Source organism: Haliotis rubra, unplaced genomic scaffold, assembly GCF_003918875.1.
Source record: "Haliotis rubra isolate DU_JTF1 unplaced genomic scaffold, ASM391887v1 Scf1032, whole genome shotgun sequence".
Taxonomy (NCBI): domain Eukaryota; kingdom Metazoa; phylum Mollusca; class Gastropoda; order Lepetellida; family Haliotidae; genus Haliotis; species Haliotis rubra.
The window spans coordinates 220,936-293,024 of NW_025764929.1; the positions used below are offsets into that span (position 1 = coordinate 220,936).

Genomic DNA, 72,089 nt, shown 5'->3' on the forward strand with positions numbered 1-72,089 from the left:
AAGCATCAGGGGCATTTCCCCCCAACCTTTTTACTTCATGATTTATATGCATCCCCCTTCTTAAATGCTGGATCAGCCCCTGTACATATCCAGCCATTGCCTTCCAGTGTACAAGGCAGACATCATCATGGCTGCAGTACATATCTTACACACATCATAAAGTGAGAAATAGTACTGTTTGTCTGATCACTTGTTAGCTGAATTGTTGCTTAAACCAAGTGTGTGCCTGATTTGTTGATTAAATAGTTAAAAACAGAGACCATTATGCAAACATTTTCATGGTATTGCTGCAATGTAGGGTCTACAAGAGCTGAAGGATTGATGATGAAGATGTTGTCATTTTGACCTCTGTGTTGCAGGTCAGTGAGGACAAACAAAGCATACGACCCTCCCGCTGACCTGGAAGGGAGGTTGGAGCAACTTGTTACTCAGGTGTGTGGGGACAGTGTTGGAGAGTGGAGGCAGGTCGACCTGGCTGACAGGAGGGTCAAGTTCAAGGTGAGCTCTAGTCACACAGTTGCATGATGCAAATGTAACTGTATTGATTCTTTGATGTTACTTACAGTCCAATGAAACGTTACTGCCTTAAGTTTTTGCTAGAATTTGACTGCAGGGACCACTTGTGAGGTTTACTGCTCAAAGTTTATGGCCATTAAGAGATTATTGTTCCCTCCCAATGGCCTCATCCTTTTGGCACATCCATTTTGGGTTTCTTTTGGAAAGTTCAGTGGTCTAGGGCTCAATATAAAACACAGTTATGATCAAAGTTGGTATATTTCTTCAACATGTAGCATGCACACTGCTTTGAAAATATTACCTCAAGATTAGTCAAAGGTCAATTTAGCATTAAGGTTATATCATTATCAGTTTTTGAGGCGTGTTTGCCTGAACAGGCATGGAACTATATATTTACATCATGTACATACTTACTTATAATTTCTGTCATATCAAACATCAAGTACTTTTATGTCAAAGGTGAAAGTAATATTTTAAGAAGTTGTTATCAGTGGTTGTATCATATGTTATCAGGAATATTTATTGCCATTAGAGGATAACCTGGTCTTTTCCTCCATGTACAGCAGTAAGACATGGGTAATTGTTGGATCTTGAGAAATTGTCTTGAATTTGGTTTACAGGTCTGTCCACTATTATGTTAGTGGACTGGAAGTATATGTTACATATTTAAGCATTGAGTAAATAGTGATGGGTGTCCCAGTGTTCTAAGGCAGCCATGCAGAGTTGCATCTCTAAGGCAGAAACAATTGATTAGGATGATGACAAATGCCTTCTGAGGACCAGAGGAAGATCACGAGTCACATAATTGATTCACCCTGATTATAGTGTTTGGTTTGTCAGTCTCCCACTTCAAACCAACACATCATATCATAGCTCAAATACTGTTCATAGTTGCTATATATTAAACCAGTGACTATGATAGGTATTATATGTAGGGGTGAAACGGTATGGTACGTATTGTGGGACAAGGCCTTCAGTTCGAACCGAAGGCAAAATACCACAGTTCTACTAATATCGCGCTTTACCGTTTCAGCCCTAGTTATGTGGTCTCTGATCAAACTCAAAAGGAAAGTATGCTTATTCCCTAACACATCGTGTCATAGCTCCAATACTATTAAATATATTAAACCAGTGACTTTGATAGGTATTATATGTAGGGTGAAACGGTACGGTACGGTACGTATTGTGGTACAAGGCCTTCAGTTCGAACCGAAGGCAAAATACCACAGTTCTACTAATATCGCGCTTTACCGTTTCAGCCCTAGTTATGTGGTCTCTGATGAAACTCAAAAGGAAAGTATGCTTATTCCCTAACACATCGTGTCATAGCTCAAATACTATTAAATATATTAAACCAGTGACTTTGATAGGTATTATATGTAGGGTGAAACGGGACGGTACGGTACGTATTGTGGTACAAGGCCTTCAGTTCGAACTGAAGGCAAAATACCACAGTTCTACTAATATCGCGCTTTACCATTTCAGCCCTAGTTATGTGGTCTCTGTATGCTTATTCCCTAACAAAGGGACATAACTGTGGGTGATTTACAGTGTCCTAGAATGATTGCTGATGACAGATATCACGTAACCATGGTAACAAGTACAGTGAGACTTTCTGAACATGTTGTTACTAAAAATATGTAGATGTTTGGAGACCATCTTGAAAATATGACAGCAGATCCTAGTGAAAGAAAAGGTCAAAGTTTCTTTCTTTATGAAGTGATACCATCAAAGTGATGGAATAAGAATCGTGGTTTGCCTAAAGGATGTCTGACATAAAAATTCAAACCTCAATGCTTTTGACATCCAGCAAGTTTCTGATAAGACCAACAAGGTCTACTCTACAATACAAAGCAACATTTTGTACCGTTGGTCTACTTATGTACAGTATGCCTTGAATGTCCGAATAATTCCTGCATCCATCGGTTGAATATGAGATGTGGTATTTGGTCACATTTCGCAAAGTTAGCGAAGCACACTTGTGACTTGCAACGTTGTTATGGTTCGTGAACATGACTTACAGCATCCGGACTGTGAAGCAGTTTACTGTTTATTTTACTGATTGGTTACAGCTACTTACCGTCCGGTTCCGGAAACCGAATTTCTGGATTATCGAGGCAAATTAAATAGGCATAGATTGGTAACAAGCTAAAATCGTCCGGGAGCAGGAGTCGGGACATCCGGATTATCGGAGTCCAGACTAACGGGGCTTCACTGTATTATGTAGTTATGCCTACTTATCGATATGTAATATCTGCAAAGAAAGAATGGTCAATGTAACACCGACTAAGGCCCTATGCCAAACCTGTAAATACTATCTATTTATGTATGCCTTGTATATGTGAACATCTGTTCATAATTATAATGTCATGTAAACATGTACTGGGAAATAAAAACGTTAAAATAAAAAGAAAAAAAGATCTACTCTTTCGATATTATGTGAATCAAGATCTGTCAGCACAGTTGAAGCGGTAATGATGATTTGTCTGGAGAAGCATGTACAGTGTGACTGACCCCTTCTAAAATTTATGTGGGTGGTGGGGTAGCCTAATGGTTAAAGCGTTGACTCGTCACGCCGAAGACCCGGGTTCGAATCCCCACATGGGTACAATGTGTGAAGCCCATTTCTGGTGTCCCCCGTCGTGATGTTGCTGGAATATTGCTAAAAGCGGCGTAAAACCAAACCCAGTCAGTCAGTCTAAAATTTTATGTACAAAGTAAGTGAACCCCATGCATGTCATGTACAAAATCAATGACCCCTCCTTAAAATCATCATCACCGCCCCTAGCCATAAATTGTGAACAGTCCCTAACCATCTTGCCTGATGGCACATCAGAATGGTAAATGTCTCAGTTCCACATCACTTTGGATTTTCTCCAACATGTTGCTGACTCCATTACTGAGTATGGCATTAAACAGACATAATAACAAGATGGCACCTGGTGTTGCAGCTGCTGACACGGCTGATGAGGGACCTGGATCACGACATCCCCAACCTGGCGCTGGATGGGATGAAGACGATGGACGATGTCCTCACCTACTTCTCCACTCCTGTCAGAACACCGCTGCATATGACGACCTCGCGAAGCTCGACTTGCCCAAAAACTTGCACATTCAGATGGAACCTTTACGATTTGACAAAGACACAGATACAATGTTTGGTGGAAAGACTGCCTTCCCCCATAGGCCAACGATTGTGTCCAGTTTACGATACAAGCACAAGTATGGGAAGGAGAAGAACTAGTCATGTGATGTGTGTTGATTGTGTATTTTATTGTGTGATGTCAGAGAGGAAGATATTAGTGCTAGAAGGTCAAGGCCAGCTATTGGACGACATAAACACATTGGTATCCAAGTTTTTCAGGATGGCTGAAATTCTGTGAAAGAGAACTGATCCTGCTCGCTTCTCAAAATTGCAACGATTTGTTGGCTACAGTTACTAGTGTTGGGAATTGGTTAATACCGGTATCTCATAATTGATGATTGGTTCATTACAACCGATCAATCATCGAAAATAGTTGGTTAGCGTCATTTATGAAATTTGTTAATGCACATAAAAATAAGGAAAAAAAACCCATGTAGTTCTTTTGGGGCTTTTTGGCAAAATTTCACATCTTTAAAGGATGACTAGTACCGGTATGTTATGAACATAAACTTCTTGGAGCTTTTAAGATAAATTCAATCATGACTTGAAACGAGCTTGTAGTGCTTACAAAATGTAACAGACAAAACCAACCATGTGAAAAAAATATTGTTAATGAAAACGTGTTCCAAAATTGGTTGTGTTCGATTATGAGAAATTATGATCGATTGCTTGGTCGTTTAGTCACTACGACAAATCTTCGATTATTTCAATTAATCGGACCACCACTAACAGTTACACACCAATGCAAGAAACCTGTGTGAATATTAGGGCTAAAGAATTGATTGAATATGTGTTATATGGCTTATATTTACTTTCAACCTTTTCAAAACGTATGGTTACTCACTTTTGTTTTGATGTGCATTCATTCAGTGTACATAAGGAATGTATCTCAGTCAATGATTGACTGTCACTTGTCCTCTGGTTGGGACATGGGGCTTGCATAGTATTGAACTTCATTTTCACTAATCAAAGTTTCAGAAACAATTCAAATTTCAATTCACATAACAATAACCTGATGAAATATGTTTATGACAGTGGTGTGATAGCAAGAGAGTGGGAAGTTATCTCCCTTGACTCTAGTTCCCCACAATGACATTGTTCTCTCAACAGGTTAGTGTGACCTGGGATCTCGGCCATCTTGTTGATTACTTGTTCAAGCCCTGGAGTTTTGTACCTCAACTATAAAATCTGACTTGGAAACAAACGTTTTCTTTGTTCCTTTGTAATTATCAACAATAGTGTTGATATTGACGAATGTTTGGATATGTGCAAGTCAGACCTGATTTCTGTAGTTATATTTGGGAATGTATTTGCTATAATTGATGACTAGTGACCAAATACACCAATGCCTTTAAAAATAAACAAAATAGCAATAATATATTTTTGTTTCACAGACTTAGCGTTATTCAATAGATTAATATGTAGAAATAAACAAAACTGAAAACAATGTTAAGAATTGAAGTACCTAAAACATATTTTAATAATAATTATGAAACACATGGAATATTGTCTCTGGCCACTGTACACCTGTTTCAGAGCGAGACTTTCTTAGAAGTACATACAGACATTTCAAAGTAAGATCAGCAGCGACCATGGTAAACAGTTTACAATTTTACATTGATTTTCTGACAAAGAACCAACAGACTTAGCCGAGAAATGCCAAGTTGTTTTTGTTTTAGTTTTAACAGCCCTATTTAATTATCTGTGATCTGTGAGGACGGTCGGTGGCTCAGTCCCCGTCCTCCTCAAGGCAAAAGGTGTTGAAAGATAGTATGTCTTGTTTCACTGATGTCGACACTTTATGTATTGACTGGTCTGCCTGGAGGCCGTACAGAGTGTCTGAGTTGGGGGTAGCCATGTTTAACTTCTGTGTCATACCCATGTGGGTTACATCTGTAAAACCAGTACTAATTATGTTGGTTGGTTGTTGTTTAACGCCACACTCAGCAATATTCCAGCTATATGGCTGTGGTCTGTAAATAATCGAGTCTGGACCAGACAATGCAGTGATCAACAGTATGAGCATCGATCTACACAACTGGGAACCCATGTCATGTGTCAACCAAGTCGGTGATCCTGACCACCTGATTCCTTCAGTCACCTCTTACGACAAGCATGGTAATTATTTTGGACTCCTACAAGCAGCCACACGGCCCCACCCCAACCAATCCCCACTCCCACACACAATGCCATTCCCACACATGCATGCATGATGCTGTATGAAACATCCTGAAATTAACACTGTGCCCCCTCAACTCAACCACAGAATGTGACCTGTCTGATTGTGTATGGTTGTACCCAGATGATAGGTATGCTGTTTTGACTATGGCTTCAAGTAATATCCAGTGGATAGTCGGGGTAGCCGAGCGGTTACAGCATAGGCGGATCCTTTTGTCCTGACAGTTTATTAAATGACCATTGAAAACAGGTGAAAATGAAGTGTGCATCCCCCTTTCTCTGCTGTATCCGGCCCTGTTAAAGTGGTCGCATGTCATGCGGAAGGTCTGGGTTCGATTCCCCACATGGGTACAATGTGTGAAGCCCATTTCTGGTATGCCCCGCTGTGATAATGCTGGAATATTGCTAAGTTGCTATAAAATCCAACGCTCACTCACTCACCTCACCTCACCCACCTCACCTCACCCTCACCTCACCTCACCTCACCTCACCCCACCTACCTCACTCACTCACTCACCTCACTCACTCACATCCAGTCTCTCCTGTCTGTTATTAGACCTGAAAGGAGTGCACAGCATGTTAGGGCAATACAAACCTAAAACAAGCTCAAATGATTTTTAATCAGTTTAATAGTAGATCTAATAATGGTCACAGCAGTTAATAAGGGATATTGTATGCAATACATGTTGGAACATTCATGCCAACACATTTACTCAATTATTTTAAAGTCTTGACTCTCAGGCCCTGGACCATGTTATTGACTCCTCCACCTTGTAACTTCCGCATTGCATAAACCCTAGATGAAGCAATTCCACGCATTATTTTGGTTCAGGTTCTGAATCTCCCGCTCTCTACCTCTTTTAAATAAAATAGGCATTTGCTTCTATCAGATACTACGCGTCTGTCTAATTATTCAGTTACAGGCGTGAATTATTAATGCTAAATCGACTTGGCATGTGGGCTATATATAGATCAAAACAAACGACCTCCAAAGAAAGTATTTCCAGTGATAGTGATAATTGATGACGTGGATGTCTCAATTAGCGCGACACGCCAAAATGGTGGTAACTTTTTATCCCGTACCGGTGATTATGTAATACTGTGTACCTCGCCGACCAAGGCGAAGTGCAGGCGGGGGTCCCAGCAATTTGAGCATGTGTGTCATCTACCCTGCTATTTAGATAGACATTTTGGGACAAATAGTGCTTCGTTATCCTACTTTAAATTCAGCTTGGAAGCAACGAAAGGAGGTACTCTCGAATTACAGGTTCTTGAAGAACCGGGCAAGAAGACATTTGGTGGTCTTCAGTCTGATGAGTGTGTTACAGGTAAGATATATATTGGGAATCGCTACAAATGCATTGATACAGTATTTATGACCGGCAGTAACGTGGGGTGCTTTTCGGTGTTGTGATTCCTGTCAGCGTTATGCTGAGGTGAATTCCAACGGGGATTTCTGGGGCCTTGGGGTAGTCTAGTGGTTAAAGCGTTCGCTCGTCACGCCCAAGTGTTCGATTCCCTACATGGGTACAATGTGTGACGCCCATTTCCGGTGTCCCCGCCGTGATATTGCTGGAATATTGCTAAAGGCGGCGTAAAACTAAACTCACTCACTCATGGGGGTTTCGGGGCGGAACCCTTCCGTGGTCTCGTGGATAGAGTGTCTGCTTGGAGAGCGCAAGGTCAGTGGTTCGATTCTCGGCCGCGTAATATCAGTTAAATTTAAGCCTGAAGCATGGAACGTCACTTGATCTGGTCCGAACCTGTACAAACGAACGGGTGCATGTACTTCCTAATATAAATTTAATAAACGTAAACGCAGCCTTAAACCCCACGTCCCAGAACGCAACCTAACACCATGTCCCTGAACGCAACCTAAACCCCATGTCATTGAACGCAACCTTAACCCCATGTCCCTGAACGCAAGCTTAACCCCATGTCATTGAACGCAACCTTAACCCCAAGTCATTGAACGCAACCATAACCCCATGTCCCTGAACGCAACCATAACCCCATGTCCCTGAACGCAATCTTAACCCCATGTCCCTGAAAGCAACCGTAATCCTCATGTCCCTGAACGCAACCTTAACTCCATGTCCCTGAACACAACCTTAACCCCATGTCATTGAACACAACCTTAACCCCATGTCCCTGAACGCAACCTTAACCCCATGTCCCTGAACACAACCTTAACCCCATGTCGCTGAACACAACCTTAACCCCATGTCATTGAACACAACCTTAACCCCATGTCATTGAACACAACCTCAATCCCCATGTCCCTGAACGCAACCTCAACCCCCATGTCCCTGAACGCAACCTTAACCCTCATATCACATAGGGCAATGGGTTAGCCCCGGCGAAGTAGGTTGTTGCTGTTACTGTTTACCAATTTTGTGCTGGGGCCGATTTGTCGTTGTACAACGCCCAGATGGAATTTTGATGTTTGCGTCTTTTTCACACACCCTCTCAACTTTTACTTGTCACTTAATATAGTATGACCAGAAATTATTGAGAATTTTAGGAATATGTTTAATTGGATTTCTAGTACAAACAACCTTGACCAGCTATCAAGTGCTTGGTTTCATTCAAGAGAGACAACTTCGTTAATCCTTTTTCATTATTTTGTGAAGAGTTATCCCCCTTTGTTTATTGCTAGCAGACGACATTTTCAGTGATCCTCAGTGTGGATGAATTAGAGAAGGGGAAGTTGATTTTAGAGTATTATAACAAGGACATCAGTTCAGCTAAAGTGATTTCAAGTAGAACAGGCATCCCTTTGTCCACTGTTTATCGTGTTTTGAAAAATATTGCAAATGGATATGGCATTGAGCACCAGGGAGGCACAGGTAGGCCCAGAAAATGGACTGTCGGTGACAGGAGGCGGCTTGGTATTCTTGTTTCTAAAAGCAAACGAAGGAGTTTAGAAAACTTAAGGCTGGATATGATTGATAGAGGAACTGTGGCTGTCTGTAAGGAGACAATTAGAACTGAGCTGCATGCAATGGGTTGGCAGAAAAGTCGAGGAAGTTTATCACCGATCATGAAACCTGAACAAAAGGAGTGAAGGTTGAACTGGTGCTTACAGCATAGAAATTTTAACTAGGACAATGTGATTTTCTCAGATGAAAGTTCTGTGTGGCTGTTTCCTAATACACTGAAATTCTGGACCAAACAAACTGAAAACCTTTGTATCAGCGCCCAAAGTACAGTCCGAAATTTAACGTGTGGGGTGGCATATCTGTGTTAGGGGCAACACCCCTCTTTGTATTTGAAGGGAATATGAACAGTGAGCGGTACACAGATATTTTCGAGGGACATTTACTTCCATCTGCTCACGTGTTCTATGGAAATTTTTGGATTTTCAAGCAGGACAACGACCCAAAACATCGTTCAAAGCATTCACAGGCCTGGTTTCGGACCCAAAATATGACATTATTAGATTGGCCAAGCTATAGCCCTGACCTAAATCCAATAGAAAATGTTTGGGGACTTATGCAGGAAAGTGTCAATAAGAAAAATCTGCCAAATATTGCTGAAATGACAGAAGAGGTGGTCCGATATTGGGACAGCATGGACCATGACAACTTTTTTGATCAGTAGTATGCCCCGCCGCGTTGAAGCCTGCATTGCTGCCCATGGTGACTTGACACCATCTGGAGTTATGTTCTGCTAATATTCACATTTAATACGTGAGTAATGAATGAAAAAAATACAAAATTTACAATCTTTAAATTCTTAATAATTTCTGATTGTACTGTATATACTACTCACACTTTACCAAGGATCACAAAAATTCACAACTTTACTTAAACGTTGATTCATTATTTGAAATTGTATCAATTTAAAACTTGAAAATAATAATATGGGAACCCCTCTTTAAGCAAACAGTCATTTTAATCTAACCTTATGCACTTGATACATGAGTAACCATAAAATGACATACTGAAACCTAGGATCCATGCTTACAATAAGCTTAGATATTTAAACCACATTTGACTCCACATCATAGTTTTCTGTTCAATCCATGATTTGATCCTTAGCGTACTGTGAATAGTATAGGTGGGTAACAGTAGTAGGCAAGGGCTAATTTGCTGATTTCAAAGCTATTTAAATGACGCGTTTTTCTCTTCAAGCATTGCATCATACGGTTATGCGCACACACTACGCTCAATATTTGAAAGGATAAGAAATATTACGGAACGTAAAGGGATAATCGTATTCAACTTATGATTAATTTACTTAAAGCTGCTCTCGTTTAAGTTTCTTTGCAACATTGAGCACTATTAGTGTGACACATCTCAGCAATCGGCCAAACTAAACCCCGCCATGTACAGAACAAATGTCCCAATCAAAGTAACCCCCAGGCCTGGGTGATATCGGGATGTGTCCCTCGATAAAACCCTCACTTTAATGTCGAAAATATAGTTCCACATACATCACCCACACAAACACACTTTATTGTTATGAATTTTGACGGCATTCCCTGGGGTTTTTTTTAAATAACCTATTTTAGGCAAAGCAAAATGGTGAAAATGACCCGTCAAAATTAGTACATCGTAAATCTCGTCATTTTTGTAACGCTACGTGGGGAGGTGATGTAGCCTGGTTGTTAAGTGTTCGCTGGTCACGTTGAAGACCTGAGTTCGATTCCCCACATGAGTACAATGTGTAAAGCCCATTTCTGGTGTCCCCCGCCATGATATTGCTGGAATATTGCTATTTAAGCGGCGTAAAACTATACTCACTCACTGTAACGCTACGAATCTGTCATTTTAAGCGTTTTTAGAGTATTTATTAAAATGTAAAATCGGATATTTACTCGGAGGATTGAATTTAGAAAATAGCATAGTGGTCAGGTTTTTTTTTATACAATCACCAATAATTATTCTGCAACGTCGCCGATAAGCGTTAGATCTAGAATCGTTTTAAAATACACACACAAAAGCGCCGGGGTGGACTTTCCGCTCTATTGGATGGCCAATTTGTAATGGATATATATATATATTAGCATGCAGATCCATTTGATAGATATTATGTCGTTGAGATATTAGGCTGCATTTTACTTTTCGTAAAGACCCGTGAAGGTCCGGGAGAATGAATATTCAGTAACCCATGCTTGTCGTAAGAGGCGACTAACGGGATCGGGTGGTCAGGCTCGCTGGCTTCGTTGACACTTGTCATCGGTTCCCAATTGCGCATATCGATGCTCATGATGTTGATCACTGGATTGTCTGGTCCAGACTCGATTATTTACAAACCGCCGCCATATCGCTGAAATATTGCTGAGTGCGGCGTAAAACTAAACCCACTCACTCACTTTTCGTAAAGATATCAAATAAAGATAATCGTCGTGGATCACTCTCTTCGGTGTACGATAAAAGTGGAGACATTTACTGTTTCAAACTGCCTTAAAACTTGTACTTGAATATAAATTATGAGATAGGAGATTGAATATTCTACATCCCTGGGTAACTGGTGCCGTAGTTAGATCCAGTGCTCCGCGAGGAGCTTTCACGTTTCAGATCTTACGAAAATGTGCGTCAGAAAGAAACTCCTCTTTATTCAGCGGAGCAAGCAGTACATTAAGTAACAATAACACGTTAACCTATTTTGTCGACACTTATGAACAAGCATGTGCAACCACGTGTACTCACGTGATCTGAATTATGGTATCAAATCAGTCACCCGGTTTATATTTCATAGCTACCATTGTGCTTTGAATAACATCAGTATTCTTTTAGAATTATCATTTATCAACTCCATCTCTTGAAGACCCTTCTCAACATCAAGTACTCAGGTTATAAGCAAGATGTGTTCATTTCGCCTGCGCAACAAAACACCTTCCTTGGCTGAAAGAAAGTGATGTCGCCAGACAATGATTTGTTCAAATATTGATAATTTTTTACCAAATTTGGATGTGGACAGTTAAAATACAGACATGTTCGATTGCCCCAAGAATCGGTCAATAGTCTGAAGTGACAGCTACAGGACGGGGGGACCATGAGACCGGAGCCCGACTGCGGGACGCTGGTGGAAATGTTTGTCTCCCTCGCAAGTTCTGTATCAGCCTATCAAAAATCTCTCGGAGCTAATTCATTCCCCCTGGGTCGTGTGGTAACATTTAGCGTGACACAAGGAGTCCAGGTAGCCGGTAAGTTCATTTTACAGCTCTGCGAATTTGATTTTTAACTTGTGGTTTAGGAGAAAGGCTGTTTTGTAGAAATTCAAGGTCAAACTGACCTGATGCATGGCATGTTGTTATTTTAATCACAGATTAACTGATGAAATTCACATACAATTGTAAGATTAGCAATTGTGTAGTATGCGGTGTTGAGATTTTAGTCATAATTATCGCCATTATATCACACAAACTGGAACTTGACAAGATGTACTTTGTGTTTGCATACAGGCTATTCCCCAAACTGTCATAAACCCACTCTACAGTTAACATGATCATATGAAATTAAGTAATATCATATTAATGTGATATATGTCTTAAAAATTAACCACAATATCCTCTGTGTATTTTTACAATTCAGATGAATAGGACAAACAGTGTCTAATATAAGCTGAATTTGTTTATACATTTCCCCTTGTTTGATTGGACTTGGGGTATGCTAATTAAATTAATGCTGAGAATATTGTGCTATAAGTTACGTACCTATTGACACAATAAGGACCTCGCAGAAAATATCCCAAATTCTTCTCTACATACACTGACATAACGGGACGGTTGGACAATATTTGATCTCTGCTGTTTTAGACAGAAAACAAGTCTGTTATATTTTTTGGTATTCTGGATGTGAGGCGTCCTTTGATTTGAGTGCAGCAGAGTATGTAACTGTCTGTGTTGCCGCCCGTTGGACATATAGGCTCTCATTCTGTAAGAAGCGATTCAGCGCGTTTGAGCATCTTAACAAAATAGGTAGGGGTCTCTGGAGGAGGGGGGCCCAGTGGGGAGGGGACCACCTGAGCGGGATCACACAATGTCCTTTCTCTTGTGTTTACATGGTTTTGTTGTCTGTGTAAAACAAGACGTGAAGTCACTGAGAGGAGGCATTGAGTTCACACGTAGCTGTGGATACTGGAGAATCGCGGTGCAGTTCTCTTCACGTCGGCATCTTGTCTGGGTGACAGGTTCGCTCGCCAGATGCGGGGGACTCACAGTGAGTAAAGGGTACGTTATACACAGGGCGAGTTTGGGACTGGCTTGGACAAGGTAAACCTTGTTAGTTGGTCGTGTGTACAGTGTGATCTAATTGAGGTCGGATATTCAGGTAGTTGTCAGCGCAGAGTGAGTGAGTGAGTTTAGCTTTACGCCGCCCTCAGCAATATTTGTCGGTGCAGATATTACCTGTGTTATGATCAATGTAGATGTTACCTGTGTCAAGATCAAGATCAAGGCAGATGTTACCTCTGTTCTGATTAAAGTGGCTATTAATGCAGATGTTACCTGTGTTCTGATCGAGTTGGCTATCAATGCAGATGTTACCTGTGTTACCTGTGTTATCAATGCAGATGTTACCTGTGTTCTGATCGAGGTGGTTATCAATGCAGATGTTACCTGTGTCCAGATCGAGGTGCTTACCAGTGTAGATGTTACCTGTGTTCTGATCGAGGTGGTTACCAATGTAGATGTTACCTGTGTTCTGATCGAGGTGGTTACCAATGTAGATGTTACCTGTGTTCTGATCGAGGTGGTTATCAATGTAGATGTTACCTGTGTTCTGATCGAGGTGGTTACCAATGCAGATGTTACCTGTGTCCAGATCGAGGTGCTTACCAGTGTAGATGTTACCTGTGTTCTGATCGAGGTGGTTACCAATGTAGATGTTACCTGTGTTCTGATCGAGGTGGTTATCAATGTAGATGTTACCTGTGTTCTGATCGAGGTGGTTATCAATGCAGATGTTACCTGTGTCCAGATCGAGGTGCTTACCAGTGTAGATGTTACCTGTGTTCTGATCGAGGTGGTTACCAATGTAGATGTTACCTGTGTTCTGATCGAGTTGGTTATCAATACAGATGTCACCTGTGTCCAGATCGAGGTGGTTATCAATACAGATGTCACCTGTGTCCAGATCGCGGTGGTTATCAATACAGTTTTCACCTGTGTCCAGATCGAGGTGGTTATCAATACAGATGTCACCTGTGTCCAGATCGCGGTGGTTATCAATACAGTTTTCACCTGTGTCCAGATTGCGGTGGTTATCAATACAGATGTCACCTGTGTCCAGATCGCGGTGGTTATCAATACAGATGTCACCTGTGTCCAGATCGCGGTGGTTATCAATACAGATGTCACCTGTGTCCAGATCGAGGTGGTTATCAATACAGATGTCACCTGTGTCCAGATCGAGGTGGTTATCAATACAGATGTCACCTGTGTCCAGATCGTGGTGGTTATCAGTGTAGATGTCACCTGTGTCCAGATCGAGGTGGTTATCAATACAGATGTCACCTGTGTCCAGATCGAGGTGGTTATCAATGCAGATGTTACCTGTGTTCTGATCGAGGTGGTTATCAATGCAGATGTTACCTGTGTCCAGATCGAGGTGCTTACCAGTGTAGATGTTACCTGTGTTCTGATCGAGGTAGTTACCAATGTAAATGTTACCTGTGTTCTGATCGAGTTGGTTATCAATACAGATGTCACCTGTGTTCTGATCAAGGTGGTTATCAATACAGATGTCACCTGTGTCCAGATCGAGGTGGTTATCAATACAGACGTCACCTGTGTCCAGATCGCGGTGGTTATCAATACAGATGTCACCTGTGTCCAGATCGCGGTGGTTATCAATACAGATGTCACCTGTGGCCAGATCGAGGTGGTTATCAATACAGATGTCACCTGTGTCCAGATCGTGGTGGTTATCAGTGTAGATGTCACCTGTGTCCTGATCGCGGTGGTTATCAATACAGATGTCACCTGTGTCCAGATCGCGGTGGTTATCAATACAGATGTCACCTGTGTTTCTGATCGCGGTGGTTATCAATACAGATGTCACCTGTGTTTCTGATCGCGGTGGTTATCAATACAGATGTCACCTGTGTCCAGATCGAGGTGGTTATCAATACAGATGTCACCTGTGTCCAGATCGAGGTGGTTATCAATACAGATGTCACCTGTGTCCAGATCGTGGTGGTTATCAGTGTAGATGTCACCTGTGTCCAGATCGAGGTGGTTATCAATACAGATGTCACCTGTGTCCAGATCGAGGTGGTTATCAATGCAGATGTTACCTGTGTTGTGATCGAGGTGGTTATCAATGCAGATGTTACCTGTGTCCAGATCGAGGTGCTTACCAGTGTAGATGTTACCTGTGTTCTGATCGAGGTGGTTACCAATGTAAATGTTACCTGTGTTCTGATCGAGTTGGTTATCAATACAGATGTCACCTGTGTTCTGATCAAGGTGGTTATCAATACAGATGTCACCTGTGTCCAGATCGAGGTGGTTATCAATACAGACGTCACCTGTGTCCAGATCGCGGTGGTTATCAATACAGATGTCACCTGTGTCCAGATCGCGATGGTTATCAATACAGATGTCACCTGTGGCCAGATCGAGGTGGTTATCAATACAGATGTCACCTGTGTCCAGATCGTGGTGGTTATCAGTGTAGATGTCACCTGTGTCCTGATCGCGGTGGTTATCAATACAGATGTCACCTGTGTCCAGATCAAGGTGGTTATCAATACAGATGTCACCTGTGTCCAGATCGAGGTGGTTATCAATACAGATGTCACCTGTGTTTCTGATCGCGGTGGTTATCAATACAGATATCACCTGTGTTTCTGATCGCGGTGGTTATCAATACAGATGTCACTTGTGTCCAGATCGCGGTGGTTATCAATACAGATGTCACCTGTGGCCAGATCGAGGTGGTTATCAGTGTAGATGTCACCTGTGTCCAGATTGCGGTGGTTATCAATACAGATGTCACCTGTGTCCAGATCGCGGTGGTTATCAATACAGATGTCACCTGTGTCCAGATCGTGGTGGTTATCAGTGTAGATGTCACCTGTGTCCAGATCGCGTTGGTTATCAATACAGATGTCACCTGTGTCCAGATCAAGGTGGTTATCAGTGTAGATGTCACCTGTGTCCAGATCGAGGTGGTTATCAATGCAGTTTTCACCTGTGTCCAGTTCGAGGTGGTTATCAATACAAATGCCACCTGTCTTCTGATCGCGGTGGTTATCAATACAGATGTCACCTGTGTCCAGATCAAGGTGGTTATCAATACAGTTTTCACCTGTGTCCAGTTCGAGGTGGTTATCAATACAAATGCCACCAGTCTTCTGATCAAGGTGGTTATCAATACAGATGTCACCTGTGTCCAGATCGCGGTGGTTATCAATACAGTTTTCACCTGTGTCCAGATTGCGGTGGTTATCAATACAGATGTCACCTGTGTCCAGATCGCGGTGGTTATCAATACAGATGTCACCTGTGTCCAGATCGCGGTGGTTATCAATACAGATGTCACCTGTGTCCAGATCGAGGTGGTTATCAATACAGATGTCACCTGTGTCCAGATCGAGGTGGTTATCAATACAGATGTCACCTGTGTTCTGATCGCGGTGGTTATCAATACAGATGTCACCTGTCTCCAGATCGCAGTGGTTATCAGTGCAGATGTCACCTGTGTCCAGATCGAGGTGGTTATCAGTACAGATGTCACCTGTGTCCAGATCAAGGTGGTTATCAATAGGGTTTTCACCTGTGTTCTGATCGCGATGGTTATCAATACAAATGCCACTTGTCTTCTGATCGCGGTGGTTATCAATACAGATGTCACCTGTCTCCAGATCGCGGTGGTTATCAGTGCAGATGTCACCTGTGTCCAGATCGCGGTGGTTATCAGTACATATGTCACCTGTGTCGAGATCAAGGTGGTTATCAATACAGTTTTCACCTGTGTTCTGATCGCGGCGGTTATCAATACAAATGCCACCTGTCTTCTGATCAAGGTGGTTATCAATACAGATGTCACCTATGTCCAGATCGCGGTGGTTATCAATACAAATGCCACCTGTCTTCTGATCAAGGTGGTTATCAATACAGTTTTCACCTGTGTTCTGATCGCGGTGGTTATCAATACAAATGCCACCTGTCTTCTGATCAAGGTGGTTATCAATACAGATGTCACCTATGTCCAGATCGCGGTGGTTATCAATACAGATGTCACCTGTGTCCAGATCGCGGTGGTTATCAATACAGATGTCACCTGTGTCCAGATCGCGGTGGTTATCAATACAGATGTCACCTGTGGCCAGATCGAGGTGGTTATCAATACAGATGTCACCTGTGTCCAGATCGCGGTGGTTATCAATACAGATGTCACCTGTGTCCAGATCGCGGTGGTTATCAATACAGATGTCACCTGTGTCCAGATCGCGGTGGTTATCAATACAGATGTCACCTGTGTCCGGATCGCGGTGGTTATCAATACAGATGTCACCTGTGTCCAGATCGCGGTGGTTATCAATACAGATGTTACCTGTGTCCAGATCGCGGTGGTTATCAGTGCAGATGTTACCGGAATGGACATTGAAGATGTAAAATGCTCATGTCGTCTGTGTTGTGGTCGAGGCAGTATGTCTGTAAAGTTTTCTATTTCTGTGACCTGTCTCCAAATCGTTGAGATATACTGAAGTGGATGTCATGGCGGATCCAGTTTGTTTTCTGAGCGGATGTGACCTGCACTGCGGAAGGAATTTTGAACGGAAGATATCGGTCGTTTATCTCAACTGAGATTACCCAAAGTAATCTTAAGGAATGTTTCGTGCTGCCGTGGTTAATATTTTATTTATTTAAATCCGGATCCAGCTTCCCGACCACTTAATTACCAAGTAACATCTTTTTGCTTATGAAAATTGTTTAGTGACAGATTTATTGTTTGTCATATGTTCCAAGGCACTGATTTTATAGGTATGGATAACGGATCTTTATATAATCACTTCCTTTGTTTGGGTTGAAATATGTAATATATCTGAAGCCTAATATGTTGTCTTATTGGCCGTACTTGTTAAGCATCGGCAATATTAAAGAGAAGGGTATTAAATTTGTAAACAGATTATGTACAATTAAATATAGAAGGGCCGAAAGTGCTCTCCTTTAAAACTTCTATTATATATTTTACTTTTCATTCATTAGGGACATACTTTTCATTACGACTTTGTGTCCAGTCTGTCAAATCTGTTATCTTAACACAATGTCGCCTTTGTAACGGAAAATTTGTTGCTCGTTTGTTTTCTCAATATCTATCAGCTGCTGTATTTAGAAGGATAGATTTTATTCCGTTTCTATTCGCTTTTTGTTGTTCCCGTAGTCGACAAATGCCTGGAGCTATTTTCCTAAAAACATAAAAAATAGTCCAGTATTTACATTCTGATCATGTGTTGTCAGTGACAACATTATTTTCACCTGTGTAAATACTTAGAACAAGGCTGTCAAACATTCATTGGAATAGTTCCAATATATTTCATTCTAAATTTTTTCTTGATTAAAGAAAATCATGAATATATGTGAATATTGCCCAAGGCTAGACACCTGTATTGTCGCTATGGCGACTACAGTAATTAGTAAATATGTACTTGATTCCGTTGCTATGATTGATGAACAACGGTGTAGGTTGATGAGGCCATGTGGTGCAATTCTGTGCCGGCAGTAGGAGTTATACAACTTGTAACATTATATCAACATGTTATAACATGTGTGTCATGAAATATAGATTACGGTGTTTAGGTGCCAAGTCCAAAAGATATGTGCCCTGGGGCTAGCACTGGATATCGGTATATATAGACCATAGACATCGAAAATCAATTATCAATAAATATCGGAGACGTACTTTTTAGCAAAAATTCCAAAACTCCCGAAAGAAATGACTATATTTGACATAACTTACAAGCAGGCCATGAATTAACTGGCATATTAAGTGAGAAAGTGAAAACTTTTTTCTGTCACAAAAGTTGATGTAGGATATTTTCATATTTTCGATAATGCAATTTTCATATCGATAATCATTGATGATTTTTCCAATCAACGATGTTTCTTATTATCGATCATTTTATCCAGCCCTACCAGGAACCTGGTTTTAACTCAAATTTGAGGAAATATTGTAGAGTAATTCGCATTTTGGTGAATCCGCATGATCAACAGAATATACATGTACGTTGGTTTAAACATTGCCCACGGGCTTGTCCAGCCAGCCTCTCTAACTCGTTTCTACCATCTTGATCGCTCTGAAGGGTCATTCACGTGATGGGGGTTGGCAGTAGTCATCTAGAGTCGTTACAAAGAATATAGTTGTTGTCATCCTGAAACAATTGTCTTTTGTTCGAGTCGTTTCTAATTAAACATATACTTCATGTCGATAACAGAGCCGATTATCGATAAGACCAAAAATGAAAGGAATGGACGTGTTTTTCATCATCTTGAGGGTCATTTTAATACTAGCGGAAGATGATTTTTGTCCAAATTCAGGCATTCCTAACATTCCGGGGCGGTGGGGTAGCCTAGTGGTTAAAGCGTTGGCTCGTCACGCCGAAGATCCGTGTTCGAATCCCCACAAGGGTACAATGTGTGAAGCCCATTTCTGGTGTTCCCCGCCGTGATGTTGCTGGAATATTGCTAAAAGCGGCGTAAAACCAAACTCAGTCAGTCAGTCAGTCCTAACATTCCGCATTTTATATGTTACTCTTCAATAAGAGTTATCTTTCCTTTGCTATGAGAAGACCACGTCCACTACGTAAAATTATTACCGTTTGTTAGTTTCCAAGTTCATGGAATAAGTTTCAAAACATTCCTTCTTGGAATTAAATACTCACTCGTATTTCGGTGTCACTGGTTGTCCCCTGTCGCTGTTTGAAAGCAGAGACTATACCATTTATTATATGGTTTCTGCTGAAAGCAAGACCATATATTCACAAAGTGGTGTTAACATAATAACAAAGAAAAGCTTGTGACCTCGCCATTTTATATATCGGAAAGATTTAGTTTGAATTTAAGATTGTAAGATAATGTGAAGCAACTATTTTCACGTTATCAGAAAGGAGATACAGATTTAGATAAATTACAAACATAAAAAATATATCAAGTTGAATGTTTTTGATCATTAAATCGATATCTTCTAGCATGGTTGGCGCAGTGACGTCACGCTCTTGGTCGACGCCTACCAGTGTCCACTAAACAAAGGCACTACTTAGATTTCTACTCATGTTCGATCCCGAATGCCTTAAGTGACATACGATCCAAATCGGTGAATATGGAACAGTAGTTCCACGTATAATGTCATTTCTTCTTTAAGCACCCGTGAAGATCCGGGTTAGAATTGGTCTTCAGTAACCCATGCTTGTTGTAAGAGACGAGTAACGGGGTCGGGTGGTCAGGCTCGCTGACTTGATTTACACATGTCATCGGATCCCAATTGCGTAGATCGATGCTCATGCTGTTGATCACTGGATTGTCTGGTCCAGACTCGATTATTTACAGACGCCGCCATATAGCTGGAATATTGCTGATTGCGGCGTTAAACAACAAACCATAATCTTCTCTTTAAGCATATGTTGGGTCAACAGATATAACAAAGCTGATTAGATATGAAGATTATATATAACGAGGAGTGGTAGAAGCAGTTAAAAACCATAGGAAACATTCGAAAACATTCCCAGTTCCGGCCTCACGTGGTGGCGATATTGGACGATAGATGGGTCAGTTATTCTGTCCGGAGCACAAGGTAACAACGCCGTATCTGATATATCGTTTGTTGTTTAACACCACACTCAGCACTATTCCAGATATTTGGCGGCGGTCTGTAAATAATCCAGCATGGACTAGATAATCCAGTGATCAACGAGTTCATGCAGTTCCAGTCAGCTACCCAGTATGATTGCTGAGGACCCATAATGGTTCTTGTTATACTGTCTCCTGGTTCACTGTGTGTGTTGAGGGTAGGGGTGGGATGTGGTGGCGGTGGCGAATAGGAGTTGGGGGTAGGGCGGGGTAGCGTAGATGGTAAAACCTTCACGCTTCATTGTTTGACATCTGTTTGACATAAGTCACTGCGGGTCTTACATGGCAGCCAATGTGCGTGTGAAACTCATTTGCTAAATAGTGTCCCCTGCTGTTATTGCTGAATGTTTGCTGAATGCTGCGTAAAACAATGCTCACTCACTCCAGGTCCAGTGACTGTTAGTCTCTCTGTCACTGACTGAAGTTGCATGCGGTCTTGGAGTGCTCAAAATGGGGAAACACTTCTGGTATTCTTGCGTCATCCCCAACCGTTTAACCAGAAGCGTGTCTCATTTGACCAGGAGAGGGTTGACATTGCGTCAGCAGCATGTGTCTGTTCCCAGTCAGAGCGGCGCACTGTGTAATATCCCATCTGTGCAATGTGTGGTAAACTTACTCGACATGGGCGTTATCTAACTGGTTTTATAGGTCGTAACGCATCCGCACCTCTCAGGGGCGATACATCATCCCTGACAACTATTCACAGCTCGACCTAGATCAATCACCCATATGTATTTCAAGGCAGTAGAACGATTCTTTCAATCAATATTGAATGGCACCTTATTTTCAAATGTATTTTAATGGATAGGCGGTTTTTGTTTGTTTGTAGAAACTTAATGTGAAGAAATGACTGAATATAGCTTACGGGAGTACAATTTCCAGTTATTGATTAAGTACAACATTCGTGTACCAAACGTTGCTAGGTGTGGTTTAACGTTGTTGTATATATACACGCAACAGACCATGGCAGTTCGTCAAAGTCTGGCTCATGTTTCAACTGTCACTAAATTGACAACTGAACTCATAAATCTCATCAGCAATTGTTTCGAGTACACTTTTTAATATACGATCTATAAGATGTACAGACATGACGTCCACAGTTGGTTTAGTCCCTGTCGAAAAGAGAGTGAACGAGAGAGAGAGAGAGTGAGAGAGAATAGAGTGAGAGAGAGAGAAAAGAGTGAGAGAGTTAGAGAGAAGAGAGAGTGTGAGTTAGAGAGAAGAGAGTGAGAGAGAAGTGAGAGAGAGAGAGAAGAGAGAGTGAGAGTTAAAGAGAAGAGAGAGAGTTAGAGAGAGAAGAGAGTGAGAGAGAGAGAGATGCATTGCTTTCTCCCTTGACTTTGAGAAATCGTTTTATCAAATTCCCAAAATGGCGATCCGTTAGAACCGTTGTACCGAACGTTTCGCCTTATACCCCATGTCTTCCATCCTGGCGGTACCTTCGACCACGGATAGCGGCAGACCTCGGACCAAATCCTCAAATCCATAAGACTCTTACAGTTGTGTACTTTTTCAGCGACGGGTGTCCATTGTAGACTACTCAAACAAATGAGATTATAGTAAGCTGTTTAAATCTCATATTTATCCAGGAAACTGTTTTTACGAATGTTGGTGTGAGGAGACGGAGAAGATCTTTCGCGCAGATTAGATACGACCAGATTAATAACTGACGTTGTCAGACGCAGAAATATATGTACTCAGTGTTCTTTGGGTTTGGTTGCACGCTTTTAACAAGATAACAGGTTTAAAGAATATTTTGTTTTGAAATATGATCAAAATGAATGGTATGTTGGCAGTGATAAAAGATGAAAAGGCATTTCTTTTTGAGAATACTCACATATCAATAGTTTGTGTTAACTAGGAATTAAAGACTTTATTTGATAGTGCTCAGTAAATGAATAGTTTGTTGGATGCTTCTGAAAGTTATATGGATCCGAAGTTATATGATTTTATTCACCTTATCATCTCCACACATCTATCTACTCACAGCAACGATTTAACACCAATGCCCTAAACGCCCTTAGGGGTCGGTGGGGTACCCTAGTGGTCAAAGCGTTCGCTCGTCACGCCATTGGCCCGGCTTCGATTCCCCACATGTGTACAATATGTGAAGCCCATTTCTGGTGTCCCCCGCCATGATATTGCTGGTATATTGCTAACAGCGGCGTAAAAACTCCCTCCCTCCCTCACGCACTCTTTAAGCACCCGTGAAGATCTGGATTAGAACTGGTCTTCAGTAACCCATGCTTACCCAAGAGGCGACTAACGGTTTCCCCCCACATAGGTACAATGTGTGAAGCCCATGTGTGGTGGTCTATTACTAGAAGCGGCGTAAAATCCCACTCCCTCACTTACGGATTATATTTACATATGAACATACATCTGGCCCCGATTTCTCGAAACAAACTTAAGTCTGAGTTTTGACTTAAGTCTGAGTTTTTACTCAAATTTGAGAAAACGCAGGAAAATGCATTTCCCAGAATAAACTGAAATCAATATTGAACTCAAACTTAGCAGACAATTTGAGTTTGGTGGATAGATTACTTAAGTTGTTTGGGCTTTTTTTAGTTAAAAAATGCAGTTGAGTTAAAAATTCAGCTGTTTCAAATTGTCAAACTCAGTTTGAAATTTGAGTAAAAACTTAAGTTTGTTTCGAGAAATCGGGGCCTGTACTATCGGAATACGTTCAAGGCTTCACACAAAACTGGCACTCAACATTCAAAATCAGAACCCCTTCTTTGACTGTAACTGACTTCAGCATTGTGCTCTTAATGCTGCTGTATTCGTGGTGACTTGCGTGTACCTTCAGTGTTAACTTAGCGGATCAACACTGTTAGCCGGGAGTCAAGGCGTTACATGAACATCTTACCGCAAACCGGTTGTGGCGGGATTGTCGCGTGTGTGATAACACTTCATTATACTCCAATCGGACATAATCGGGTTAAGGTATTTTGTAAGATCTGTATTATGCATCCCTTATTGCAACATTTACCTGTGGCAGCAATATGTTTGTAATCTTGTAACGCTAACAACCGAAGCTGTGCTCAGTAGGTTCAGTAAATTCAGTTGTCAGAGTTGTCATTGAACGAGCAACACGCGTGAGTACTGCCTTTCTTAGACATGATTGAAGCAGAATTGTTAATAACTACGGATTATTGTACCAGCGGAAAGTAACTTTGCTTCAAACACGCAGTGATACCTGGCTGATGACTATAAGGCTGACGAGGGACTGGGGAGAAGTGAAGATGGTTCACATCTCAATCAAAACCGTAACAAGCGTAAGAAGCCAACGTCAACCCATACAAACCCACGTTGTTTGGGTATTTGTAGGGAACAGGGTGAGGGCTAATATGTAATATGGTAGAAACGCACCAGCCACTTTGTTAAGATTAATATAGAAGTATTGAACCAGGCAATTAAGATGATAAAAGTTTATACCCATGTTTGATTGCAGTCATTCTCCTAGTTTGTCTGGAAGACTTACTTATGCGTTTATATATTTCTGACGTGTTCTGTATATTGTCTTGTTTCCATTCAACGTAATGTATGCTTATCCCAAAGTCATTCTTATAGTAATCTTGTCCTTGCGTTTATTTAACATTTTTGTAATTATTTTTTCACATAAGCTGGTTAACGCTTAAACTATATGCATTGCATATATACACGTATGTGCAAAAAAGGTGGACATGTATGGATATCAAATACTGTATGATGAAGAATACGACATTTCGGGGGGTATATTCTTACTCTTTTATCAGGTAAATGTTACAGAAACTGACATCCATACATTTTCCCGTTACTATTAATGCCATTGACATTTTTAATTATTTGCGTTATTCCGTAGATTAATCTGTGATTTGTAGATGTACCGCTTCTGACTGTGTGGTGTATGCATATGATACGTATGATGTATGCATATGATACGTATGATGTATGCATATGATACGTATGATGTATGCATATGCTACGTATGATGTATGCATATGATACGTATGATGTATGCATATGATACGTATGATGTATGCATATGATACGTATGATGTATGCATATGATACGTATGATGTATGCATGTTTTTCAGGGATTTTGTACTGTATAATCATGTTCATGACACGTATAGTGTATACACGTGTGTGTACAGCATGCTGTGCATGGTATATGTATGCATATACGTATTTGTGTATCATATATATCTGCCGGGCAGGAGAAAGTATCTCAGTCTGACGTGAGGTACCGAGAGGGACAGTTTATAAATAGAATACGCATAACTGTAATAGCTGTAAAGTCTCGGTAGATTTCACACATCGTTACGAAACTGATGATAGATATCTGTGCTGTTGCAGATATCAGAATATATATTGAGAAAACTAAATCTCTGACTAAACGGAGCTTAAAAATCTAATAGAATCAGTTGCTGTTCGCGAATAAATTATGAATCATGATATTCACTTTCGCAGTGAACATTGAGTTCATACACCGCTCCAAGTCAATCAAACTCAAATGGCCATTAGCGTCACACCCTACTGGGGTTTGATATGAACGTAAATGTCAAGATCACAACATGTTTTTGTCGGAAAGACAGGAAGGCGATATCGTAAATATGATTATGAGTTATTAGGGATATAAGTTTGCGTAGCTCGAGGCGATATGTCCTAAATATGTTGATTGATGATAAGAAAAAAGAAGTAAAAGTCGAGACAAACCAATGATCAAACCACCTGAACAATTTAAAAGTCACATTTACCCGATGACAGTGAAATCTGTCGCCAGGGAGAAAAGCAATGGAGCGAACACATCGCCCTGCAGCGACCCTTGCAGCAACGCAATTTACTAGGCCAGATGTACCATTACGCTACTTTACTTACTGTGATTACGAACTCGATGGAGCATAGCCAATGGAAAAGGCCCTGCAAGGGTGAACAAATGGAGTGGCAATTTCTATAATGATATATACCACATTAAGCGAGATATATACTACACACGGATCGATGATAATGGTTGATATTAAGTATATAGCTGTTGTTACTACGTATTTATATAATTATAAAATATTTTGACAGATACTTACCAGCGAATATGTATTATTTTATAGAATATAATTATATATTTTTATGGTTTATAATTTTTATGTAGCCTCACATTAACTGAATAATTATCTCAAAAGTCAAAACATAGCTATTATAAGCATACTCTTTAATATATATGTTTGTATTTACTATGGTGTGATCTGTAATACTCATAAAATATTTTGATAGTTATATACTGATTGAATAAAACCCATTAAAGGCCCCTTCATATTTCATATTTGTTTTGATAGATGATTGGTGATCACGCATGGTTGGCAACCATATCTCGGTCCCTGTCTCCCTCTGACACCATTACAGACACAAGCGGGCTGGAGATAAGTCCTGTATCGCCTGACCAGGATATAACTGTCAATACACCTGTAAGCTTGCACCAGCCAGTGACTGCAGTTATGATAGGAGGACCGAGCATGGTGGAGGAAAGGTGTATGTAATATTGAACTCACACTGCCTTTAGATATGGAGCATTTGTGAAGGAAATCTAGGTGTTCTTTGTGTCTTCGGTGGAAGGACTAGTATTTCAAAGAGAGAGAGAGAAGGTTTTTAACTTTGGGAAGATGGAGTGGTCGGGAGATGCAGATTTGAATTTGGGTTCAATTCCGAGTGATGTTGGATCTGGAAAGGTTGTCAGTGACGTAGGATGTGATCTAAACCAAAATGAGGAACGTTGTGATGGTGAAAAGAAAACTTGTCCGGAGGAAGACATGTCGTCCAGTGTTGATATTGAGGTCATTAACAAGAAAGATGACATTAACCCTAGTCATAAAGAGGATGAAGTTAGTTCCGGAGCATCTGTGAATGGAAACGGCAATCTTTCGAGGAATGAAGGCATGGACGTTGTCGCCAACGTCGTTTCAATACCAGAGCAACACTGTGAACAAAATGACGCGAAACACGATGTAGAGGTGGATGCCAAACCTGAGTTGACGGAAGCCCCACTTGAGACCAACAACGACACCGAGAAACAATGTGATCAAGATATTAACGGGAATTCAGCCACAGAACAAGACAATAACCTCTCTCTCAACGCAGCTCCAACATCTCTCGCTAAACAAGAATCTAACGGCGTTAAGAAAACCCCAATCAAGAGAACTGCCTCTATACCTACAAAGCTCCCTCTCTCTCGCAATAGCTCCCGAACGTCAAGCGGTAACTCTTCCCCAGCGAGCCCTGGTGCAAAACCTCTGTCCAAGAATACCAAAGGGAAACAGGAATCTTTGCTCAATGGGAATAAATCGACTGACGCTTCAACGTCAGACAAAGCGAACGGCAATGCTTCACCAGACACCAGCAAACGTGTTCTCAAAAGAAAACCGTCGAAGTCGAAACTGCCTGTAAGCAGTGGAACGCCATCTGATGTACCAAACACGTCTCCGTTCACAACACAACCCCCTGTACCCGGGAAACAAGCGCCACTTGAGAAATGTCCACCATCACCTGTAGATGTTAACTCAGGTCCGATCCGGAAAAAGTCAACATCCAAGCTTCCTATCGCAGAATCCCCTCAACCAGCCCCTCCTGCTACATCCACACCGGACCCAAAGGGGGGTCCAAGTGCTCCTTCAGCACCAGACATACCCCCCATCACTCCCAAGAACGTTACCCAGGCACCGAAGAACGCCATGACCCCAAGAAGGATCATTGAGGAAAACGAGGCTTGGAAGGAACAAGTCAAACAGGTAGGTGTTTAACGTTACTTTCATATATATATATATATATAATGTATAAATCCACATACACTAGAACCAGATGCACATGTCGATTTTGAACGTTTACATTTTTACGTATACCGCACTGCACAAACTCCTGTTCGTATGAATTAATGACATGCAGATGTTGTATCGGCATACAAAGAAACATCATATACGCAGTTGCTTTGACAAACGTTTTGGAATATGACATCATAGCTCAAAGAGAATTAGTCGGGCCAACATTGTTTTGATTTAAGGACTTATTGTATGATAGTAATGCCCTTGAGCTTTTTAAACCCGTGAAGATCCTGGCTAGAATTTGTCTTCAGCAACCAATGCTTAGCGTAAGAGGCGACTAAGGGGATCGGGTGGTCAGACTCGCTGACTTGGTTGACGCATGTTATCGCATCCCAATTGCGAAGATCGATGTTCATGATGTCAATCACAGCATTGTCTGGTCCAGAATCAGTTACTTACAGACCGCCTTCATATAGCTGGGAAATTGCCAAATGCGGCGTTAAACACCAAATAAACAAACAAATTTGTGTTTTTGTAAAGATTCTACAAACAGTTACTTGGGATGAGGGAAGTGAAACAATTCTTCAAATTCAGTAGATAGTACGCGTAAAATATTTGTCAGAATGAGCGACCACCAGGGAACATACGTCCAGTGCCGTAACAATACGTTTGTTCAGTGCTCACACTATCAACCACTGGTTTGCTTACATGCACAACTTGTTTTACAGACCGCCACAACATAGCTTTAATCTGTCTAAAACTGCTATGTAAAACCCTTGAATACTTGTGTGTGTCGACAGGGACAGAGTTTGTCACAAGAAGAACTAGAGATAAAGCTACAATATTTTCAAAGTGTAGCTCAGTTACCTCAACACTTATCCTTGATATATTGAATTTTTAATCCAAACGCGAGCAACAACTATATAACTGTATACACCATCATGTCCAAATAGCTACAGGCAAAGATTAAGATTAAAGTAGCTCTACATGTGGCCTTAAACTTATTCTTTCTGTTAGAGATCAGATTTTAATGAGATTTGAAACCTCAAATTCATCAATCAGAATGGATCGTTTTTCCACATTCTTATCGAACACAGTGCTGGGTGTTTGAACCAGAAAGCGTCCTGGTTCACGATCCGTGTTCATGAACTACGATTAAGTGCATCGTGCAGCTCAGTGCGAGATGTGACTGCTATTGTTAACATATCCCTATCACGAAGCTCCACTGATGGTACAAACACAGTTAATGTAAGAATAACTGTGCGTACCACGAATACATTAGATAACAGTATGTGATAATGGCACATGTACAGGCGGCAGGGTGCACACTACTGGTGATAACCTGAAACCCAGGTAGAGTTTGGCCCTCTCCATCACCTCGTCATGACACCTGTGTCTACTAATAACAATCACAGACTTATCTGAAGTATTTATACACTACACTGTGTATATAACAAACAACCTTATAACTACTGACTGACTGACTAAATTTGGTTTTACGCCGCTTTTACCAATATTCCGGCAACATCACGGCGGGGGACACCAGAAATGGGCTTCACCGTGGTATTTTTCTGTGGGGATTCGAACCCGGGTCTTCGGCGTGACGAGCCAACGCTTTAACCACTAGGCTACCCCACCGCCCCACCTTATAACTAACGGACGGATATTACAAACTGTTTATGTGGTCACGGACACTTGCTTTATATTTTAGTCTAACGCATGCAACAAAGTACGGTTATAACGAACACCAGTTCGGTATAACCGTAGTTTAATGTTTACATTTTCAGTATGAGGGTCAGGTATATTAGGCTGATATTACGGAGAGGGACAATAAGACCCACGTCATACTGATGTAACAATACTTGTCGGTTTGAAAGTGAAAGTGTTGTCACTTTACATATAAAGCAAGTGTCCGTCTTTTACTTATGAGCCCATTTCCTGTGTTCCCCGCCGTGATATGGCTGGAATATTGCTAAAAGCGGCGTAAAACTAAACTCACTCACTTTTACTCATGACATCAGGTGTTACATGACAACTGAAATGAAACTTGCATGACAAGCCGATTCTTTCAGATTACTGTAGTTGATTTGTTCATCACAGACAAAATACTGTGACTATGTGTCCCAGTTCACCCAGCTGCAAATGGGTACCTTGTGCGGATGAGGATGTGTGATAACTCGCTGCGCCTAACAGGCTGCATGAGTTGAATACTCCCCAGGGAGCTGAGTTGGTTAAAACAATGCCAGACAAAAAAGACATCCGTTAATCAAGGGAACACTCCAGCGCCTTGAGCATGTATTAGTTGCATGGATATGCGCTACTTAAATATCCTATAATAAATGATAATTATAATAAGAATCGATTGAATATAGTAATATAACAAAAAATCGTGTGATCCGTAACATATGTTAGTAGTATATGTATCGCTGTATTGACCCGGAGCAGAGGTCATTAATAATGATCCCTACTTAAGAAGTGATTTAACATTGCCCTAGATATATAATCAATCCCGGAGCGATCATGTCTATTTTCTCTTAAGCAACTATGTTCTACCGCATTTTTTACATCGTGCTGGTTACAATTTTTTGCTTTTGAATATTGATGACTATCTTTGTACAAACATTTGACCTGTACGTCTTTGGCGTGTTTGTATTATATTCGTGGATTTTATTTTGATAAAGCGGTCATATTTATTACATTTGGTTTTCATGTTCATTGTACACGTGGCGTCATGAAACAGTTAACACGCCTTCCATATGTGATCTAATAGCTTTACAACGTCATTATGATAAATTGTGACTGATGTTTATGATCATACACGCCAAGCATAAATTAAGTAACCCAAATGACGTCACAGTTGCGCATTCCGCCTGGGGTCCTGCACTGGAAGACCCCTGGCGATAGGTTATCTCCCGTAGGTGAAGGCAATGTGTGAGACCTCATGGTATCTATGCATTATCTAGGTCAAGTCTTGGCACAGATTGTGACCAGGATTTGTCGGTGGTTTGTAAATAGCTCAGTACCAAATGTGACCAGGATTTGTCGGTGGTTTGCAAATAGCGGAGCACAGTACAGATCGTGACCAAGATTTATCAGTGGTTTGTAAATAGCGCAGTATCGATTGTGACCAGGATTTGTCGGTGGTTTGTAAATAACGCAGTATCAATTGTGACCAGGATTTGTCGGTGGTTTGTAAATAGCACAGTATCGATTGTGACCAGGATTTGTCGGTGGATTTGTAAATAGCGCAGTATCAATTGTGACCAGGATTTGTCGGTGGTTTGTAAATAGCGCAGTATCAATTGTGACCAGGATTTGTCGGTGGTTTGTAAATAGCGCAGTATCAATTGTGACCAGGATTTGTCGGTGGTTTGTAAATAACGCAGTATCAATTGTGACCAGGATTTGTCGGTGGTTTGTAAATAGCACAGTATCGATTGTGACCAGGATTTGTCGGTGGTTTGTAAATAGCACAGTATCAATTGTGACCAGGATTTGTCGGTGGTTTGTAAATAGCACAGGATCAATTGTGACCAGGATTTGTCAGTAGCTTGTAAATAGCACAGTATCAATTGTGACCAGGATTTGTCGGTGGTTTGTAAATAGCTCAGTATCGATTGTGACCAGGATTTGTTGGTGATTTGTAAATAGCCACGTTTACATTCTTTGTCATTTGCTTTGCACGAGCACAGGTGGCACAGTCGTGTGTAGAGGTGCGGTTTTGGTGTGCCAGGCACCATTGATGATATTGATAGTGAGTTCGAATCCCAGGCTCGCCAGGGTTATGTTTCTACATTTGTCAGCGTAGTATCTGCGCTCCTCAGCTTCACCTGCAAAACCAAGCGGACACGCTGTGATAAAACTGTAATACCGTCACACCAGAAGCCGGCTTTAGACCATACTCATCACCCCTTAGACTAACGCTTAGTCTCTGAATATATACAGTTTTGATACTAACAAACAAGCTCATTTTAATTGAAAAGGAGCCCCAGGGAGACAAGATATTCCCTGAACCTGAGGAAATCTAGACTTGCTTTATTTAGGGCTTTAGCACTGCAGATAGGCCTTAGCAGTTGGGAAAAGAAAAAGTGGTTCAGGGACTGTAAGACAGACCCCCTGACCCGTGAAGATCCGGGTTAGAATTGATCTTCAGTAACCCATGCTTGTCGTAAGAGGGGACTAACGGGATCGGGTGGTCAGGCTCGCTGACTTGGTTGACACATGTCATCGGTTCCCAAATGCGTAGATCGATGCGCATGCTGTTGATCACTGGACTGTCTGGTCCAGACTCGATTAATTACAGACCGCCACCAAATAGCTGGAATATTGCTGAGTGCGGCATTAAACAACCAACCAACCATCCCAACTTTCTCTCAAATTATCAAACTGAGTCGATTGATTTGTGGGGTTGGGTGATTATTTGGAGTCAAACCTGTCTCATCGCTGAACGTTTTTTTTTCAAATTGGTCAGTAGGCCGATATCAGCCCCTTTTTACATATCGATTAAAACATATTTGAAATTCTATATGTGTTTCCTAGTTCCATGCGTGTTGAATAAAACCTTACGAAAATATACCTCTATGTCATAATGTGTCTACATAATGGAAGCAGCGTTTTTATATGAATGTGTCTGTTTCCTCTGTTTGTTCGGCTGTTAAAGATAGTACGGGATTATTTCCATCGATCTAAATGCAGTGTGGACTGCTCTAGTCTACATTGAAAGATACAAGCCTTGTGTGTCAGCCTGAAGTCCGCCTTTAAGAACCTAGCATAACACGCGACATATGCCCAATCACTGCCCATCCTTTTACAAATATCACATGTTAAATCTGAATTGTAATGATAATACCTTGGTAGTGCAATATTCCGGGTAATAAAAGTGAACGAAATCAGATTTAAATGAATCCGAATATTATCGTCTGGGGGTGAAATCTCCACACAGCGGCCCTCGAGCAATCATATCAGCGACTCCCATGGCTATATATGTATGGTATAAACCTTTATCGGCTGCTGTAATTGACAGCGGAATGACATAACGCTGCGTGGAGCCTTCCTGTGGCGATCCCAGCTGACAACAGGGCTGCTCGCATTTGGGTTGAAGTAGAAAGATATATGGTCCAGACTCTTATGCATATACACGCGGTACATAGCATATAGTAATGGGCCTATCCTGTAACAGCGGGATGAGCCATCACATCAGGAAAAACTGTCGATGGATACGTTTATTTCTTTATGAAGTAAATATGGATGACTCAAACATTAAACATCTCTCACAAACGAAACCTAACATCGTTGGTTCAAATCCCGGTTTGCCCTGGTTATGTTTCTCGATTTATCAATACTAGACCTGTCTTTGTGGGTTTTACTAAAGTGGAAAAGGTCGGAACGCCGTTCTTCCAGCATTCCGTTCCTTAATCAAATACTACGTTGTGTCAGTCTGGTTGAGAAACACGTTAAAGTATAAAAATACCGAATCACGATTATCCGCTCAAACTGGGCGTCCAAGTATTTGAATGGGTCTCTGAAAAACAGTGATGACACCAGGTGTTCGCGAAAAGGGATGCATGTACTCATAACATTTGCATGAAAATGTATTTGCTTGTTGACTGACGCCACACAGCAGTTTTCCAAATTACAGTCAACGTCAAACATGGCCCAGTGACCGTCGATGTCAAACATGGCCCAGTGATAGTCGATATCAAACATGGCCCAGTGACAGTCGATGTCAAACATGGCCCAGTGACAGTCGATGGAAAAATATGCCCAGTGATGGTCGATGTCAAACATGGCCCAGTGACAGTCGATGTCAAACATGGCCCAGTGACAGTCGATGTCAAACATGGACAATTATTGTCAACGTCAAACATGGCCCAGTGACAGTCGATGTCAAACATGGCACAATGACCGTCGATGTCAAACATGGCCCAATGACAATGTCAAACATGGCCCAGTGACAGTCGATGTCAAACATGGCCCAATGACCGTCGATGTCAAACATGGCCCAATGACAACGTCAAACATGGCCCAGTGACAGTCGATGTCAAACATGGCCCAATGACCGTCGATGTCAAACATGGCCCAATGACAATGTCAAACATGGCCCAGTGACAGTCGATGTCAAACATGGCCCAATGACAATGTCAAACATGAACCAATGACAGTTATTGTCAAACATGGCCATGCCAAATATGACACAATTACATCAATATTATAGCCAGGTTGCCATCTCAATCATGATCCAATTACATTCAACATGACAGTAAGTGTCTAATGAAGCCCATTAACTGCTAGTGTCAGACATGGCCCAGTGACAACGCCATGACCAACACAAACACAAACACAAACACGTACGCACACAAGCATTCACAAACACACACACATTTTACTGAAGAAATTGCTATCATACCACGATATAGCTTTTGCCACAAGAAGTGCGTTATAGGTATACATATATATATATAAATGTCATGTATATACCGCTAGGTTACATATCTTACAGGGACCCGTGGAGGTCCGGGTTAGAATGAACCTTCAGTAACCCATGCTTGTCGTAAGAGGCGACTAACGGGATCGGGTGGTCAGGCTCGCCGACTTGGTTGCCACATGTCATCGGTTCCCAAGTGCGGAGATCGATGCTCATGCTGTTGATCACTGTATTGTCTGGTCCAGACTCGATTATTTACAGACCGCAGCCATATAGCTGGAATATTGCTGAGTGCGGCGTAAAACTAAACACTCACTCACTCACTCTTACAGGGATGTTGACTGTGCCTTTAGTAAGGTTCATTCAGATTATTTTCTGAAACAAAACGGTGGCATTACATCGAGATGCCACCGACATTACGAGATCGAAATGGCAGTAGAAGTAGCAGTCTTGCCAGTTTCTTCAGACGGCTGTGTAGCACAACACAGACTAATATTTACTCGCGATCTTACGTCACAGGATTCCTCAACAACCCTTTTTAATGTGACAATATCGCTGAGGGTTTGTCTGTAACACGTCTAGAAATTCATCTCGATAATATAGATATTTATTTTTGCCATTCTTAAATCTGTCATCATTCAGCATGTCAATACAGCCATTTCTAACTTCCTTCCCCAAGTCTTGTGTTGATGTCAAAGTTGTTTGTTAGCACGAGCTCGTGCAGTAACCATGCAAGTCTCAAATGTCCATGGCATAATTGAATTGACAGCCTCGCGATAAGATGTCCCATCCACCGCGAGATATTTCCCTATCTGTCGCGGTATTTGACACCTGCCGACCCCTGACCCCCATTGTTGATTAGAACAAAAGACAAATGTTTGTTTTTCAAATCATCGCCGCGAATCAGTTTGTTGTGGCATTGATGTGCATTCCGGGCCATATTACCTTTCAAGGCTCCGCACAGCGTCGGTAGTGGTAAGGAGTTAGGAGCAGACGCCGAACCTCAACAGTCAATATCGTCAGTTTATGTTGAACCTCAGTCTCCGTTCTGTTTGCTAACTGTTTCGACAAGTACAGATTCCTGGATTACAGAATCATGTTTGTTTCATGCTTTGATACAATTCCTGCCATATTTGCTGATATGTGTTATAGCGAGGTGTAGTGCTATATGTCAGACGTTATGTCGAGGAGCGGCGCTGTTTGGAACTGGTACAAATACCGCAGGTAGCATATACAGGTAGGTACCATGTGTATGCCATCCCAGTGGTAAATCTCAGTGAACGCGGTACATAATATTAACATATGGCGTCAATTTATCTCGGATCTCCCTTCATGCAGTCTGTTAGCGTTATACAGAAATAGCCAATCGTTTCTTCTTTGAAACCGCAGTATTTGAATACTACTGTAGGCATATGTCAGAGAATAATATTTATCGAGTGGTATGCATTGATTTCTCGTGCTGTAATCGATAATGAGCGAGGTAGCATTGGCCAGGCTGTATCTGACCGTCAGATGTCGCGTGACAGCTTGCTTCATACCGGAAATGACATATGGCGTATGGGGATATTTGATTGACTGAAAAGCTTCTCGGTATATAGTTCGTAGGCTGTATATAAGTCGTCGATATTTCTGATCAACTGATCACATGAGAGTCTTCAACAATCAACAGTGTACTTGTCACAATCTGCATTGAACCCTGGGATGGGCTGTCGCGAATCAACATAACTCAGATAATATAGTATCAATTTCCATTCAAATATCCATCTTTGTATAATGATAAACGCTAGGTACGGGCTGGGGATTGATGTGTTATGGCCCGATCGAGCGTAAGATAATGCTAAAGCTATATCATCGCCTGACAATCATCTGCGCAATGTAAAATTCATATCCTGGGTATGGGCCTGGTAATGCTATCGAAGCGCCCTGGTCGATGGAGCATCCATGTCTACGATAACAATACAGTGATAAGCCTTCATCCTGCTTATTCAGCGATTCGTTCTCGTCTAGATCGATACGCTTGGTAGGGGTCATACTCCGTCCTCTACATGTAGGCATAGGTTGTCTTGATATGTTATCTAGCATGTGAACACTACCCGTATCTCAGTGATAACGACACCCGTGAAGAATTGGTCTGCATCAACCCATTCTTGTCGTAAGAGGCGACTAACGGTATCGGGTGGTCAGGCTCGATGACTTGGTTGACACATGTCACTGTATCCCAATTGCGCAGATCAATGCTCATGCTGTCGATCGCTGGATTGTCTGGTCCAGACTCTATTATTTACAGACCGGCACCATATAGCTTGAATGAATGCGAATGAATGAATGAATGAATGAATGAATGAATGAATGAATGAATGAATGAATGAATGAATGAATGAATGAACGTCCCCCGCTGTCTGTGAAACACAATCTCCCAGGAAACCAGCCAGTGCAAAGTTAGCGGACTTTTGCAATATGAGTGAGGAACTGCGACGGGGATATTGACAGACATATGCAAAACTTACCTGAATTGCGTCCCTTGCATATTGGCTGGCCCTCATAATGTTTCTAGTTGTGCTGCACCATACCATTTTTCGTGGGTTTCACCACAGTAGTGAAAACCCGAGACCTTAGTTTAAGGAACACGTCGTGACATAACTGGAATACTGCCAAAGGCGCCGTTAGGGCGATGGGGTAACCTAGTGGTTAAAGCGTTCGCTCGTCACGCTCAAGACCCGGGTTCGATTCCCTATATGGGTACAATATGTGAAGCCCATTTCTGGTGTCACCCGCCGTGATATTGCTGGAATATTGCTAAAAGGAGGTCAGGTCGCACAAGAAATGTATCCAATATACAACAAGAATTGTCAACATTGAAACATGTCCTGCTCTAAAAACAAAGCGGCGTAAAACCACACTTACTCTCTCATTCACTCAAGGCGCCGTTAACTCCAACTAACTGACAAATGATGTTTGCACGAGACATTCAACAATGCAGTGATTTGATTGGTCATTTTAAACAGGTCGTGGGCATCGGATGTCACAATTGACATATAAAAAGTCGCAGTTTAGTCCTGAAAGATATGTGTGTCCCTCTTGATTGCATTGTATGCTACTTGTGAGAACAACACGCTGATCAAAGATTCAGAAAGTTGTTAAACAAACTAAAGACAAACTATTTTAACAAATATTTACCCAAATTAATATAACCCAACTATCTGTAACCCAGCTGTGACGCTTAGAGAAATATTGTTGATATTTAAAACAGGTTTGAACAACGAACGTCCTGATTCGTGCGTTATCTGTTATCGCCTGAGCAGCTGTTGCGCGTTGTTTAACACATCACGAGTATTTCAACCCTGATAATACCATGTGGCCATGTCATGCCAGGTCACGATGATATATTGAAATATGTGTAACATTAAAATATTGCAAAAATATTTTTGTAAGACCTTCTTCATAAACTGTAAGCACAGCAATATTTGCGAAGCGTATATATGGGAATATTAATTTCAATTACCTCTCGACCACTCGATCCCGTTAGTCGCCTCTTACAACATGCATGGGTTGCTGAAGACCAATTCCGGATCATCACGGGTTATAAAAGTCTGGGTCAGAGGATGGTGGTGCTGTTTACATACAACAAGCCACTGCCACTACTGAACTCCCACAGGTACAATGTATTACACATGGAACACTGTCACATAATGAATAACACTGTCACATAATGAATAACACTGTCACATATTGAATAACTTGTCACATAATGAATAACACTGTCACATAATGAATAACACTGTCACATAATGAATAACACTGCTACTACTGAACTCCCACAGGTACAATGTTTTACACATGGAACACTGTCACATAATGAATAACACTGTCACATAATGAATAACACTGTCACATAATGAATAACACTGTCACATAATGAATAACACTGCCACATAACCACAGAACACTCCTTCCCTTTAAATAAAGTCATAATGGATACCATGCCGTATATTTGCATGTTTCCACCAGTAACAGATCAAGCCAACGGTGGTCCTGGGCATCACCAATGTAATTTTTGTTTGTTGTTTGACGACGCCCTCCACCGTATTCCAGTTATATGATAAAATTTACGCAATTGGGATTAGTGGTGTTCCGATTAATTGAAATAATCGAAGATTGGTCGCAGTGACCAAACGACCAAGCAATTGATCACATTTTCTCATAATCGAACATAAACGATTTTGGAACTACTGTTTTAGTCTTTGAAATACTTGACAATGGAACGTATCTTAGAAGTTGTCATGGCCTGAAGTTCACTTCACTATCTGAAAAGTCATGACTGAATATTTCTCTAACACTCCAGGACGTTTATGTTCATGATATATTAGTCATCACTTTAAAGTAGCAAGTTGCATCATGTTATAAATACATATCTGCAATAACAACCTGGATAGGAAATTCTGAAAAATGAGGCTAACCAATTTTTTTCGATGATTGTTCGTTGGTAATGAAGCAATCATCAATTGTGAGATTTCAACCTATTCCCAACAATAATTGGGATACCATGACATGCGCCAACCCAGTCGGTGTACCGGACGACCTGATCCGTTCAGTCACCTCGTACGACAATTATGGGTTGCTGAACACCTGTTGCACCGCGAACCTTCTCTTGTTTGTATGTTGTTTTACGCCGCACCCTGCAGTTTTCCAGCTATATGGCAGCGGTCTGTAAATAATTGAGTCTCGACCAGACAGTCAAGTGAATGACATTATAAGCATCAATCTACGCAATTGCGATGCTATGACATGTTGGTCAACAACGTCAGCGAGCCTGACCACTCGATCCCTTTGGTCGCCTCTTACGACAGGCATGGGTTACTGAAGACCAATTCTAACCCGGATCTTCACGGGTTGAACGTTCACTTGTGATACTGAAGTGTATGATATAGTTTCGAGCCTTTCTCCCACATTAAACTGACATTCTTTGGTGTGAAGCTGACTTCACTAAATGACTTAACATTCTGTTTGATTCTTAGTTCCAGCTATTCAAGATGGCGATGTCAGAGACTGTGAACTGTGACCCACGGACCCGTTTTCTCCGTTGTCTGTTCTGCACACATCTTTTCACCATGAACGGTCGTGAACCCCGGATGTTGGGCTGTTGTCTCAACGCAATCTGCTCTGCGTGCGCATCAAAGCTGTGTCTTGAGAGCTCCTCGCACCTCCGCTGCCCCGTATGTCGACAATCCATTACCCAGCCTAACGCCAACAAAACAGACGAGTCCATTGACGTCATCGACGAGTCCGTTGTGGATGGAGGGACAGTGGATCTGCCTGTTGAGCTGATAAGGAGCAAAACCATGGAATTCCAACACATCCAGAAGGGGATGACCTTTCCGTGTTTGGTCTGCAAGAAGACACAGTCCACGTGGTTTTGCGAGAACTGTGATGGATACATGTGTGACGTATGCCGTGACGAACACAAGGAGGACACAAAGACGAAACGCCACAGCACCGTAGCGGTGACCAATCTGAAGGCCAGACAGCTCAAGGACTTTAAACAACATTACTGCAAAGATCATAGTTTCTCTAAGGTTACACTGTACTGTACCACATGCAAACAGGTCGTATGCAACATGTGTATTCGAGACGGGCATGACAGAGACACACACAATGTTCTCACAATACAAGAAGCCTTCGGCGCCAGGATTAAGCAGACTGGGAAACTGTTGTCTAAAGCACGAAAGAAGCACCGACATTTGACAGACTACGGCCAATCGTTGAAATTGAGGTCGGACAGCAACGTTGTGTCTGAAGCAACCGCCAAAGAGAGCATCAATGAAGTATTCGACCACCTCATGGATGTCATGCAACGTCGTCGTACAGAACTGTTGGATGAGGTGGAAGGTGAATCGTCCACGCTTACAACATCTGCGACGGTGGATACCGATTCTACCGACTGTCGCCTGTCCATGCTCAACACAGCGACCGACTATGCAAAAGAGTATAAAACTAAGGCCGACAACGTTGAGTTCTTGCAGCTCTTCCCGATGGTGTCCAACTCCCTCAAGAACGCCCTTGACATTCCAAATGGCCAAATTCACAACTCACGACAGGGTGTTGTATTCTCTCCCTGGAATCTGAATATGGTGGAGACGTTGTTGAAGACGGCGGGGCAGCTACGGGTTGTCACCTACAAGCCGACAGGACGTAAGGGACGAGAGGAGATCCAGTTGAAACCATCATTGCGCCCAGAAGGTAGGTGCCCTCATCAATGTACTGACAAAAGTAACTATAGGATGGTTGGTTTGTTGTTTAACGCCGCACTCAGCAATATTCCAGCTATAGTTCGGCGCTGTGTAAATTATCGAGTCTGGACCAGACAATACAGTGATCAACAGCATGAGCATCGATCCACGCAGTTGGGATACCATGACACGTGTCAACCAAGTCAGCGAGCCTGACCACCCGATCCCGTTAGTCGCCTCTTACGACAAGCATGGATTACTGAAGATCAATTCTAACCCAGATCTTCACGGGTAGTAATTTATATACATGTATACAGTTCTGAATTGACACGGAATTGATTAAGAACCGGAAAGATCTGATATGGACTTTACATACCTGCCATTACGATTATGGTATACAACACAAACCACTTGTACTTGAATTAAAAGGAAAATCACGCTTCAAATTCAAGAGTACCATGCATCTGTTATTAAGTACGTTCATGCCCTTCGTCATTGCTCCTGCAAATGAACGTATAAGTCTAAGGCAAACTTTAGATATATCATCAAAATTTATAAATAAGATACGGATTCAGGAAGCCTAGATGTCATCTTCCCACTAAAACCCAAGTATACTCTTTCTTCAAAAACATAAAACGTTAGTCCAATAGAATACCTCAAGAACCGATTCCATTTGGGACTGACTGACTGAGTTTGGTCTTACGCCGCTTTTAGCAATATTCCAGCAACATCACGGCGGGGGACACCAGAAATGGGCTTCACACATTGTTGTACCCATGTGGGGATTCGAACCCGGGTCTTCGGCGTAACGCTTAAACGCTTTTACAACTAGGCTACCCCACCGCCTCCCCATTTGGGAACATAGCTATAAAAATTGTATAAACTGACCGTTGTAAATCAGCGATGTTTGCCTGGTTAGCATGCCCTTCCCTACCGATAGCATTCGCATTTTAAAAAAAATTCTTAAACATACGAAACAAAGTACTACTCATATTATTATTAAATATGAAGACCAAATGTTATTCAGGGCTTGTGTATCAACCGAAATTTAAGAATTTGGGAAAATAAGACGAATATTATTTATCCGTGTACATGGTCCATACGATAACCTCGGAATGGGGAGATAACAAGTTATTATCCAAAGAGGAGAATACATCTGTTTATCAGTCATTCGGAACCGACCTAATACAAAACATGACAACATCCGTGTACGAGCATATCTATGTTCTTCGTACAAATTTATCATGGAACTTAGGGGCGGTCGAGTAGCCTAGTGGTTTAAGCGTTCACTTGTCACGTCGAAGGCCCGGGTTCGATCACCACATGGGTACAATGATCGAAGGCCATTTCTGGTGTCCGCTGTCGTCGTGGTATTGCTGAAATATTGCTAAAACCGGCGTTAAACTATACTCACTCACGAACTCATGAAACTGAAACTCTGTTAGCGTGGCTTGATCCAACTTGTACATTGTACATAGAACTAACGAATTGTTTCAGGGCATGACCTGGATGTGACCACCACCATAGAGGAACAGGGCAAGGAAGTCAAGACAGTCAAGGACATCGTCTGTGAGTAACAAACACGTCAGACGTGGGAAAACCGTGTCAGATCGATTCAAGCTTGAAATAGTCTCCGCACGCAGAAAGCCAGTTATCCCAATGAGGACCACTTAAATCTCTGACGCAATACGTTATACGATTATCGCTGTGAATGATGTATGCGTGTATTGTAGAAATTAGTCTGTACAAGAAGCGCATTGCTAAGATGACTAGGATAGACAATGTAATCTCCTTTTCTCGAAGCCCTGGGACTTATGAAAACGAAACGAATTTGACAAATGTTAATAGACATTGCCCTTCCTTAAATGTACGTATTGGTATCGATTTTGAAAGGTCTTCTCGTGTCGGAACAATTTGTGGTTTGAATTATATCAACTAATTACATTTTTATGGGATTGAAATTCGTTCTTGGCTCTGACCTACACAACATTCAACCTAATAATGAGGGAAACATAACTGTTCATAGCATGCGTCATTCCTTGAATAATGAATATCTGTTTCAGGTTGCCATGACGACCGGGTCATCATGATTCCAGCAAGTGAAGACAGAGGAGCAATCCGAATAAGCTGTAAGTATAAATTTGTTTACTGGTTAAGTTATAATTCAAGAGAAAATACATGTAAAGGGAGGTAATCAGACACAAAGTGCACAGTTTTGAGAATACGTATTATTACATATATATGTAATTTAAAATAATTTATTTGCTGTAAGTTGAATAAACGCAACCCATATATGTTCGTAATATATCTATCTATATCAAACTTATATAATCGTTTTGTTAGCACTAGTGGCCCCGTCACCGTAAATCACCACATAGAGTTAAGCCCACACATAATTAGCGGATTCCTTTGGCAGAATACCAAGATTCGCGTCAGTTTCATTCAATCTCTGCGCACGCATCTCCATCCTGGTTCTCATGTATTTCACCAGAGAGGAAAACGTCAACGAACAATAGGCTAAATTGTTTCGTTAATGGGAAGTCGTGATCTGAGCATGCAAATAATTAACTTGTATTCAATCAAAACCTCTCACCCATTGACTTTTTTTCAGGCCCTAGACTATCATTCGATCTCCAGACACTTCACTCAGATAGGACAGTCACACCAGAGGGCGTAATGGTCAACTACGCTCCTGAGCGCCCCCTACCGAACACCGGATGTCGTCTGCGCGCCTACCCCGGATCAATGGCGGACACGGCTCTGGACGGGACCGGATTCATGATGTGGGTTGTGAAAACCAAGGTTCACATTAAACAGCGTGTTCCTGATAACAAGATGTTATTTGAGGCCGCATTGACTGGTACTCCCGTAGATGCTCCCCTCAGTCAAAGAATTGATTCAAGCCTCGTTTTGGCTGGATGCGATCTTCACCATGACCTTTGCATCAAAATCAAATATTGCTGCAAAAATCTGGCGCATTTTTGTGGCTGCAAGAACGCCGTTGGTGTGAGCACAGACTTCCAGTTTGGCATGTTACTTGATTTTGATCGTCGTCGTCTCCACGTTCTTGATTTGATCTCCAACACGGTTGTAAGTAAAGCCGAGAGGATCAGTGTTCACAAACCTCTGTGGTCGATATTCTGCGTTGGGAGGTACACGTACGCCGACGTCAAGCTAGAGCTGAACACGGCCGACAAGGTCAAGGTCACACCAGAGCTGTTTCAGTTGTTGACGAAAGTTGTTGATCAAGAGAGAGCGCCGAAAAAATAGGATTAGGACGGACAATGTAATCATGTTTACTCGAAGCCCTGGGGATGATAATATGTTTATCGAGTTATCCGTCGTTCGATACAAGCGAAGTGTCAGAGAGACCGATATATTTGTCAGGTTAGAACTCTTTTATGGTTGGAGTTTCCGAAACAAGTAATTCAATAACATCAAACATGCCAGGAAGAATATGGCAACGAGTACAGTACTGCTACAGAACTTGAGTATCCGATCTGTAATCAGCTTGGACTGAAACACACCAACAACCAAAGTTATTAGGTTACCCAGGAGAGTACAACTGTAACAAAACCTGGTGTATGGCACCACGGCATGATTCAGAGATATAAATTAGATTATTCCTGGACAACCTGCAGTGAGCTCTCTCTGTCTCGAATTTGACGAACGAAATCTTACAGTTCGAGATATAATGTAATTCGAGATACAAACCTGTTTCCAAAACATTTTTCAATTCTTCACTCTGATTGTTCTCGCAACATATAACACCATCATTTCAAATACCAGGTGATCTACACTTGTCAAATGGTCTGCTGTGAAATGAAATTAGTCACTTAGTAGTGACAAGTTTTAGCTTAACAATCTGTTACGATCTAGGGGACCATTCCATAATCGCTGGATGAGGGTAGTGACACCCCACCCCCCAAAAACCAAATGGTTATTCCCTAAATATTGAATATCGAGGAATTCGAGAAACGCAGTAATAACAATTAGACCTTGACCTTTAGTAGCATGACGTACCATGCGTATCTCGAGATGATCATGAATTACCAGTTAAAGTGTTCGAGAGTTGTCAGGCCAGTGTATTAAGAGCACACTTCTGATGTAAAATATCATTGAATATTTAGTGACGACATATTCTGTTTACTGGAAAGTAAAAACATATAATTTTCTTTCAGATATATATTATTCCATGCTAAAATAGTTACTATTTCTTTTACCTGTCCTAATCTGCAAGAAGGTATTTTCAGAGTATGGTCATGAATATATATTTTACAACAGAACAATTAGTTTACTCTTTCGTCAAAATATCAGGCGAGGTGGCCATGTTACTTGAGCCAAATATCATCATATACTGTAAAGGCTCTTTAATGTGTGACTGGAGAGATTTGATATTTGCTATATTTACTGTATAAAAGTGAGACAAGTGATTCAGTACACTGCGGGCTTTCACGGTATTCATGCCAAATATTTATTTATATTTTTTACATGGCATTGAAATGTAATGATAAACATATTTGTACGGCGAGTGGAAATGTATTTAACTCTATTGTTTGCGTGAATGATTTATACAACATTAAGATGTTACCTTTTCTTATCAATATCCAAATATGATTAGGTCGGACGATCGTATTTCGTTTTTATTGCGACTTTTAAACCACTTCAACCATCATACAAACGTGGAAAGAATTATGTAAAGATATGTTCGATTTGAAAATCAAGACTCAATCGTAATGAAATCAGATCTAAGTTCTCTGGTGATATACTAGGGTGTGCGGATTCAATGACAGATCACGTTTCTAAGGGTTTCAGTGTGACCAGAAAATCGTCAAAAGAATTGCATGAGTGGAAGTCATCAGCTGTTTAACTCGAGAATTTACGAATCCCGTCAAACCCATCGTTTGTCTTCCGCTTCAATGGGATAAATATCCGAAACGAAATTATTGTCTTAGTCACGTGGGGAGTACTGTTCCCAGGGCCTCCTTTCACAAAGCACTAAGGTGATCGTAAGTCACTAAGGTAACCTTAGTGCAATGTTAAAGAATGGGTGGAGAGCGCATGGATCAGGGCCTCCTTTCACAAAACAACCTTTACTAAGGTTAACCTTAACTGCCATTCTTTAACATTGAACTAAGGTTACCTTAGTGACTTACGATCACCTTAGTGCTTTGTGAAAGGAAGCCCTGGTCAGCATGGCTTGAGAGAACGGGTTATGTCAAAAAGTGCAACCGAATTTAACATGGAAATGGGTGATGTGAAAGCAGACTTTCCTTCAGTGGACTGTCATAATATTTATTGAATTATTTATGGGATCGAGGCTGTCTCTCTTCACACAAATGTTTATTAACGTCTAATTTAAAATTGCTGTTTGAGTGTGCATGTATCGATATGTTTATTGTAATGGGTACAGCGCAACGCCCGAGTATTTGTATATATTTCAATTATATTTCGTTATATTTCTATACCAATAACTGCAATGCAGAACATGGACTGTGAATATGTCCATGTGTGAGAATATATGTACTGTTGCGTTGCCTTATAGTGTACGCTCAGGATGTACTGCAGCCTTATAGTAAATACACCAGGTGTATTATTTGATGATTGCTGTTATCTCAACTTGCTATCAAAACTTTGTGCAAGAATTTATTTCAAAGAAGTATGCCTAATTTGAAGTACACATATACAAAGAGGTTATGAAGGTAAATTGTGTGATCCATTATTTTATTATTGTTCATATACATTTTTCTTAGGACGACAATTTAGATGTGTTTTTACTACCGTGTGTAAAACGGATGGTGGCGCTCCATATAAATATATGAAAAATGCCAACAAATGTTTATATTTTTTAAACTAATTTGATTACCATGAGATTTGTGAACTAATTCGATGACTAGGGATGGTGTGAACTAACTAGATGACGAGGGGTTTTGTGAACTAGATTACTGGGACAGTTGTAAACTATTTAGTTGACGAAAAACCGTGTTGCGTATGCGCCAGCTCCGAAAGGGCTAATGCAAACTGCAATTTTTGCCAAACCAGGTTATCTATATTGCAACATGTCACGTCATTATATTTGATAATTTAAAAAGGAGACGATTTTGTGATATAGACTGGGACAGGGACGTCCAAACACATGGTTCACAGGTAGTTTCTATACGCGTAGACGCGTCACCATATAGCCTGTTACGACGGGTCATTTCTACAGTTCACTTATATCAGCACAGCCGTTTATTCATCCATGATACACCAATTTGTAAACGGGCATGCAGCCATTAATATTTTTCAGGTCTTAACCAGAGTTTTTGGTATGTCGCAAGGTGATGACAATAATATATACTACTCAAAATAATATAGCCTACTCGAAAGATGTTAAATCACTCAACCCTTTCACACTATATATAATAGTTATAAACACTGTTGTGTCGAATTTGAAGGGATATACATACATGAATACTTCTGAGTTATTCGAGGTTCGATGAACATGTTTGTGATGATCCGTTAGAGATAAACACCGTGCCTATGCTCCTGCATTTAGTGTATACGTCATGTCAATGTTACATTACTGGGTGTACACACAACATGTACGCGTACAGTACGCCTTTTGATGTAACTTGTGAGAATGCGTCATGGTGAGAGAAATAAAATATTTATTTTCAGAAACAATACTTGTCATATTTTCATACATTTGTAGCAACCTATACATTTCCAAAGTTGCCTCTAACCAACAAGTAGCACAGATGGGTACCCGGAAGGAATGGAATGAGCCATCGGGTAACTCGGACATTGCCTGTCATAAAATTTTGCTTTATTCAGTGTCCCTATGGCAGTTATTTTGCCACTACCTCATGACATCTTTTTAAATTTTCTGTGAAGAAAATGAGGTTCAACGCGTGATTACTACTCGTGCGTGTAGCTAATTTGTACAAATCCCAGAACTAATTCCTGTTTTCCGGTGGTAGCCATGCCCAGACGTGGGTATCCCACTCAAATACAGTATACTGATTCAGAGCCAATTTGAGCCATCGCGATAACAAATAACATATTTCAAATTCGCTGTGGTATGGTCATCGTATCCCAATTACGTAGATAGATGCTCATGCTGTTGATCACAGGATTGTCGGATTCAGACTCGATTATTTAAAGACCGCCGCCAAATAGCTGGGTGCAGCGTTAAACACCAGAAATGGGTTTCACAAGTTGTACCAATGTGGGGAATCGAACCCGGGCCTTCGGTGTGACGAGCGAACGCTTTAACCACTCGACTACCCCACCGCACCCCGTTTGTATGAGAAATCGGGGGGTATTTTATCGTTGTGGAAGGATGTTATAACCTACAAGCATTACGAAACGCGTAACAGACAACATGCATTGAAACCTAGGTGCAAAAATCTTTTATGCTTTCATAGAGAGAAAACAATTTATTGAAATATGCTACGATATGAATAAATAGAATTTGTTAATATACTGAACAACATTAGAAACGCTCCACACTAAAATGCACCGACGATGCTCAGATATCATGGGTACATTTCAGATATTTCGTATTATATGGGTGGTGCGTTTCTTATGTTGTTCAGTATATATATACATTGACAGGAATGTATTGAATGTGAAAAGAACGACCTTTCTTTTCTTCAATATATAGTTTGTGAATTGTAGGTCGGATGGCATACATTTCCCACATAAACTAGTACAATACAAACGTATACTATACCTATAATTACTGTAGTACAATTACCACTTCATGGCAAAACCTTTCTCCGCTCGCTGAAACCTCGGATAGCATACCACAGGTGAGTGCAATGTGTGACCCCATACTGGTATGTCGGCGAGGAGCTCACTGAAAGCACCCAGACATAATTCACAGCCTCTCCCTGTAACTTCGCTAACACACAGGTGAATGCCAGTTCATACCAACATGATACCCAAATGCTTTTGCAATCACTGCAACCATCATTAGCTCTGAAAATCCCACTACATTCCTCTGCAGTGTCACGCACGTGCAGAATGTGGAGATGCACGTGTTCCACGATGTAGTCGTGTGTGCTGTGTTGCTCACTAACCCTGTGGGGTACTTCTCTTGTATGCACGCGAGAATGGAGATAGTATTGACATTTAAGGGAACAATATATTTAGATTAGATAACTGAAAACGCATAGGATGACGTAACAAACAGTCACGGTTCTTTCAACATCACTGTGTTGCGCTCAGGGGCCGTGTTTATAAACATTCTCAGAATTGAAAGTTACTCATAAGTAGGGCTGCGCAATATAACCGGTTTACCGGTATTTACCGGTTCAGACATGAAAACGATACGTATTGCGATACGCTGATCGAAAATCGGTATTTTGATATGCATTCGAAAAACTTCGTAACACTCGGAAATCTTCGGATATTTCCGTTCTTAAAATTGTTCCTTTCCTTGTTTCATTTGTGCCAAACACTATTTACATTTTTATTTTGTCATGATTAAAGGTTTTTATTAACGCCTAATCAAGCATTGTGATTTTGTTGCGTTTTTGCTTATAAATCAAGCATTAACCACCCGATCCCGTTAGTCGCCTTTTACGACAAGCATGGGTTGCTGAAGACCAATTCTAACACTGATCTTCACGGGTCATTAACGAAAGGAACACTGGTATTGTTATTATGCTGTACAATGTACCGTAAATTTATACGGCAGAAATCTTCTCATCAACATGAGAAATTGGTGCCAATGAACATTGTTCATCAACGAGTGATTGGAATGCTGTTTCATACATGGTAACGAAGAGGTCTCATCTTTATTGGTGATGATCAACTATTCATGCAGCCCATTCCCCTAACATATTCCGATGAGAACCAGTAGTAAACTGTACCCTATGTGATGGTAGGTAAACAACAGCAATTGACTATGCATGTCATCGTTGTGTCAGAGTACAACCTTTTCGCCAGCACATGGTATTATCCAATGTGACTCACATTACCACATACAGAGATTTCTTATGATTTTGCCAAGAATTCCGCCTCTTTCTATCTATTGAGACTATGGAGATTGATTTTGGGCAATTATTTACCTGACGCTTTTGCTTAATCAAGATGTACTTGCCATCAAGGTAGTTGTTGATTTTATTACATGACTTGAACATTTGGTTATGTGCTCATTGTTCGTGCCCTCATGTTCAAAGGGAGACAATAGCCGTGAGTATTCTCCCTTTATTGTCTTCTGGCTGTCGTAAACTGCTGTCACTATCACAGACATGGAAACGGGATATGTGAGTGAACTATAAGCTCAGTAAAAGTCAGCTACAAGAGAAAATATTTTAAAATGCCACTTGTTTTGCAAACCGAACACATCTCTAAAAGGCCCTTACTTAACAGTATCATCGCGCAGTATCATCGCGCCACGTGAAACATTTAAATATCCTTGTCATTAAAAACAGTAACTGCGCCACCGTCGGCCTGGATTTTTCGCTAATCACATGATTATCTGGTCGTTCACATGCCGCCGTCGAAAGACAGGATAGTGCGGTGTCAACATACACATATTTCTTGTGTTTGACCGTTTGAAAGATATACTGAAAGGCAAAAGAAACGTCATAATATTGGAGGTGAGGTGAGGTGAAATTGGCTTAACGTCGCGCTAGAGAATATTTCGCTCATATGACGACGTGCATGCGTGTGTATGTGTATGTGCGGCTGCTTGTACTAGCCCTGACTGAAGCTGGTTTTATAGTGCTAGCCCACTGAGATACCATGCCGCAGTGAAGCATGAATACCCGACTCAGACACATTGTACTGACTCCGAGCCGACCAGTCCTTGTTGTACCCATTAATGCCAAGCGCCAGGCAGGGACCAACAAGTACCATATTTTAACGTCTTTTGGTATGACGTGGTCGGGGATCGAACCCGCGACCTTCCGCTCTCCGGGCAGACTCTCTAACCACTACACCAGGGAGGCGGCCGGAGTGGAGTGGAGTGGAGTGGAGTGGAGTGGAGTGGAAATGACATTAAAGTATCAATGGAGTAATTGAACCTTTTTTTAAATACACACCGGAAGTTAAGTTTAAGGAAAACATGAGTCATGGTCGTATAGCCTGTTTTGTCCAATAAAGTATTGTTTGAGATTGAGGTTGGAAATGTTTTTGTTTGTGGAAAAGGAAGAGTTTGCACAACACAACATTGAAATCGAGATGCACGTGCATCATGCATGCATTCAGGCATAGTGAGTGAGTGAGTTAAAAATTAACGTCACCTCGGCAATATTTCAGCCATATAGTGACGAGAAATGTTGGACATACACAATAAAGACAAGTAGGTAAATAACCAGTCATCGACGGACTGTAAAATAACTAGAGTATCACAGATATGGATATGAAACTAGCATTGAAAACTAAAACATTTCAATTAAACCCGACAATATAATATAAAACACGGGCTATAAGATCGCCAACAACTGAAGGTAGATCACCATGCTAGGAACCGTGGGGACTTACATTACTTTTGCTACCTGCATGGACCCTAGTTGGATTTACACCATCCCTTCAGCCGCTGGCGATGGTAGGAAGATTTAGCCGAAATTTAAAATAACAAAAATACTACGATTAAAAAGTATGGTTGAGCGAAATTGACTTGGAAAGTTTTTGGGAATAACGTATCGTCTCAGGAGGACAATAATGTTTCGCTACTTCAACCCCCTTTGAGGATACAACCACAAACAATCCAAGTTCATAATCTGAACTACCAATTATAAAACTTTTTCTATTAAAAAACATATATCAAAATTCATTTAACAAATCTATCTCTTTTAAAAAAGATAATAATTCAATGATAATTAATATTATTTAAAATGTCCTTTACTGTTTTGATATTGAAATGTTTATCCCTTATGATGGAGAATTCAACACAGTCAAACATGTATACAATTAGTTGTGGATTTAGAAAATTTAAAGCCGTTTTCAAGACACCATTTATTTATTATATTTAAACATAACTGCAGTTGCCGTTCAATAGTATGCATATTTTTATCACGACAAGAAATATTAAAATCATCCACAAAAAGTGATCCATCAATGGAATCATTTAAAACCTTGGATAAACTGTTGATTGTAATGCTAAACAATGTGACAGACAAAATACTGCCTTGTGGGACACCCTGATCCTGATCATAATGGTCAGACAGGGTTGAACCCATGCGGACCTGAAATTGCCTGTCTCTTAAAAACTGTGACATAAAAAGAGGTAAACGACTCCTCAAACCAAAATCATGTAAATCCTTTAAAATGCCATTCTTCCAGGTGGCATCGTAATCAAATATTATCGATACTGCATGTTATTTACTATAGTATTTTTAACAAAGGATTCTAAACGTACCAAATATTTAATGGTACTTCGATTTTTCCTGAAACCACATTGGATATTTGTTATAAGGTTATTGGTTTCAAGATACCATGTTAATCTATTATTTAAGATTCGTTCCATGGTTTTACAAACACAATTCGTTAAAGAGATTGGTGTGTAATTGGATGGATCAGTATGATCCCGGCTAGGCTTTGGAATAGGGACTACAATGGCATTACGCCAGGAAGCTGGGCAATTCCCTGAATTCCATATTGAATCAAAAATATTTAGCAACGTTTCCAGACATGATTCAGGCAAATACTTCAGGAGCTGATAGTGGATATCATTAGCCCCTGTTGCTGTATCATGGGCTTGCTCAAGGGCGGTATGTAGCTCATGTAGTGAAAACAATTCATTATAATCTTCACCATTGTCAGAGTTAATATTTAATCTTCTCTTCTCCTGTTGTTTCTGAAACTTTTGAAACTCGGGGACATAATTTGATGATGATGAATCCTTGGCGAGACTTTCATCAGAGTTTATTGGCAATGGCAGATTTATTAGTTAATAAATTATCCTCATCCTTCAAATGGTGAACAGTAGATTTAGAATTTTTGCCCTTGATTCTTTGAATCATGTTCCACACCTTTGACATAGGTGTGCGTGAATTTAGTTTAGAAACATAACTTCGCCAAGACTGACGCTTATTTTGTATAAAAGCACGTCTAGCCTTGACATTTAAAATTTTTACTTTGTCTAGATTATGTACGGTAGGATGTCGGCGAAAATACTTTTCAGCTTTCTTCCTACACTTTCTGGCCTGTTTACATTCATTATTGAACCATGGCTTACGAACATGTGGAACTGCAGAGGACTTTGGTATAGTTTGGTCAGCAATGTCATTCAGTAAATCGGAAAACCCCTGTACAGGATCTTCACTGTTCGCAAATACATCATGTTTTAAGTGATCAGCACATAGTGTCTCATATAATGACCAATCAGCCCTGGCGAAGTTCCTTCTCGATAAAGGTGGATCATCACCAGGGTTGATTGTTTTGAGAATGGTGGGGAAGTGATCACTCCCACATAGGTCATCATGGACCATCCATACGAATTCATTATATAAGTTTGAATTGGCGAGTGACAGTTCCAGGAAAGAATATGTTCCCGTAGCTGGATGTAAGTAAGTGGCTGAATCATCATTAAAAATGCATAAATTATGATCGGAAATACATTCCTCAATGATTTTACCTTTACTATTGGTATGGACACTTCCCCAAAGCGGTTGTGTCCGTTAAGATCGCATGATAACACATGGCTTAGGAAGTTGATCGTACAGATTTTGAAGATCTGCCTCACGGATATTAGAAGAAAGGGAAATATACAAGCTGCACAATGTCAGGGCAATGTGCAGTCAGGCGCACTGCAACAGTTTGAAGATTCGTATTTAGAGTAATAGGGCTACGTATGACGCTCTGATGAACCAAAATAGAAGCTCCTCCAGTTGCTCGATCCCGGAGGTGAAAATGAATGATAAGCACTATAGAGTCTCAGATTAAAGTTATCTGTATTTTTAAAATATGTCTCTTGGAGACAGACTGCTGACAGGTGATGATCTCGTACGAGTAATTGTTTCTCGTTGAAGTTATTTTTAAGCCCTCTGCAGTTCCACTGAATTATATTGTTCAATTGAGTCATGGTGCCTCAATTGGCGATCTCTCTCGAGAATGTGAGGGGTTTAGCCCCTCCGTCTGTCATGGGAGTACAGGGTAACCTCCATATCTAGAGGCCCAAAAGTGTTATCTAGAAGAACCTCTAAAGGTAAAGGGATGACAGTTGTTTCTTTCCGATTTAATTTTTTCCTTTCTTCATTTTTTAATTGATAGGTGGCAGACTGTGACGTGGCTAGTTGTGAATCAGTCGATTTCTCAGGTTGAATTTCTGTCTGAGACCCAGACGACGACAGAGTGATTGGAGCAGTAGGTATGTTTTGCGGGGAAGTTGGTTTGTTAGTTGAGAAGACTGGATTTTGTGACTTGACCCATGTCAAGTCAGTCTGGCACGATATAGACGCTGTTGCCACAGATCGAGATACTGCAGCAGAGTAGGGTATCATCGATGGTGTTGTTGTTTGTCTATTAAAAACCTTCTTTGCCTCTAGGTAGGAAATGTTATTTTGGCATTTCAATTTTTGCCATACAGGACATGGGGATGCAGGATTTGTACCATTACAATTACACCATCGCAGTTCTTTCTGCCAGTCTGAGCCCTCGTGGTTGTCACTACAACGATGACAAACCACAGTGTTACGACATGAGTTGGAACCATGGCCGAATCGTTGACATTTGTAGCATCGGAGTGGAGTGGGGACATACACCTCCACTCCGATATTGAAATAGCCCGCTTTGATTGTTTCAGGAAGAGATGAACGCGCAAATTGTTATGTTCTGTACGTGCTGATGTTCTTGGATGACAAACACAGTGGCATTAAACACAGGTTTTTTAATCAGCCATTACTAAGGGAGGTAAGTCCATACTTCCTGGATCCAAGGGAGATAACTAGCTACTTCCAGTTGGCTTGTGTCACTCAAGGCTTCAGGAGTTGTCTCCCATATGTCACTGGGGCCATAACATTACATCCCCTTTGTTTTGAACAAAATGTTTGTCATAACAACTAGGATATCGATGCTATACTATCAGAATGTTATAGGAGAAGATATCTTGTATATAATGTCAACACTGATACACATGGGCGTTTACACGTATTGTTACTTGGCACTGGCGGACCAGATGTCTTTGGCACAGTTCAGAAACAAGATCACTACAACTGGTCCGTTAATATTTTCTGGTAACGATAAAGCACGAACTGATGACATGTAAATTAAACAACACTAACTGAGTAACTAAGAACTATCAACTAGGGTAACTTTGCAGTCTATAGGTTCAACTTTTGAGGAGCTCTTACGACTCTTCCAGATCTGGTAACAGTCATTGGTTTGGACGGTGTTGGTTTGGACGATGTTGATGCTGTCACCTTCTGGAGTGGCACTGATGTTAAGTCCGTTGGTGTATCATCGGCATTGCTGCTGGGGTTTCTCATTGGTGTGTGTCTTAGGTGGCGCCTGTTGCGTTGATATTGGGCACCATCTGCTGTCTGCACTTGGTATGAGCGATTTGGATCTACTCTGGTGATCTGGGCTGGCTTCCAGGTTTTGTCAGCGGTCTGCAAATAGATACTGTCATTCATTTGAAGCGGTGGCAGATTCCTGGCGGCTCGGTCATAGAACAGTTTCTGACGGGACTGAACTTGTTCGCGTCTTGCACACACATCGGCAGGTTCGACAACTTTGGGCTGAAGTTGTTTGCCAGTGGTGGGAAGCACTGACCGCAGACGTCGGCTCATCAGAAGTTGCGCGGGCGAAGCCAAGTTGTCAACTGGTGTTGTCCGATATTCTAGCAGTGCAAGGAGTGGATCAATGCCATCCTTGTATGTTTTGTCCAGAATGTTCTTCGATATTTGCACACACTTTTCAGCTAGTCCATTGGACTGAGGATATCTGGGGCTTGATGTAATATGTTTGAAGTCCCATCTGCTGGCGAAGTCTGCAAATTCAGCTGATGCAAATTGTGGACCGTTGTCACTCATCAGGATTTCAGGGATCCCATGACGTGCAAAGTTGACGGATAACTTGCGGATCACTGCTGATGAAGACAGGCTTCTGAGCTGGTCTATTTCGAAGAAACGACTGTAGTAGTCAGCCAGAACGATGTACTCTTTGTTGTTCCAAGTGAACAGGTCTGCACACACCTTCTGCCAGGGACGGCATGGTATTTCATGTGGCTGTAGTGGTTCCTTGCTGTTTGATCTCTGTTTCTCACAGCATACTGTACAATTGGCAACTGCAGCTTCAATCTCTGCGTTCATGCGGGCCAGAATAGAATGTCACGGGCTCGTTCTTTGCACTTCTCCATTCGAAGTGACTGGAGTGGATCTTCTGGAGGAGCTCGGATCTCTGGCCTTTGGGAATGATGATCTTTTCCCCTTTGAATATGAGACCATCCATGACGGTAAGTTGGTCCCGATGATTCCAGTATTCGATGATGCTTTCTGGACATTCGCTTCTGGAATCTGGCCAACCATTGAGGATGGTTGTCCTCAGTTGTTTCATCTGAACATCATTGTTAATGGCGTCTCGTAGTTTTGACATCTTGTGGTCACTCACAGGGAGATTTGCGAGTACCATATGAACTTGCGCTTCCATTTCTTCTGACATCCCATCATCTTTTGTAGTCAGAAACTTGCGCGAGAGCGTGTCAGCAACTGGTATGTCTTTTCCTGCAACATGGACGATACGTAGATCATACTTCTGTAATTGCAGTAGCATACGCTGCTGGGCGTGCAGGTGCTGCCGTCAAAGGTTTCTTCATGATACTTTCAAGCGGCTTGTGATCTGACTCAACGGTCACGGTGTGGCCATAGATGCACTGATGATACCGCTTGCAACCAAACAGGATTGCATAAAGTTCCTTCTCAATTTGAGCATAGTTCTGCTCGCTAGGGGTCAAAGCCTTTGAAGCATATGCCACTGGTTTCTTGTCTTGGAGCAAGGTGGCACCTAATCCATTCTTCGAGGCATCTACTTGTAGAGTAATGGGCTTTTTCGGATCAAAGAAGGCGAGGACGGGCTCACTTGTGATTAGTAACTTGACCTTCTCCAGGGCGTCGTTTTGGCGTTTGTCCCAGTGGAACTCTACGTCCTGCTTCAACAGTTCCCTCATTGGGCTGGTGACTTCTGAAAGGGAAGGTGCGAACTTGGCGAGGTAGGTGATCATGCCAAGCATTGTGTCCAACTCTTGTTTATCTTTGGGAGGCGACATTTGCTTGATGGCTTCAACTTTTGTGGGGTCTGGTTTTGTGCCCTCTGCTGTGATGAGATGACCAAAGTAACTGACCTCAGTGACACCAATGGATAACTTGTCAGGGTTGAGGCGGACGTTCTTTTGTCGACAACGACTTAGTACAGCTTGTAGATTGGCATCATGTTCCTTCCTGGTCCTGCCATGAACCAGGATATCATCAACTATCGCAACTGTTCCTGTGAGGTCTCCAAATGTTTCATCTATCTTACGCTGAAATTCATCCTGGGCTGAGACAAGTCCAAATGGCATACGCATGAATCTGTATCTGCCATATATTGAGTTGAACGTTGTCAAGTATGATGATTTCTCAGAGAGTTTGATATTCCAGTACCCAGATCTTGCATCCAGTTTACTGAAGTATTTGGATCCTGTCAGTTTGGTGAGCGCATCTTCAAGTGTCGGCATGTGATAGTGTGGTCGCTCGATGGCGTTGTTGAGATCAAGGGGGGTCCAGACATATTCGGAGCTTCCCGCTGTGAGGTTTCTCAACGACAACCAGGGAGTTGACCCAGTCTGTAGGCTTGGTAACTTTGGAGATTATGCCCATCTTCTCCATCTTGTCGAGCTCATCTTTCAGCCGGTCTCTGATTGCGATTAGGACGCGTCTTGGTGGATGCACGGAAGGGGTAGCATCTGGCTTAAGATGTATCGAGCATTCACCTTCGAATTCTCCCACACCTGTGAAGACATCCTTGAAGTCAGATAGCACTGATTCTTTTGTCATGGGGTTAGGAGATTCTGCCTTCGGCTGGGCTTCCAGGGCAAGGACAAGCTTGATGAGTTGCAGTGACAAGGATGCTGGAAGGCCTATTACTGGAGGTGCGTTGGCTTCCACAACATAAAAACTTTCGGTTGCTGACCGTTCCTTGTACTGACACTGAAGTTGAATACGCCCAAGGACTTTGAGAACATGTCCTGAGTAGTTGGTGAGACGCTGATCAGCTTCTTCGAGTGGGTGCTGGATGGGCATCTTGTCGTATTCCTTCTTGGGAATGACATTGACTTGTGCTCCTGTGTCGATCTTGAAGCTGATTGTGTGGTCTCCATCCACACTGATATCGGCAAAGGCTTGGTTGGGGAACTCATTAGCTTCGCCATTGATGACGTCAATATACAGGTCGGTGTCTGAATCTGAGTCCAAAGCATAATCAATAGTGTGGATCTTCTTCTTGCCCCTTGTGTTGTTTATTGGTCTCTGCGTCTGTGTACTGCTGCGGCAGACTTTGGAAAAATGGTTCCACTTCTTGCACTTGTGGCACTGTATTCCTCTGGCAGGGCACTTCTCCTTGTTGTGCTCATGATGCCCCCCACAATTTCCGCATTCATTCTGACCAGATTTGTGTTCTGGACCATGTCGGTATGGGTAGGATCTTGTTCTGTGTTTGTTGATAGCATCAACGTTCTCAGCACTGTGCGAGGCAGACATCAGTTTCAGGTGAGACTGAGTTATTTCGTAAGATCTTGTGATCTCGATGGCCTGCTGCATTGTCAGTGAGTCGCCTTGTGTCAGTGAGTCGCCTTGTGTGAGTAATTTCTCGCAGATTGTTTTTGAAATAATGCCGCAAATGATTCTATCGCGGACCATTTCTTCAGGCTTGTCATATGCACAGTCTTTAACGAGGAGTTGTAGGTGTGTTACGAACTCTTCAATTGACTCTCCCTCCTTTTGCGAACGTGTATGAAACTTGTAACGTGCGAAGATAATGCTTGTTTTCGGTGCTACATATTGTCCAAATTTGTCAAAATGGCTTTGGAGGCTTTTTTCTTCAGTTTCAGACATGGTAAATGTGTTGTAAATGTCCCTACCTTTGGCACCGACCCATATCAGCAAATATGAACACTGTTCTTCTTCACTAACTTTCTTCAAGGGTCCTTTGAATATTAATGTCACATGCTGTTTAAACTTCTTCCACTCTTCTGGTAGATTTTTGGCGCTCCAGTCAATGCAGGGGTTTACTTGTGAGGTAGCCATGCTGATTTGAGCTTGTTCACACTATTGTTCACAAAAACAGTCTCATCCGATTAGAAATCAGCCTTCAGAATGAAATGACACTTGTAGAATGAGCTGCAGGCATGGAACTTGCTTATCCTGCTATTCTGACAACATGTTATGTTCTGTACGTGCTGATGTTCTTGGATGACAAACACAGTGGCATTAAACACAGGTTTTTTAATCAGCCATTACTAAGGGAGGTAAGTCCATACTTCCTGGATCCAAGGGAGATAACTAGCTACTTCCAGTTGGCTTGTGTCACTCAAGGCTTCAGGAGTTGTCTCCCATATGTCACTGGGGCCATAACATTACACAAATGTCATTAGATAGGTGTTGGTATTCAGTATGACTCCGTCTTTTCTGATGGTGAAACGTTTTACTGCAGTTACTGCCTGTTACGTCAACTCCACAGCAATTTCTTCTTCCGACATGTCAGACAGGCAACGAGCCCTGTCTCGAACAATGCCTCGACATGAGTTTAATGTCCTGTGCACAGACACAGCAACCTCAATGTTAGCAAATGTTTTGGTAGATAACAGATTAAGAGATTGCTGTTTCCGTGCACATTCCACCAGAAGTGAACCACTACGGAGACGGGTGACGTTTTTAACTTCACCACAAATACCAGCAACAGCCTTAGACATGGCAAAAGGGTATAATTTTATTGGAAGAAAATCCGTAGCCTATTACGAGGAAACGAGACCAGGAATCGGCGTTTGAGGAAAGGTTTCTTGAATAATCATCAACAGTTTCGAAACGTCTTTTCTTTTCGTTTCTTGAGGAACCAGATGGTTTTGAATCCGTAATGAAAGGACATAGGTTCGACACCCCTGCTCCACATCCACCACGGATAATCAACAAGGACAGTGTCATATAGCACCGGATCTCCGAGATGCCGACACCAGGGATACAGGGGTGTTATACTCCAGGGATAAAAAAACATAAAAAGCTATGAGAAACTAAGAGAAGAAATACCAGGCTGGTTCTGCCCATGACATCATTCCCAAGTATCACAGATTTCAGAGGTTATACACTCAATCTTAAAAGTGACTCGCAATGAAAATGTGTTGAAAATGGATTTTCACCTATGACGTCAAATGACTACAAAAAGGTCATACGCTTATAAAGATACGGGGCCTCACTCCGCTATGATTAATACTAAGTCATTGTAACTCAGATCACTTGGAGAGAATTTGCTGTGAATAAGGAGACTATATTTTCGTGATGTTTTGTTCATGGAATTATCTAAAACAATGATAGTCAAACCATTTGTGACAAACGCGCACCTGACCAATGAATGTACGCCTTTGTTTTGTCTATAACACAACATAAACAAATTCAATGAACAAGACATATCCTTTAAAAACGTGTGCATATACACTTTTAATGAAAAAAACCCCATAATTTTTATTTATTATGTCAGTTTTACTTAGGTTTAAAATACTAAATGTTGATAATGAAATTAGTTTCATGAAACCATATGTGAACGATACGCAAAGTATACATTAATACTAAAAGTGTAATCCGCAGGACAGTGTGATTGTGTTTACTCTTATTCAACCAACCTTCACCTCAAAGAATTTGCCACATATGTCCAACAATGTTGACGTATGACATCACTACCGATGACCGATTTTTCATGAATTGGCGGCTTCGTGGATATGGGTGCCCACGATTTTGCGAGGGAACCTTTGCCCATAAATGTATGATGTAAGTAATCGGAAACATTCTGACTATCTGCGTATGGTTATTTGTTTTTATTGTTTTCATTGAAATAGTCAGACGATAATTGCCTATGTCGTTCTCCATGATTTTGCGTCTGGCATGGCGTATCGCTGCACATGAATATATCAAATTTTTGTATTGTATCTGTTTTTAATTTTCTAGTTCTTGCTACGATACTCTTTCCGTGTATATTCTTAAATTATTGAGCTAATGCATGCTACGAATAGAGAAACTTATGTCCAAAAACTTGAGAAAATGTTGCCCAGTATAAAATCTGATTTCGCTTTGTTTACTTTCGCTGTGTTGTGAGCACAACGCTCCGTTGTCACACCCAATATGTTTCGTTTTTTTCTGGACACATAGTTTTAGTGACAAAGACCATTTGTAAGTTGATTGTAAAATGCATGAGGAATGTCAGCGATGCATTTGTCACAACTGTATATGATATATAAACTGAGGGGCAAAAGAAACGTCCCCGATCATTTTTGTATCATAAAATGATACAAACACGTGCAATTCAATGTTGAAATGTTTGATATAATTTTTGAACATATTATGCAGACTGTCATTACAGAACAATTGAAACAATTTGCTGTAAGTAGAGTTTTTGTGACGTTTTTCACAGGAGGTTCAAATGTCCGGTTTTCGATCATGACAACACATGCACATCAGTACTGACAGAGTGTCTTTGAGTGTCCAACTCCTCAGTAGCGAGTGTGTCCACCTCTTGCAGCGATACATGCTGCCACACGACGTCTTGCAGAGTGCACAAGACGTCTGATCACGTGATGTGGGATGCGACGCCATTCTTCCTGTAGAGCTTGAGCCAAAGCGTTTCTTGTCTGTGGGGGGATGTTGACGTTGCTTAACCTGACGGCCGAGATGATCCCATAGGTTCTCAATAGGTGATAAATCGGGGGATCTTGCTGGCCAAGGAATGACGTTTACGTTGTTGTTGTTCAGGAAGTTCCGGGTAACAACAGCAGTGTGGGGAGTAGCGTTATCCTGCTGAAACAACACGCCTCGATTCTGCTGGAGGAAGGGTAACACGACAGGTCGTAAAACAACATCAATGTATCGACGGGCATTCAGGTTTCCCTCTATCACCAACAAGTCAGTCTTCCTCTCGCCACAAATTCCCCCCCACACCATCACACTACCGCCGCCAAACGTCTCAACTTCCTGAACGCAACAACGTGCTGTGCGTTCGTTCCGACGTCTGTAGACTCGTACCCGACCATCAGCTTTGTTCAACTGGAAGCGGCTCTCGTCACTGAAGAGTACCCGGCGCCAGTTCCGCGGCTGCCACTGCCGAACTCTACATGCCCAAGCCAATCGACGACGTCGATGTTCACGCGTTAACGTCACGCCCCGGAATGGTCTGTAGGCTCTGATACCGAATCGGCGGAGTCGTCTGGATATGGTCCTTCTACTGACTGGATGGGTAAGGCTGGTTGTTGCTGATGACGTCACAGTCAGGAATCTGTTGCGCAAGTGAAGTACCCGTAAATGGCGGTCTTCCTGAGGGGTGGTTACGGGTGGTCTCCCTGTCCTAGGCCTGTCTGCAGTCCGACCTGTTGTTCTGAAGCGTGTCATCAGTCTGGTGATGGTTTTCTTGCTGCAACCCATGATTCTTGCAACGTGACTGTGAGAAGCACCCAGCTGCAACATCCCAATAGCTCGTTCTCTCTGTTCTGCCGTGGGTCGAGGCATGTTCTTTGTGTCCAACGTATTGCAGTGATGAATTCGAACAGTCGAGCATAATTTTTATACTGTACTTTCATACGGGTATGTTTCCACAGAAGCATGCAAAAAACGTGAATAAAAGCAATTTTCATGCTTACAAAAAACTCCACGTGGATTACCTTTCTGTGAGACGTGGGGATGCGTTCGGGAGATGTGTTCCTAAATAATTTTCCGTCATAACGAAAACAGAAGAAATGTTTTTTACAATTTTACTTTGGGGACGTTTCTTTTGCCCCTCAGTTTACGTGATGTAATAGGCGTCATATGACCGGCCGTAGCGTAACTTGATTTGTAAACTCTATCCAATATGGCGGAAAGCTCACTTTCTTCACAGCAATCGAAATGTTTGTTTTTGTTCCGAGGTTTAGCCGTATATATGCCATGTTGACAGACGACCGAGAGTAACTTACGCTTGCGTGTTTATGTCGCGGAATTGTGGGACATATTTAGGAGAATCCCCGAATTTAATGAAAATATTTACATTAGGACGTTTTTACAACCGTTTTTAACGTTGCCATTAACTAATGGGGCATTAAGGATTTAATGTATCATAAGGGTTTAATGTTGACATTAGTTAATGAAGCAATGATACAACCGGATCCTGGTGATTACAAGAGTGAGTGAGTTGGGTTTTAAGCCACGTTTAGCAATGTTCCAGCAATATCACGGAGGGGAACCCATATGGGAATCGAATCCGGGCCTTTGGCGTGACGAGCGGACGCTTTAACCATTAGGCTAACCCACCGCACCGGTGATTACAAGAAAATATAAATGGAATCCTATTCTCCACTTTAGGTCCAATCGACATAACAAAACACATCTGTCGCAATATATTTTTTATAATATGATTGAGGAATATGAATGATGTTAACATCTACACAGTTTGTTAGCCAGCAAAGTAGAGGTCTGCGTATTAAGAGCTCTACCATATTTATTTAATTTACATCGCAAAAGCTGCACCATTGCCAAAGTTTCTCCAAAACTCTGTGCTGTATGTTCAGTATTTGTTCAGTTCTGATAAGTGCATTAAAAGCTTTTAACAACTTCGGCTAAAACGTGCTTGTGCATTTCCGTTTGGAATTACATGTGCATTATGACTTTACATATTTTCCCATAGATCGTCATTGGAAATTGTCATATCAGATACTGGGGACACTGAGTTGGACCACAAGGAGGTGTAGTTTACCAAGGAAGTGCACCACATATATACCTCTCAGTCTTTCGAACATGTTGCAGGTGTTCCAACATACGGAGGGAACATCGAATGATACAGATGATGTACAAGAAACATTGTCTAGTATCCAGAGACTGATGGCATTGTCTGAGTTATCATGGGGCTACAAGCAATCAGGCAAACGGTGCACCATCTCCTCGGTAGCAACCTGTATATATTCAAGTCTGATGTGCATACTTCCCATTCTCTTGTTAATCCAGACGATACCATTCTATGCCAAAGCTGATTCTATCACGGACACAACTGTGGCAATACTAGGAAACATTATAATTGTGCTACCTCTAATATACTGGGGTCTCAGTACCAACATCCACAGCAAGATACGCATATTCAGCCAACGTCTTCATGAAACACGATTGAAGTTTAAAAGTTCTGTTCCAAGCCATTTATTGAGGACGAGGGTGAAGAGGACATGTTTATGCTTACAAATCCTCGCAGCTTTGAGCTGTGTAGTCTGTGGAATAAGTATCAGCATTTCATCTGACCCATCCAGTGAATTATTCTGGCCTGTACTTATCGTAAGTGTGGTATATACTGGCTGTAACACTCTGTTAACCCTTCAATATTGCTTCTGTTTTTGTCAATCTCTCTTCTTCTCACCCATGAATATGATATTTGCACGCAAAGACTGGTACGGGCATCTGAAGGATCCGTCCAAGAAGAGGAGATTGAGGACATTCGAGGTTACCATGCATCGCTAACAGACCTAGTGGAATATGTGTGTTCTTTCATATCCAAACTTGTGGCTGCTGCCTATCTGGCTTCTTTCCTTATAATGTGTTTCTGCCTGTATGTCATCATCAATGACACCCTTCTATTCCAGAAGATTAGTATGGGGGTGTATGTTGTGTACTATTCCACTCTGAATCTCATCACCCTCACTTATCTTGGCATCAGACTGCACGAAGCGGTAAGTGTTTGAATGTCCTTGTGAACATCATGTCAGAGAACAATGCATTCTGAATTATTAATGCATGGAAAGTGTATGTAAATACAAGAGGTTTTGTGATATATACCTGTAAAAGAGATTAATACCCGCGCATAGATGTCATATTGTATTCACAACACGAATGACTGAAATATAATTTTCCTTGCACGAGTGTTGTGAAACGAATATGACATCTACGCGACTGTGTTCTTTATTGTCCCCTACTCTGCAGAAGGCAGTTCCAATGTTGAAGATGATCTAAATATAGCCTGCAAACGTATGACTACAAAAGGCGAATGCTTTTCTATTCACATTATCTGTCCAAATCTGATCACAATTGTTCAATGTATGAGTACAACGGCATACCCTGATAATAATTCATCTGGAATTAGAAATTAACTGGAGTTTAAGTGAAGTACGGATGTGTTTGGGTAGAAGGAACTTGGTTTGAAAAGCGAAATGTTTGCACATCTATTTCACCGGTAGTGAACTATGAACAAATATTTTCCCCCAGGCACATCGACCCCGGAATATTCTTCATGACCTGGCCGGAAAAACATGTCAGAGAGAGTGATAGGACTGGTAAGAAAACAAACATTTAGTGACAATTCAATCTATATATATTATACATATTCACGGTAACATTAAGATATTGTCCCTATACGTTTGTGTTTAAATCAGTGGAAGAACTTTTTCAAATGTTAACATGTGTTATATTTGGGATTACACTTCCTAATTAAAGGTCAGATTCCAGTTCTTCTGGTAGGTTTAGTCCCATCCGGTATTCAAACCCACAGTCTCAGAGTCAGGCACCTAATTGCCAGCACAAAATTCAGCGATCCAACCCACTCAGCCAGCGCGGCGTTCATAGAAAATGGGAATCGGACAACAGGTTGGCATAAAACGTGTTTTGCGTATTCCTCTGACGAATTGGGTGGTTGGTATATTCCACTCAGCAATATTCCAGCTATATGGCGGCGGTTTGCCATCGAGTGTGGACGACCAAACAATCCAGTGATCATTCAGCACGAGCATTGATCTGGGATACGATAACATGTGTCAACCAAGTCAATGAGTCTGACAACTCGATCCCGTTAGTCGCCTCTTACGACAAGAATGGGTTACTGAACATCAATTCTAACCCGGATCTTCATGGGTACTCTGACAAGATACCGAAAGCTATGAATACATAATGCCATTTAGAAAGTGGTCAAATATAACATATGCAATATTTGGGTTGAACTTTCTCAGCAAAGAACATCTTCTAGTACTGTCTATTCAGTCTGGGTTCGAATCATTGATGGGACTCAACCTAACAAAAGTACAAGTAACTATGTTATCATGTTGTTGACATCAATCAGTATACATGTAATATGATGACATGTTCTGTTTTGTCAATATCTTATATACTAACTGTACACACAGGTCACACTGTTCGCCAACAAGTTGTCTCAGCGCCATATTGGAATCACTGCCTCAGGCCTGTTGACCATAACGAAGGACACAGTCCTAACGGTACGCTGAACTCATGCAGATCCAAACAAATTTGTCAGATCTCAATATACGGTAGACTCAACTCTTTTCTCCACTGAAACCTTCACCAAAATATATGTGCCATCACAACTGTCCATTCGCCAATTGCAGTTCTTTTCCTTTCTTTCTTTGTTGAAACAGATTATTGGGACCCTCCTCACGTATGTTTTCATCGTGATCCAGTTTAAGCCAGAATCAACTGCTGGACTGCTGCAGAATGCAAACAACACGGCAGGATGACTGCAGCAAGTCGTATTTGACGTAGCTTGATTTTTGTGCACGTATGGCTGGGCATATTCATTTTGAAACGTTTTTACACTATCTCTATCGAAAAGGTGCTTTGGCACGTCTGTCAGGTGTTATATAACTGGTATCATGATCCAAATGATCTCCTTACCAAAGCTTCAGTATCTGCACTGTTCTGAACATTGTTGATACATCTTTAAAAAACGTTATTGCAATTATGGGAATATAATTTACTCTGTTTAACGTGAAATCTACCATCTACCAAGCTACGCCACTTGGAATCATCGCAAGAATATTTCTGAAGTAAGCTGTACTCAAAATAAGATGGATTGGATAAATGAAGACATACCTAGACCGTGATATTTGCCAGAGATGTGAGAACAGCCAAAGAGGAGTACAATGCTAAATTAGATGATAAAATAAATAATAATTTGGGTAGTAAACTTTGGTGGGGGCTAGTTAAGGAAACAATGAAGAAAACTGAGACAAGTAAGTTTACACCCGTTACATATGATGGCATATTAGGCGAAAACGAAACTGATGCTGCAAATGCATTTAATGAACACTTAGAGAACCCTTCACAAGCCTTACTTTCATTACCGCGACGAATAAATTTCAAATTAACGAAATTATGCTAACTCCTAACGAGGTTCTAGATAAGTAAATTCTGTTAAAATACCCTAAGCATCGGGCCCAGATGGAATTAGTAACAAATTTATTAAAGCTACGGCTATAAGTTTAAACATGCCCCTTACAAAAATCTTTAATTTATCATTACAGAAATCAGTATTTCCTTCAGTTTGGAAACATGCATGGGTTACTCCCCTTTTCAAGAAAGGTGATAAACCAGCTTGTTCCAATTCTAGACCGGTTGCCCTAACGAGCTGCTTAGCAAAGGTTTTTGAACGCTGTTTTTTCAAACATGTTTACAATTACCTCAGAGATAATAATATCATTACTACTTTTCAGTCAGGATTTACTCCGGGTGACTCAACTTCATACCAGCTGACCTCTTTGTATGATTTCATTGTAAAGACACTTGATACTGGCAAAGAAGTAAAAGCTGTGTTCCTGGACCTTAGCAAAGCATCCGATAAAGTTTGGCATGAAGGTCTGATTTATGAACTTGAAAAAATAGGGATTTAAGGCTCTTAACTAAAATGGTTCAAAAATTATTTGCAAGATAGAAAACAACAAGTTGTAATAAATGCATTTAGATCCGATTTCCTCAGTGTTATTGCAGGTGTACCACAAGGCTCTGTTTTGGGTCCATTATAATTTCTGATATACATTAACAACTTAGCTGATAACATTGATAGTAACATCCGTTTATTCGCTAATGACACATCCCTTTATATTATTGTTGATAACCCTGATAATACTGCTACTTACCTTAATAATGACTTAGAGAAAAATGTTAATTGGGCTAGAGACTGGAATGTCATTTTTAATCCTAACAAAACTGAAAACATATTATTTTCACGTCAAAACCAACCACTAGACTTCCTGATCTTCACATGAATAATATCAATATTTAAGTAGTTTCTCATCATAAACATCTCGGTTTAACATTGTAAAGTAACTGTAATTGGCATGAGCACATTAGCGACATAATCAAGAAAGTATCCCCGATGATCAACTGCTTTAGGTCCTTGAAATATAGAGTATCACGTAAGAGCCTAGACACTATTTACAAACAATTTATTCTTCCTCTCTTTGACTACTGTTCTCATATCTGGGACAACTGCAGTAATGAACAAAGTCACTCCCTTAAAAAATAATACCTAGATGTTCTACGCACAATATGTGGTGCTGTACGCGGCACCAGTCATAATAAGTTATATTTTGAAACCAATTTTTACCCTTTGGATAAAAGAAGATCTATTCAAAAACTAAAACTGATGCACAAACTTGTACATAATGGAACTCCGACTTACTTGCAGAGCTTAATCCCGTCTAAATCACACAATACCAAATGTACTCTAAGAAATTCGGCACAAATTCGCAATATCTATTGCATATCTACCCTCTATGCTAGATCCTTTACACCCGATAAATGGAATAATCAGACAATGGAACGATTTGCCACAATCAACAAGCTCTGTTAATAATCACTCTGATTCCAAACGCTCGTAAAGGTGCCTCGTTCTTCTTTGATATCAAAATGGGTAATAGACAATGTCAAGTAATCCATGCACGCCTCAGGCTCAGGTGTAGTGATTTGAATTCTCATAAGTTTGATAGACACATCTCTCCAAACTCGGCCTGCTCTTGCGGTCACCCGGGAGAAGATAATATTCACTACTTCTTCACCTGTCCGTTGTATAATGTTTTACGCATTTCAATGTGCTTTTATTAACATGGATACGACATACATTCGGTATTGTATGGTAATGTTAATGTAGACTCTGAAACTAACAAAAAGTTGATCTCCTCAGTAGTATAACCATGGGGCTACGGGACCAGGTCCCTCCCAAGAGCTATTTTTTTAAAATTTGCCCTTGGGAAGTCCCTAATCCAGTAACCCCATGGTGTATACTACTACTGAGGTGCATGCAAAATTTGATGGAAACGGTCAAATAGTTTCTGAAATATTGACTTTTAAGTGAGCATGGGGTCGGTTGAGAAAAGAGGCTTGGGTCGCCTCGGGGGTGGTTGCTCCTCCGAGCGTTGTGGGCGGACGAGTCGCAGTGCGCGTGCGTGTGTCACTCTCGGTTTGGCGTACGGGCGGCTGGCTGGCTAGCTGGCCACATTAAGCAGAAAAATAAGCATGCAAGACCGATAAAAAATCATGATGAGAAACTATCATCACATGGTGGGTATGTCAGGGACTGTGTCCTGAGGTACGATCAGCAACTCCTCTCTGACGAATGCTCTCGGCGGCCCTTCTTCGGTTCGCGGTCTTTGATGTCGACCAGGTCGATGTTGTACGTTTTCTTGGACCATATCGGATCGGTGACGCGTTTTCTGGTGTCTCCCTCGAATTCGGCCGGCTGGTATAAGTACATAACGCTTACACGGTCCAGTAATGTTTTCTCTGTTTTATCGCGACGAGCCGACGCCACTGGTAACAATTCGACTGATTTCATTTTGATGGCTTCGATGGGTCTTTGATGACATCCACCACTTGTGGCAACCGCACAACCCATTCCGTGTTTCTATTTCCGGGATCAATTAAATCCTGCGAGTATTGGTGCGAGAACAGGCGTTCGGCTAGGGTGCGATTGAATCTCTCGACGATGGCTTGGCTACGATGAGCTCCCGCTATACTTCGTCTCACCTGGACTTTCCCTAGTATGGTGATCTACCTTCAGTCGTTAGCAATCTACAGCCTGTTTTTATATTGTATTTTCATTTATAGTTCCAATATGTTACATTTAATTGCTAGTTTTGAATGGATATCTGTGATACACTAGTAGTTTTACTGTTTTTCGTCAACAGGTTTTTTTAATATAATAATAAAATGTTCTCGTCACGATATGGCTGAAATATTGCCGATGTGACGATAAATATTAACTCACTCACTCACTCACTCACTCACTTGGACTTGGTGCTTGGCCAGCAGCAGTAACAAGGCTCCTATGAACTCGTGTCCGGGATCGACTTGCAATACGGCAGGCCATGTCAAGCGACTGCGTTTGTATATGCGTTCAAAGGCTTTGGCAACTTAGTTCCAATCTTTCGTTTTCGGGTTCAGCTTCCTTGTAGCGACTGGCGACGTTGATGACGGTCAGGGCGTACTTGTAGGTTTTGCGCCTCACCTTGTCATGAGGCAGAAACAGGAGGTCGGCTTGTTGGACGCGATTCGGCATCAAAATGTCGAATTTTCTTCTCGGGATGTACCAAGGCGCCGGCAGGTAGACTTGCCAGATGGGAAAGTTGGAACCATCCGCATCCACCACAATAATCGGTTGCGTGATCGGTAGCACTTGTATTATCACTTTTAGAATAAAACACTCTCGGGTTGTACATATTTGAATTGTTTTATAAAGTATACATATCTACTTTTTCAATATGTACGTGACACTTCCTGGAATCACGAGTGGCGAGTCAGTTCCACTGCTGCACGCCATCAATAACACGTCTGGTCAGCTCTAAGTCACGCTCTACGACATCACCTACTACCCGCGATGGACCAACATCAATGGCAAAACAACATGCTGTTCGTCAATAACGTCCGCAACCAAATAACAGACAGCTACTACAGCGTGTGCTCGCTCAACGAAGAAATCTTCAAACCCGTAGGACCCGAACCTCAAAATGAACAACTTGACCGGCACGGTTGTATTAGCCAACAATGGGAAAAACAACTTGAGACTCAGTCGGCCGTTGGCTACAACGCTCGGGTTTACTTCGAACGACATACCACCAGAAACCACCGTGACCGTCATCAAATTACCCGATCTTGTTCCGTATCATGAACTGTGCATTCTTCTCGATCAGCTGAGCATGACTGACAACATTCAAGGCCAACGATCTTTGACCCTGCTGAGAGCTGGCCGGTGAAAACGGAAAAGTACAACGACGGCAGAACCGAATCGTTTTCATCCCGTCAGTACAAGATATACTCCGAGGCAACATCACGGAATTGAAAATATCGGTTTTAAACATTAAACACAATCCCATAGGTATAGGATATCTCAGCGTGACGCTGCACATACGACAATGACCGAGTCTCAAGGTCCAGGAACACGCGTTAGAAAATGGGCCAACATAGCGATCTCCGACCTGGGGGGACACGCGCGGATTTGACGAACCCAGAGTTGACAGCAAACTGTACACCTTGCAACTGAAAAAGGAGCGGTTAACAACACGCGGTACGACCTGATCCGCAATGGACGATAACCCCAGGGTTCCATGGCAGGCTGTTCCACCTCGACGACGTCGAGACCACGGACGTCTCCAGAAACACGCACTACTACACTCTCATCTTCAATGACGACAACAAATGGGTATTAGTGCCATCCCAAATCGACTGGAATCTCAACACCACGCTCGACTCTCCCCACGTTTTCACGGACAACAAAGATCACTACCTGACAAAAGTTGTGAACAATGGAACGCTGCTCGTGTCTTACGTCCCGACGCAGAGACGCAGCATGATTGTCAGCGTGTTGAGGCAAAGAGTAGCCCACATGCTGTTGAGCAAACCCGGGACGCAAAACGTGGGATTGCAGATCCGTGAAATCTGCGCTGTACATCAAAGTTTACCTTGGCGAACCGCCGTCGGCACGTGATGTCATCAAAATCGTGAAAGGGATCAAACTCTGCTGGACCAAACAACAACAATACCAAGTTTGCTCCATTTACGTGCGGGTGAACGTTAACGCCTACACCAGACTGCAGGGAGTCACTGTCACTGTGGAAGACACGATATCGCTCACCAAAATTTTCCTACTCGACAACATACATCGCACTCACCGACTCTAAAATCTCCGAAGAAGAGTTTCATTTGGTGCTATCAGAAATCGCAAAATATCACAGAATGAAAAAAGAGATTCGGACCAAGTCTCATAAAATCGCCGTCATTTGCGAAGACGAAAACCAAAAATTCATAGAACAAGAGAAAGCAACAGGTCCGACAAGCCTTCATTACGGAAAGCAAACAAATCATAGGAGATTGACAATAAATTGTTTCGTGGACATCAACATAACGTAGCCAGCCGGCCAGCCAGCTCAGCAAGCTGTAGGTGAATATCCGAGCCGAGACACACACACTGCGACTCGCCCACAGCGCTCGCTCAATGCTACCTAGACGGCAGCGAGTTGACCCGGGGGAACTGCCGAGAGCTGCAGTGTGATTTTGCAGAAATCAACATAACGTAACCAGCCAGCCAGTCGGCTGTACAAGCCGAGTCGAGACACACACACACTGGGACTAGCTCACAGCACTCGCTCAATGCTACCGAGATGGCAGCGAGGCCACCAGGGGGAACCGCTGAGAGCTGCTTTTTGATTTAGTGGAAATCAACATAACGTAGCCACCCAGCCAGCCAGCAAGCCAGCCGGTTGGCTATACAAGCCGAGTCGAGACACATACACACTGCGACTAGCTCACAGCGCTCGCTCAATGCTACCTAGATGGCAGCAAGGCGACCCGAGGGAACTGCCGAGATATGATTTAGTGGAAATCAACACAACGTTGCCAGCCAGCCAACCAGCCGGTCGGCTGTACAAACCGAGCCGAGCCAAGACACACATACACACACTGCTCACTCGGTGATACACGGCGACCCGGGGGAACTGCCGAGAGATGAGTTTCATTCACCTTCAGACATCTGTCGCCTCGCTAGTCAGCCGGTCGTGCATCATCATAGCCGAGCCGAGACACATACGCACACACTTATACTCGTCCA

The 72,089-nt window shown here is 41.7% G+C and overlaps 3 protein-coding genes across 3 annotated transcripts in view; 2 read left to right on the forward strand and 1 right to left on the reverse strand.

Annotated features, from left to right (window-relative positions):
• The window catches only part of LOC124273153 (39S ribosomal protein L50, mitochondrial-like), a 5,096-nt gene extending 1,197 nt beyond the window's left edge, over nt 1–3,899 (forward strand). The window contains 3 exon segments of the mRNA XM_046708373.1: nt 360–498; nt 3,468–3,573; nt 3,576–3,899. Coding sequence (XP_046564329.1) covers nt 360–498; nt 3,468–3,573; nt 3,576–3,760 — 430 coding nt within the window. The 3' untranslated portion in view covers nt 3,761–3,899.
• A 22,090-nt stretch (nt 3,900–25,989) lies between these two features.
• On the forward strand, nt 25,990–46,748 carry LOC124273160. Its single transcript, XM_046708382.1, has 5 exons — nt 25,990–27,404; nt 38,874–40,095; nt 41,583–41,654; nt 42,149–42,214; nt 42,697–46,748. The coding sequence occupies exons 1-5, from the start codon at nt 26,283–26,285 to the stop codon at nt 43,353–43,355; spliced, it is 3,141 nt and encodes a 1,046-aa protein (XP_046564338.1). The 5' UTR covers nt 25,990–26,282; the 3' UTR covers nt 43,356–46,748.
• Nucleotides 46,749–54,343: 7,595 nt separating this feature from the next.
• Nucleotides 54,344–55,333, reverse strand: LOC124273190 (uncharacterized protein K02A2.6-like). The gene has a single exon (XM_046708411.1). The coding sequence runs from the start codon at nt 55,331–55,333 to the stop codon at nt 54,344–54,346; it is 990 nt and encodes a 329-aa protein (XP_046564367.1).
• Nucleotides 55,334–72,089: the final 16,756 nt, after the last annotated feature.

Bases quoted from the DNA above. Each gene is read 5' to 3' on its own strand.
- LOC124273160 (XM_046708382.1), top strand. From the start codon at position 26,283: ATGGAGTGGTCGGGAGATGCAGATTTGAATTTGGGTTCAATTCCGAGT. The intron at 40,096-41,582 runs GTAGGTGCCCTC...GAATTGTTTCAG, and splicing joins ACCATCATTGCGCCCAGAAG to GGCATGACCTGGATGTGACC. The intron at 42,215-42,696 runs GTAAGTATAAAT...ACTTTTTTTCAG, and splicing joins AGGAGCAATCCGAATAAGCT to GCCCTAGACTATCATTCGAT.
- LOC124273190 (XM_046708411.1), bottom strand. From the start codon at position 55,333: ATGAACGCAGAGATTGAAGCTGCAGTTGCCAATTGTACAGTATGCTGT.